General features: G+C 37.9%; 3 protein-coding genes across 3 annotated transcripts; all 3 read right to left on the reverse strand.

Moving 5' to 3' along the window:
* Positions 1-27,899: 27,899 nt before the first annotated feature.
* Positions 27,900-29,648, reverse strand: LOC142173267 (NAC domain-containing protein 53-like). Its single transcript, XM_075238298.1, has one exon. The coding sequence runs from the start codon at positions 29,036-29,038 to the stop codon at positions 28,034-28,036; it is 1,005 nt and encodes a 334-aa protein (XP_075094399.1). The 5' UTR covers positions 29,039-29,648; the 3' UTR covers positions 27,900-28,033.
* A 146-nt stretch (positions 29,649-29,794) lies between these two features.
* On the reverse strand, positions 29,795-34,021 carry LOC107822537 ((+)-neomenthol dehydrogenase-like). Its single transcript, XM_075238301.1, has 5 exons — positions 33,599-34,021; positions 33,209-33,458; positions 31,220-31,321; positions 30,882-31,070; positions 29,795-30,278 (listed from the first exon to the last, which is right to left on the reverse strand). The coding sequence occupies exons 1-5, from the start codon at positions 33,631-33,633 to the stop codon at positions 29,940-29,942; spliced, it is 915 nt and encodes a 304-aa protein (XP_075094402.1). The 5' UTR covers positions 33,634-34,021; the 3' UTR covers positions 29,795-29,939.
* Positions 34,022-34,364: 343 nt separating this feature from the next.
* On the reverse strand, positions 34,365-37,338 carry LOC107772451 ((+)-neomenthol dehydrogenase). The gene is given in 5 exon segments (XM_075238300.1): positions 34,365-34,932; positions 35,821-36,000; positions 36,689-36,760; positions 36,848-37,100; positions 37,185-37,338. Coding segments are annotated over 5 exon segments (918 nt in total). The 5' UTR covers positions 37,217-37,338; the 3' UTR covers positions 34,365-34,551.
* Positions 37,339-50,513: the final 13,175 nt, after the last annotated feature.

Consider the following 50,513-nt stretch of genomic DNA (forward strand, 5'->3'; position numbering starts at 1 on the left):
CGAGGTCAAGGATCCCGGGGGCTGATGAACAGAAGCAGGTTTGATAGGCATGCCGGATCTAAGGAAGCGCCTCGGTTATCGGAATATAACTTCAGCATTGATGCATCCGACATCGTTTCGGCTATCGGACGCATCAAAGACACTAAATGGCCTCGACCCATGTAGACCGATCCTGCCCCAGAGGAATCCCAATCAAATGTGCGAATATCATGGCACCCATGGCTACAGAACGGAAGATTGCAGGCAACTAAGAGAGGACGTAGCCCAGTTATTCAACAAAGGGCACCTTCGAGAATTTTTTAGCGATAGGGCGAAGAACCATTTTAAAAATAGGAATTTCGGCAAGGAAAACAAATAAGAAGAACCACAACATGTCATTCACATGATCATCAGCGGCGCCGATACCCCTCAGGGACCAGTGCTTAAACGCACTAAAACATCGATTGTGAGAGAAAAACGATCTCGAACTCAAGATTACACACCCATAGAAACTTTGTTCTTCAATGATGAAGATTCAGAAGGAGTCATACAACCTCATAATGATGCACTAGTAATATCCGTACTCATGAATAAAATTAAAGTTAAGCGTGTGTTGATTGATCCAGGTAGCTCGGCCAATATCATCAGATTGAAGGTCGTAGAACAGCTTGGCCTGCAGGACCAGATCGTACCCGCAACCCTGGTTCTAAATGGATTCAATATGGCATGTGAAACCACAAAATGTGAGATAATTCTACCAATAAACATGGCCGGAACCATCCAGGAAATGAAGTTCCACGTGATCGAAGGCGACATGAGATATAACGCCCTTTTCGGAAGGCCATGGATCCACAACATGAGAGTTGTACCTTCGACCCTACACCAGGTCCTCAAATTCCCAACATCGAAAGGAGTCAAAATAGTGTACGGAGAACAACCAGCCGCAAGAGAAATGTTCGCCATCGAGGAAGCGAAACCAATATCCTCGCCTTCGCCAGTAAAGGGATCGGGCTCAGAAGGGGAACGATATACCAAATAGCAATCACAGACATCGGCTTTGACCCAACCAGATAACCAGAAGATCGAAGAAGATGATGATCAGAGGATCCCTCGATCCTTCATGATTCACGATGACTCCGACGCCACCAAATCAACGATTGAGGAATTGGATAAAGTCACACTAATCGAGCACTGGCTCGAAAAGAAGGTATACCTGGGAACGGGGTTGAGCCCCGAACTCAGGAAGAAACTTATTCAATTTCTTATCGATAACATTGATTGATTTGCTTGGTTCCATTTAGATATAACAAGGATCCCACCTGACATAACGACGTATCGGCTAAGCTTGGACCCTAGGTTCAGACCGGTGAAGCAAAAGAGAATACCCCAGTCCGAGGTAAAGCATGCATTCATAAAGGATGAGGTAACCAAACTTCTCAAGATAGGGTCCATTCGGAAGGTGAAATATCCCGAATGGTTAGCCAATGTAGTTGTAGTTCCTAAAAAAAGGGAACAAACTTAGAATGTGTGTAGATTATAAGGATTTGAACGAAGCATGCCCCAAAGATTCTTTTTCGCTGCCCAACATCGATCGCATGATCGATGCCATGGCCGGCCATGAGATTCTCACTTTTCTCGATGCCTATTCCGGGTATAATCAAATCCAGATGAACCCGGAGGACCAGGAAAAGACTTTATTTGTCACCAAATATGGAACATATTGTTATAATGTCATGCCCTTCGGGAAATGCAGGGGCTACTTACCAACGCCTAGTAAATAAAATATTCGAAGAACAAATAGGTAAATCAATGAAAGTTTATATTGATGACATGCTAGTTAAGTCCCTGCGCTCAGAGGACCATTTGACCCATTTACAGGAAACGTTCGAGATTTTGAGGAAATATAACATGAAGCTCAACCCCGAAAAATGTCCTTTCGGGATCAGTTCGGGCAAGTTCCTCGGCTTCATGGTGTCAAATCGGGGAATTGACATTAACCCCTATAAAATCAAGGACATCAAAGACATCACCATCGTGGACAGCGTGAAAGTTGTACAAAGGCTAATGGGATGGATAGCAGCCTTAGGCCGATTTATTTCGAGATCATCAGATCGAAGTCACAAATTTTTCTCTCTACTCAAAAAGAAGAACGATTTCGCTTGGACCCCGGAATGCCAATAGGCGTTAGAGGAACTAAAACGATATCTATCGAGCCCACCACTTCTTCACACTCCAAAAATAGACGAAAAACTTTGCTTGTACTTGGCAGTATCGGAAATCACAGTAAGCGGTGTCCTAGTTTGGGAAGAGCAAGGTACGCAATTTTCTGTTTATTATATAAGTCAGACCTTAGGAGAAGCATAAACTAGATATCCGCACCTAGAAAAATTGGCACTTGCACTGATAAGCGCCTCTAGAAAGTTAAGACCGTACTTTCAATGTCACCCCATATGCGTATTAACCACTTACCCGCTTCGTAATATTTTGCACAAGCCCGAACTATCAGGCCGATTGGCCAAATGGGCAGTCGAACTCAGTGGGTACGATATCGAATATCAATCCCGTACGACCATCAAGTATCAAATTTTAGCAGACTTCGGGGCCGATTTCACGCCAACCCTCGTACCCGAAGTCGAAAAATAACTCCTGTTGAAATCGGGTACGTCATCGGGGTATGGACCCTTTTTACGGACGGGGCTTCGAACGTGAAGGGGTCCGGGCTAGGCATAGTTTTAAAGTCACGCACGGGTAACACTATTAGGCAATCTATTAAAACTACCAGGTTGACTAACAACGAAGCCGAGTATGAGGCCATAATTACAGGTCTCGAGCTAGCTAAAAACTTGGGAGCAGAAGTCATTGAAGCCAAATGTGACTCTTTACTGGTGGTAAGTCAAGTAAACAAAACCTTCAAAGTTCGAGAAGATAGAATGCAAAGGTATTTGGACAAACTACATGTCACTTTGCACCATTTCAAAGAATGGACTTTACAGCATGTTCCACGAGAGCAAAACAGTGAGGCTGATGCACTTGCGAATTTGGGATCATCGGTCGAGGAAGGTGACTTGAGCTCGGGGACTGTCGTTCAACTCTCGAGATCTGTGATCGAAGAAGGTCACGCCGAGATAAATTTTACGAGCTTAACTTGGGATTGGAGAAATAAGTATATTGAATACTTAAAGAACGGAAAGTTCTCATCGGACCGTAAAGATTCAAGGGCCCTACGGACTAAAGCTGCTTGATTCACGTTGGCTTCAGATGGAACGCTATACCGAAGGACAATTGATAGACCATTGGCAGTATGCTTGGGTCCAGGAGATACCGATTACATCCTACGTGAGGTGCACAAGGGCACTTGTGGGAATCACTCCGGTGCCTATCCATTAGTCCGAACAATAATCAGGGCAGGGTATTATTGGATCGATATGGGCAAAGATGCGAAGGAATTTGTTCGAAAGTGTGACAAATGTCAAAGGTTTGCAGCAATGATCCATCAACCCGGAGAGCAACTTCACTCAGAACTATCCCCATGGCCATTCATGAAATGGGGAATGGATATCGTGGGCCCTCTGCCATTGACCACAGGTAAAGCTAAATTTATTTTATTTATGACTGACTATTTCTCTAAATGGGTTGAAGCACAGGCATTCGAGAAAGTAAGAGAGAGAGAGAGAGAAGTTATAGACTTTATTTGGGATCATATCGTATGTCGATTCGGGATACCCGCCGAAATAGTATGTGACAATGGAAAATAATTTGTTGGCAGCAAAGTGATGAAATTCTTCAAAGATTACAAAATAAGAAGGATATTATCAACACCGTATCACCCCAGTGGGAACGGACAGGCCGAATCAACGAACAAAACTATCATTCAAAACCTAAAGAAGAGGCTGAACTACGCTAAAGGAAAGTGGAGAGAAATCCTACCTGAAGTCCTTTGGGCATATCGAACAATGTCAAAATCTAGTACGGGGGCAACCCCGTTCTCCTTAGTATATGGGTCCGAAGCCTTGATACCAGTCGAAGTCAGCGAACCCAGTGCCAGATTTTGATATACAACAGAAGAATCAAATAACTAGGCTATGAACACTAGCCTCGAATTATCGGACGAAAAATGAGAAGTTGCTCTCATCCAATTGGCCGCCCAAAAGCAACGGATCAAAAGATACTATAATCGAAGAACCAAGCTCCGCCATTTTAAGCCCGGGGACTTAGTGCTAAGGAAAGTCACCCTCAATACCCAAAATCCGAATGAAAGAAAACTAGGACCGAACTGGGAAGGACTATATTAGGTTCTCGAGAACGTCGGAAAGGGGTCATACAAGCTCGGCATTATAAACGGCAAACAACTATCAAGCAATTGGAATGTGTCACATCTAAAATGATACTATTGCTAAGGTACGACCCTACCATATTCATTTACATTTCAAAACTAACCCCTGCAGAAGTCCGATCAGGAGCTAAGATGGATCCTTCAATACGAAGCCTTAGATTTGAAAGCATGCGTTGCACTCTTTTTCCCTTAGATCGGTTTTATCCCAAATGGGTTTTTCGGCAAGGTTTTTAATGAGGCAACCAATGATCGTACTACACTTACAACAGTATCCGAGGCCTCTTTACAATCGACCTCGAATACTGGGGAGGCATTAGCCCTCAAATATATCAAGTTCTGATGCAAGAAAGTAATTTCGCAACAACGGGGTTCCAATAAGAAAAGTTGTAAGAGCCAAATGGGCAAAACGAACTATGCTCATGTAGTTGACCCGAACTCGGACGAGAAACATGAACACATGTATAATGACTTGCAAAGAAAGTTCTCCTCTTCACTGACATCTTATATCCAAGAAAAATTCCTCTATTTGGAGATTTATTACGCAAACAGAATTAAGATAAACTCGACTACTAAGCCTACGGGCTACTTTTATTTCGAGTTCGAGCAAGCACTCACTCGACCGTCATGCCTACGGGCTACATTACTTCGAGTTCGAATCATTCACTCGACGACTAAGCCTATGGGCTACTTTTATTTCGAGTTCGAGCAAGCACTCACTCGACCATTACGCCTACGGGCTATATTACTTTGAGTTCGAATCATTCACTCGACTAAGCCTACATGCTACTTTTATTTCGAGTTCGAGCAAACACTCACTCGACCATTACGCCTACGGGCTACATTACTTCGAGTTCGAATCATTCACTCGACTACTAAGCCTACGGGCTACTTTTATTTCGAGTTCGAGCAAACACTCACTCGACCATTACGCCTACGGGCTACATTACTTCGAGTTCAAATCATTCACTCGACTACTAAGCCTACGGGCTACTTTTATTTTGAGTTCGAGCAAACACTCACTCAACCATTATGCCTACGGGCTACATTACTTCGAGCTCGAATCATTCACTCGACTACTTAGCCTACAAACTACTTTTATTTCGAGTTCGAGCAAACACTCACTCGACTATTACTCCTACGGGCTACATTACTTTGAGTTCGAATCATTCACTCGATGACTAAGCCTACGGGCTACTTTTATTTCGAGTTCGAGCAAGCACTCGCTCGACCATTACGCCTTACGGGCTACATTGCTTCGAGTTTGAATCATTCACTCGACTACTAAGCCTACGGGCTACTTTTATTTTGAGTTCAAGCAAGCACTCACTCGACCATTATGCATACGGGCTATATTTCTTCGGGCTTGAATCATTGACTCAACTAATAAGCCTAAAGGCTACATCACTTCAAGTTTAAATAAGCGCTCGCTCGATTATAGAGGCTATGAAGTCCAAATTTTATTAAGTTGTTTAAATCCTTGTGAAAACATTCATAAGGTGTGAATAAAGTCTACACAAGACTGGAAACAAAACAAAAGCAAGTCGGTAAAAAAGGGGATATTCCTATATACAAAATTGTTTACATGATTGATTACAACGTAAAAATTAAGGACTAAGCTTCCTGGTCATCTCTAGGAGCGGTCTCTTCTCTATCGGGCTCCCCCCGTTCTCGGATCCGCTCTTACTCCCATCGTTATCATCATTGTCATCATGGGAAACCAAGGCTTCAGCATCGGCTTCGAGTTCTTTGGCCCTTTTTATCTCTTCAGCGAAGTCGAAACCACGAGCATGGATCTCCTTGAGGGTTTCCCTCCGAGATCGACACTTAGCAAGTTCAGCGATCCAATGTGCTCGAGTATCGGCGGTCTCGGCTGCCTTTCTTGGTTGGACCTGGGCAGCTTCAGCATCGGCCCGATAGACGGCCACAAGTGCATCCGCATCGGCCTTTGCCTTTTCGGCATCAGATTCGGCCTTGGCAAGTACAGAGGCCAACCGAGCCTCGAGCTCCTCTATTCTTCTTGCTTGAACCAGGCCTTTTTCCTTCATTCTATGAAGTTGGGTTTCGGCCGATGATAACTGGGCTCGAGCAGTTTCTTTCTCTGCAGCAAAGCGGTCCATACCTTTTTTCCACTGCAAAGACTCCGCTTTTATCATGTCGACCTCCTCACGAAGCTTCCCGGTCATCTCATTTTTTTGCTGCAACTGTGAGACCAAAAAATTAGCCATCGTTCCGGTATCAAGCCCATAGGCTTTTAAAAGTATCATTACCTGCTCAAACAGATCGATCTGATCTCGGTAAGCCTTGGCCAACTCAGCTCAGAGGTCTTTTATTTCCTCTTCCCTTTGCCCTAAGAGAAGTTTTAGGGAGTTCCTCTCATCAGTAACCCGTTGAAGGTCGGCCTCGTATCGACGCAGCTCGTTTTGGGACCGAGAACATGTTTCTCGATGAACTGTCGCTGCCTGCAAAGAAATGAGAAATGAAAAGTAAACATAAAGGTAGTACCGACAAAATAATTTTAAGGCTTACCTGATTCAAAGCCTGCTGCACCCCGTGAAAAAGATCTGATTCATCACTAGTACCGGCAACGTCCTCGATACCGGTAAACATGTCACGAAAGGGATCCTCCCCATTATGAGGCATGTCTAGATCGAGGGCCCCCAAAGCTTGGGCTTCCCGAATTACCCCTGCAGAAAAAGCAGGAAAGGTGGGCGAATCTTCGATTGTTGCTGCCCCAAATGAATCACTTGGAGCATTCTCTTCGGTTCGAAGGGATTCAAGAGGGGCCCCTTCAGACATATCCCCCATCTGTTGGCTCCGATGGGATGCATTTTCGATCTCCGATAATTTAGGGATTCCGCCTGAATCTTTCTCCGGTATATCCTCAGTTCGAGGTAGAGCCTCATGAAGCATCATCGATCCAGCTGTCGATGGGGCATCGGTGGTTCTCTTCGTTCGGGCCGCCAGCGCGGACCCATCATTTTCTTCTTCTTCTTCTTCTTCTTCTTCTTCTTCTTCTTCTTCGTCATCTTCATCCCTTAAATGCAAAACTGATTCCATGGTCAAAGGAATGGTATTCTTGTTCGGCTTACAATCTGTCCTCTTCTTGGATTTTGGATCTTCGGGAACATAGGCTCTTTTCCTTTTATTTTCCTTCACCGGCTTTGGGACAAAGGCCAAAGTTTCTTCCTCATTGGACAAGGGCCTCAAAACCGCATCTTTGCCCAAACCTGCATATGGAGAATTTTATTAGAATTTTATTTAGACCTTTATTTATATTATTCTAGAAGCTCGTGCACTTGTGACTCCAGTTCTGGGATGGTATTTAGATATCACGATTATTATGGAATACTCACTTTATTTCAAACATTATTTCCGTATTTGTTTTTTTGTTATTAATTAATTTAAAATTTTGTTTTAAATGGCTAATTATATTCTAACGTTGGCTTGCCTAGCAAGTGAAATGTTAGGCGCCATCACGGTCCCGAAGGTGGGAAATTTTGGGCCGTGATAGTTGGTATCAGAGCACTAGGTTACGTAGGTCTCACGAGTCACGAGCAAGTTTAGTAAAGTCTGAAGGATCGGTACGGAGACGTATGTACTTATCTCTCAGAGGTTATGAAGTTTAGGAACAATATCCCTTCTTTCTTATTCTATCGTGCGATTTTATTCTATCATCGATGATTGAACCATTCTATTCTTATTCGCTCGCAGATGGCGAAGACACGTAATACATCTACCGACTGACAGAGACCAGAGCCCCCGGTGGAAACTATGGTCAGGGGTAGAGGTTGAGGCCGAGGTCGTGCTAGAGGTCGAGGCCGAGGCGGAGGTAGAGCTCAGTCTAGAGCTCGAGCAGCAACACCTATTGTAGAACCTCAGGTGGATCTTCAGGAGGAGGTTCCAGTTCACACTATACCAGTTAGACCAGTTCAGATCCCGAAAGGATTCTTAGCTACTCCAATACTTTAGGACACTCTAGTCCGTTTGGTGAGCCTAATGGAGGGTGTGGCCCAGAATGGTACGTTTTCAGTTGCACCAGCCGTTTCACATATTGGGGAAGGAGCACAAACTCATACTACTCCAGCTCCGGAATAGATGGCTCCCCACAATCAGGCTCCAGCAGCCCCGCCAGTTGGGGTAGTTCAGCCAGTTGTTGCGGCACAGAACGGTGATAGTCCTGCCATGTCTTTTGAGGCCTTATTGAGACTGGATAATTTTACCAAGCCCTTTCCAGTTCACTTCAGTGGTACACCTTCTGAGGACCCCCAGGATTATCTTGACTGCTGCCATGAGGTGTTGCGGAACATGGGTGTAGTTGAGACCAATTGGGTTGATTTTGCTGTATTTCAAATGACGGGTTCTGCCAAGAGGTGGTGGAGAGATTATACATTGAACAGACAAGTTGGATCGCCTGCACTTACCTGGGAGCAGTTCTCGCAGCTATTTTTGGAGAAGTTCCTTCTTATCACACTGAGAGAAAATTACCGCAGGCAATTTGAGCATCTGCAGCAGGGCAGTATGACTGTTACTCATTATGAGTCTCGTTTTGTGAATCTAACCCGTCATGCTCTTCTTTTACTTCATACCGAGGGAGAGAGAGTGAGGAGGTTTATTGAGGGACTTGCTCACCCTATCAGGCTTCAGATGGCCAAGGAAACCGGAAGTGAGATTTCCTTTCAGGCGGCTGCTAATGTCGCGAGGAGGATCGAGATGGTTCTTGCACATGAGAGAGGGCAGAGGTATGATAATAGGCCTCGTCAGTTCGGTGGTTTTAGTGGTGCTTCTTCTGGAGGCAGGGTAATTTTGGTTGAGGTCATCCTCCCAAACCGTTTTATTCAGAACTTCAGGCATATCCCGGTGCTTCAGGGAGTCACGGTCGGTCCTATTATGCCTTACTCTGGGCAGCCAGCATTTAGTGCACATTCAGCTCCTATTAGTGCACCATCACTCCAGAGTCACTACAGCAGTTATCCGGCCCGTTCGGTTCAGCTTCAGCTTCAGCAGCCACGACATCAGGATAGGTGTTATGAGTGTGGGAACATTGGTCACATCAAGAGGTATTGTCCTAGGTTGTCGAGTAACAGATCTCGGCAGGATTCTCGTGCCATCATACCGGCACCGGTTTCTTCACCGCCTGCTCAGCCAGCTAGAGGTAGGGGTGAGGCAGCTAGAGGTGGAGGTCAGGCCATTAGAGGTGGAGGTCAGGCCGTTAGAGGTGGAGGCCAGGTAGTTAGAGGTCGTCCCAGAGACGCAGTTCAGAGTGGTGGGGGCCAGCCCCGATTTTATGCTTTTCCAGCTAGGCCTGAGGCCGAGTCATCCGATGCCGTGATCACAGGTATTATTCCAGTTTGTCATAGAGATGCTTCAGTTCTATTTAATCCATGATCTACTTATTCCTATGTGTCCTCCTATTTTGCTTCGTATTTGGTTGTGCCTCGTGATTCTCTGATTGCTTCTGTGTGTGTATCTACACCGGCAGGAGACTCTGTTGTAGTAGACCATGTCTATCGTTCATGTGTGATTACTATTGGTAGTCTTGAGACTAGTATGGATCTTCTACTTCTTGATATGGTAGATTTTGATGTCATCTTGGGTTTGGATTGTCTATCACCTTATCATGATATATTGGATTGTCATGCCAAGATGGTAACCCTAGCCATGCCGGGGTTACCTCGGTTAGAGTGGAAAGGAACTCTTGGTCATTCTGCCAGTAGTGTTATTTCTTATATGAAAGCTCGGCGTATGGTCGAGAAAGGGTGTCTAGCCTATTTGGCTTATATTCGCGATCCCAGTGCGGATGTTCCTTTTATAGACTCAGTACCAGTTGTTCGTGAATTTCCAGAAGTATTTCCTGTAGATTTGTCGGGGATACCACCCGACAGAGAATTGATTTCTGTATTGATTTAGCTCTGAGCACTCAGCCATTTCTATCCCACCATACCGTATGGCCCCGCTAGAGTTGAAAGAATTAAAGGAGCAGTTACATGACTTGCTTGATTAGGAATTCATTAGACCCAGTGTCTCGCCCTGGGGTGCACCAGTACTATTTGTAAAGAAAAAATATGGTCTAATGCGAATGTGTATAGATTATCGGCAGTTGAATAAGGCCACTATCAAAAAAAAATATCTGTTGCCAAGAGTTGATGACTTATTTGATCAGCTTCAGGGTGCCAAGGTATTTTCGAAGATCGATTTGAGGTCTGGTTACCATTAGTTGAAGATTAGGGCATCTGATGTCCCTAAGACAGCTTTTCGGACTCGATATAGGCATTATGAATTCCTAGTGATGTCATTTGGGTTGACAAATGCCCCGACAGCATTTATGGATTTGATGAATCGGGTGTTCAAGCCCTATTTGGATTCTTTTGTGGTTGTATTCATTGATGATATCTTGATTTACTACAACAGTCGAGAGGATCATGAGCAGCATCTTCGGAGTGTGCTTCAGACTTTGAAGAATAATCAGTTATATGCTAAATTTTCAAAATGTGAATTTTGGTTAGACTCAGTTGCCTTTTTAGGGCATGTTGTATCGACAGAAGGCATAAAGGTGGATCCTAAGAAGATTGAGGCTGTTCAGAATTGGCCTAGACCTACTTCAGTTACAGAGATCCGGAGTTTCTTGGGTGTGGCAGGTTATTATCATTGGTTAGTGGAAGGGTTTTCATCTATAGCAAGCCCATTAACCAGACTGACCCAGAAAGGTGTTCCATTCGGATGGTCATACGAGTGTGAGTTGAGCTTTCAAAAGCTCAAGATTGCTTTGACTACGGTACCGGTGTTGGTATTACCCACAGGTTCAGGATCTTATACAGTGTATTGTGATGCTTCTCGCATTGGGCTTGGTGCACTATTGATGCAAGATGGTAGGGTGATTGCATATGCGTCACGGCAGTTGAAAGTTCACGAGAAGAATTATCCTGTTCATGATTTAGAATTGACAGCCATTGCCCACGCACTGAAGATTTGGAGGCATTACCTCTACGGTGTCTCGTGTGAGGTATTTACTGATCATCATAGCCTTCAATATCTGTTCAAATAAAAAGATCTTAACTTGAGGCAGAGAAGATGGTTGGAGTTGTTGAAAGATTATGATATCACCATTTTGTATCACCCCGGAAAGGCCAATGTGGTAGCCGATGCTTTGAGTAGAAAGTCTGTGAGTATGGGCAGCCTTGCTTATATTCCGGTTGGTGAGAGTCCGTTAGCTGTAGATGTCCAAACTTTGGCTAATAAGTTCGTGAGGTTAGATATTTCGGAACCCAGTCGGGTTTTAGCTTGCACAGTCACTCGGTCTTTTTTATATGAGTGCATCAGAAGGCGGCATTATGATGATGAACATTTACTTATCCTCAAGGACACGGTGTGGCACGGTGATGCCAGACAGGTTGTTGTGGGGGAAGATGGAGTTTTGCGAATGCAGAGTAGTATTTGTGTGCCTAATGTGGATGGGCTTCGTGAATTAATTTTGGAAGAAGCCCACAGTTCTAGGTATTCTATTCATCCAAGTGCCGCCAAAATGTATCAAGATTTGCGGCAATATTATTGGTGGAGGAGAATGAAGAAGGAAATAGTTGCATATGTAGCTCGGTGTCTGAATTGTCAGCAAGTTAAGTACGAGCATCAGAGACCTGGTGGTTTGCTTCAGAAGTTAGAAATTCCTGAGTGGAAGTGGGAGATAATCAGTATGGATTTTGTTGTTGGGCTCCCACGGACTCAGAAAAAATTTGACGCAATTTGGGTCATTGTGGACAGGTTGACCAAGTCAGCACATTGTATTCCGGTAGCAATTACCTATTCTTCAGAGCGGTTAGCTGAAATTTACATTCGTGAGATTGTCCGCCTTCACGGTGTGCCCATGTCTATTATTTCAGATCGAGGTACACAGTTTACCTCACACTTGTGGAGGGCTGTACAGCGTGAGTTAGGCACGCAGGTTGAGTTGAGTACATCATTTCATCCACAGACAGACGGACAGTCAGAGCGCACTATTCAGATATTGGAAGATATGCTACGCGCTTGTGTTATAGACTTTGGAGGTTCTTGGGATCAATTCTTACCACTTGCAGAGTTTGCTTATAATAATAGCTACCAGTCGAGCATTCATATGGCTCCATATGAGGCATTATACAGGAGGCGATGCCGATCGCCAGTTGGCTGGTTTGAACCGGGAGAGGCTCGGTTGTTGGGTACCGATTTGGTACAGGATGCCTTGGATAAGGTCAAAGTTATTCAAGATCGACTTCGCATAGCTCAGTCTAGGCAAAAGAGTTATGCCGACCGTAAAGTTTGTGATATTTCATTCATGGTTGGAGAAAGAATATTGCTCCGGGTTTCACCTATGAAAGGTGTAATAAGGTTGAGAAAGAAGGGCAAGTTGAGCCTTAGGTATATTGGACCCTTTGAAATTCTTGAAAGGGTGGGTGGAGTAGCCTACATGCTTGCATTACCACCTAGTTTATCAGCGGTTCATCCGGTGTTCCATGTGTCTATGCTCCAAAAATATCATGGTGATCCATCCCATGTGTTAGATTTCAGTTCAGTCCAATTGGACAAAGATTTGACTTATGAAGAGGAGCCAGTAGCTATTCTAGCTCGGCAAGTCCGACAGTTGAGGTCTAACAGTTACCCTTCAATTCGGGTGCAATGGAGAGGTCAACCGACAGAAGCATCTACCTGGGAGTTTGAGTCGGACATGCGGAGTAAATATCCACACCTTTTCACCAGCTCAAGTGCTTTTTCTAACTCCGTTCGAGGACGAACGTTTGTTTTAGAGGTGGAGAATGTGATGACCCAAAAGGTTATCTTTAAATTTAATAATTATTTCTGTGATCTAAGACCTCGAAAAGCACTATTAATATTCATCGACTTGCGTGCACAGTCCGAATAATTTTCCGAAAAATTTTTATATGAAAAATTGATTAAAATGTAAAATAGAGCTTAAAACTCAACTAAGTTGACTTTGGTCAACATTTTGAGCAAACAAACTCAGATCAGTGTTTTGACAGTCCGGTAGGTCCGTATCGTGATTTGGGACTTGGGCGTATGCCCGAAATTTAATTTGGAGGTCCCTAACTTGAAATATCGCCAATTGGCGAAAACAAGAAGCCTAAAGGCTTAAAGATTTTAAAGTTTGACCACAAATTGACTTTTATTGATATCGGGGTTGGATTCGAGTTCTGAAAATTTTCATAGGTCTGTTGTGTCATTTATGACTTGTCTGTCGAATTTGGTAAGAAACGGAGTTGATTTGACGTGATTCGGACGCTCGGTTGTGAAAATAGAAGTTTTAAAATTTTCTTAAAACTTTCATTTGATTTGGTATCTGATTCGTAATTCTAGGTGTTAAATTAATATTTTGATCTCACGAGCGAGTTCGTATGAGGTTTTTGGACTTGTGTGCATGTTTGGTTTGGAGCCCCGAGGGCTCGAGTGAGTTTCAGATAGCATACGAACCATTTGAACTTTGAGAAAAATCTGGTTTTTAGCTTCTGCTGTCATTTGGTGCATTGTGCTTCGCGATCGCGAAGAGAAAAGTTGGACTGGCACATTTTGTGCTTCGCGTTCGCGACCGAGGGCACGCGTTTGCGAAGGGTCGAAGTGCAAAGCTTCGCGTTCGCGATCGAAGCCTCGCATTCGCGAAGAGAAAATGAGGCAGAAGCTGGGGCACTCAAATTTGTTCTTCGCGTTCGCATGAAATGGCTCGCGATCACGTAGGCCTACGGGGTTATGCTTCACGATCACAAAGAATTATCTGCGATCGAGAAGAGTTAAATGGACCAGGCAGAAATTGTTCTACGCGATCGCAAACGTATTCCCGCAATCGCTGTGATGACCCAGAATGTCATCTTTAAATTTAATAATTAATTATGTATTCTAAGACCTCGAAAAGTACTATTTATTATTCCTAACTTGCGTGCGCAATCCGTAAAATTTTATGAAAAGTTTTTATGTGAAAAATGAATTAAAATATGGATTAGAGCTTTAAAATTTAATTGAGTTGACTTTGGTCAATATTTTGAGCAAACGGACTCGGATCAGTATTTTGATAGTTTCGGTAGGTCCGTATCGTGATTTGGAATTTGGGCGTATGCCAGGAATCAAATTCTGAGGTCCGTAGCCCGAGATATGGAATTTTGATGAAAAATTAAAATTTTTAAGTTCAAATAGTGACCGGATGTCTAATTATATGAAAATGACCCCAGAATAATATTTTAATGATTCCAACAGTTCTGTACGGTGATCTAATGTTTCTTGACTATTTTGTTGAAAATTATCCATAATGAGCTACAACACATAATCTTGAAAACTAAATACCTACGCAGCTAAAACAGGGCATATCATGTTGTTATTATTAGTATTGGTATTGAAAACATAATTAAAAGTTTACCAACTTTAACGAAGCCCCTATAGTTCAATGAAAATTCTAACACGTGAAGTAATGAGACAATCCTCGGTTCTATTTTCATTGCTTTCCTATACATATTCAACTAAACTACTCTCTCCGTTTACTTTTATTTGGCATGTATACTAAAAATAAATGTTCACTTTTACTTGGTATTTTACGCATATCAAGAGAAGACAATAATTTTTTTTCTGTTTTACCCACAGTATTTATTACCATTTCAAATCATTTTCTCAAATTCAATCAGTACTAAAAATCTGCTAAAAACCGATCAACTATTTCCGACCAACGTTGGTCGGTCAAAAAAAGCAACCAAAAACCGTCCAGGATGGACGAAAACTGGGAAATTTGTTTTATATATTTTTAAAAACTAAATACCGACCAACGTTGGTCTGTAAATTGGTCAACGAATTGACCCAACTGGTCAGACAAGAAAATTTTGGATTATCGACCAACGTTGGTCGGTAATCTGGATCCAATTTTTTAAATTTTAATAATTATTTTATTATTTAAAATATTTTATAATATTTAAGAATTTATATTTAAAATTACCGACCAACGCTGGTCGGTTAATGTAGGGGAAGCATTTACCGACCAACTTTGGTCGGTAATTGTTATTTTCTGCAAAATAACCGACCAAAGTTGGTCGGTTATTACGTCAACATTGATCAAACTTTCGAATTACTTTTATATTTACTATCTAAATAATATAAATATAATTCGTTAACACTTTTGTAATACAAATAATGAATACACTAACATATACTATATATAACATGCTATTTGTAAATTGATTCATCGACTTATAACTTACTTAGATGCATCGATGAATATTAAAAACAAAACGTTTGACCTATATCGACTAATAGTAAAAACAAAACGTCTCGACTTATATCGATTAATCTAGCTATGCCATGCATTATTAGTGATGAATGAATGAAAAATAAAAGAATTAATACTAAACATCTTTGACATATATATATATATATATATATATATATATATATATATATATATATATATATATATATATATATATATATATGGATCACAAATTAAATAAACGAAAGAAGCTATTAGTATTAAGTAAACGAGTTAAATTAATAGGTCAAACATGGTCAAACTTTAACAAGCTATATATATACACACTAACATATACTATAACAAGCTATATATATAGTTAAAGTATTACAGTGAAGTGTGTTTGTGTGTGTGTATATATATATATATATATAAGAACACGAAGCGCTAGGACCACAGGGTCGGGTTCTTTTAGGGATAGACTTGGGAAGATACTAATTAGTATATATACTTTATCATCAAATATATCTATTTGTAAATTGATTCATCGACTTATAACTTACTTAGATGTATCGATGAATATTAATCGATGATTCATCAAAACGTCTCGACCTATATATCGATTAATCTATGTCATGCATTATTAGTGATGAACGAATGAAAAAAGAAGTTATTAGCATCAATTACAATATAGTGTATGTGTGTGTGTGAGAAATTACTCACATACTTAATTATAACTTAGAAAATTTACTTAGATAGATGCTATTATAATTTATTAAAATTAAATAGTTAATATAATTATTTATAAAGATTATGCTTATAGTTTATAATTATTTATAATAATTGCATAGTTAAATAAAATAAATGCTTGTAGTTTATAATATTTTTTTATAGTTTATAATATTTTAAGAAAAAAAAAACACAAAAAAAAAAGTTTTTTTTTTTAAAACCGACCAAAGTTGGTCGGTTTTTGGTCAAACGGTCAACACTTAATGTACCGACCAAAATTACCGACCAACTTTGGTCGGTAATTCTCAAATCAGAGAATTGAAAAACGGGGGAAACCCCATTTCTTTGAAATTTTTTCCCCTCTCTTCACTCAAAACCTTCCCCTCTCCTTCTCTATTTCCCTCACATTCCCCACCCCGCGTTGCCACCGCCCAGCCCTCGCCCTCACCATCGCCACGCCGTCGCCGTCGTCGCTGCCACTGCCGCCCCTCTCCTTCTCCATCTCCTCAAAATTCTAGGTTTGAATTACAACCCATTTATTTATTATTTCTAGGTTTTGTTAATTAATTATGAATTAGTTTCAATTGATTAGTGTTTCAATTATTTAAACATTGCATTTTATTGAGGATTAGGGTTTAGGTCTTGTTTTAATTAGTTTTGTTAATTAGTTTTATTAACTAATTAGTTTTGTTAATTAGTCAATTAGTTATGAATTAGTTTAGTTTAGGGTATGGGTTGAATTTTTTTAGTTTAGTTAGTTTATGTCTAAACTCGTAGGATATGAATTAAAATTTTAGTTTTTAGGATTTGTTCTTCTGAATTAAACTTTTAGGATATGAATTGAACTTTTAAGATATGAATTTGACCTTTTGGATATGAATTGAACTTTTAGGATATAAATTGGTGTAATTAGGAAAAAATAATTATCTTGAATTAACTAAAAAGATATAATTAATTTATAATTGTAGAATAAATTAATTTGTTCTTGTGAATCGAACTTTTAGGGTATGGGTTGAATTTCTTTAGTTTAGTTAGTTTATGTTTAAACTCGTAGGATATGAATTGAAATTTTAGTTTTTAGGATTTGTTCTTGTGAATTGAACTTTTAGGATATGAATTGAACTTTTAAGATATGAATTGGACCTTTTGGATATGAATTGAACTTTTAGGATATAAATTGGTGTAATTAGGAAAAAATAATTATCTTGAATTAACTAAAAAAGATATAATTAATTTATAATTGTAGAATAAATTAATTTATTCTTGTGAATCGAACTTTTAGGGTATGGGTTGAATTTCTTTAGTTTAGTTAGTTTATGTTTAAACTCGTAGGATATGAATTGAAATTTTAGTTTTTAGGATTTGTTCTTGTGAATTGAACTTTTAGGATATGAATTAAAATTTTAAGATATGAATTGGACCTTTTGGATATGAATTGAACTTTTAGGATATAAATTGGTGTAATTAGAAAAAAATAATTATCTTGAATTAACTAAAAAAGATATAATTAATTTATAATTGTAGAATAAATTAATTTATTCTTGTGAATCGAACTTTTAGGGTATGGGTTGAATTTCTTTAGTTTAGTTAGTTTATGTTTAAACTCGTAGGATATGAATTGAAATTTTAGTTTTTAGGATTTGTTCTTGTGAATTGAACTTTTAGTATATGAATTGAACTTTTAAGATATGAATTGGACCTTTTGGATATGAATTGAACTTTTAGGATATAAATTGGTGTAATTAGGAAAAAATAATTATCTTAAATTAACTAAAAAAGATATAATTAATTTATAATTATAGAATAAATTAATTTGTTCTTGTAAATTGAACTTTTAGGGTATGGGTTGAATTTTTTTAGTTTAGTTAGTTTATGTTTAAACTCGTAGGATATGAATTGAAATTTTAGTTTTTAGGATTTGTTCTTGTGAATTAAACTTTTAGGATATGAATTGAACTTTTAAGATATGAATTGGACCTTTTGGATATGAATTGAACTTTTAGGATATAAATTGGTGTAATTAGGAAAAAATAATTATCTTGAATTAACTAAAAAAGATATAATTAATTTATAATTGTAGAATAAATTAATTTGTTCTTGTGAATCGAACTTTTAGGGTATGGGTTGAATTTCTTTAGTTTAGTTAGTTTATGTTTAAACTCGTAGGATATGAATTGAAATTTTAGTTTTTAGGATTTGTTCTTGTGAATTGAACTTTTAGGATATGAATTGAACTTTTAAGATATGAATTGGACCTTTTAGATATGAATTGAAATTTTAGGATATAAATTGGTATAATTAGGAAAAAATAATTATCTTGAATTAACTAAAAAGATATAATTAATTTATAATTATAGAATAAATTAATTTGTTCTTGTTTTATTTGTGTAGATGGAACATCGTACTTGGATGTACAATAGAAATTATCCTAATCGGCGGGGATTGCGGGAGGATTTTGTAGAAGGGGTTGATGACTTTATTAGACATGCAATGTCACTTCCACCATACCAAAGTGAAGGAGTAATTAGGTGCCCTTGTGTCAGGTGCGATTGTATGAAGTTTAAAAAATCGGAGGAAGTTAAGCTTCATCTTTATAGGAAGGGGTTTATAGAGAATTACTTTGTGTGGACTAATCATGGAGAGATCGAGGGTAGCCGTGGGATATTTCATAACATGGTTGTTGGTGAAAGTAGTAGGTCGGTAGAGAATACAAATCTTGATTCTAGAATTCAGGATATGGTTGCAGATGCTTTTGGGGGTGAGCCCAATGAAAATGTTGAACAAACTCCTAATGATGACGCAAAATATTTTTATGAACAGTTAGAGGAAGCTAGTCGTCCACTACGTGAAGGAAGTCCGCACTCTGAGCTGTCTGTTGCAGTTAGATTATTAAGTATCAAATCTAATTGGAATATTTCTCAAGCAGCCATGGACTCTTTCATTGACCTTATGAGTGAACTAGTTGACCCTAATATCAACTTACCTGGTGATTTCTATAAGGCGAAGAGATTAGTTTCTAAGTTAGGACTTTCGTCAATGAGAATTGATTGTTGTGAAGATGGTTGCATGTTATATTATAAAGATGATACAACTTTAGACAGTTGTAAATTTTGCGAAAAGCCTCGTTTCAAGAGGCTTTCCAGCGGGAATATGGTCGATGTCAAGGCGATGCATTATTTACCTCTTATACCTAGGTTAAAGAGGTTATATGCGTTGATGAGTTCTGCTCCTCATATGAGATGGCACTTTAAAAATAGAAGACCACCTGGTGTTATGTGTCATCCTTCAGATGGAGAAGCTTGGAAGCACTTTGATAGGACATATCCAGATTTTGCTAGTGAACCAAGGAACATTCGGTTAGGTCTGTGTGCGGATGGCTTCACGCCTTTTTCTATATCTGTGACACCATATTCATGTTGGCCTGTCTTTCTTACACATTATAATCTACCACCTGAGTTATGTATGACTAGTCCATATATATTTTTAAATTGTATTATCCCCGGTCCACGTAATTCAAAAAGTTTGATTGATGTATATTTGCAACCTTTGATTGATGAGCTAAAACAATTGTGGTATGATGGTGTGTTAAAACATATGACATATCGACCAAGCAGAATTTTAATTTGCGTGCTAATTTAATGTGGACTATTAATGATTTTCCTGCGTATGGAATGTTGTCTGGGTGGATGACTGCTGGGAAGCTAGCTTGTCCTTACTGCATGGAAAATAGTAAAGCGTTCACTTTGAAACATGGCCGAAAGCAATCATGGTTTGATTGTCACCGTCAATTCTTGCCTGATGATCATGAGTTTAGAAGGATGAAAAATGTATTCAAAAAGAATAAAGTGGAATATGATTCTCCACCTCCGATACTTTCAGGTGAGGAAATTTGGGAGAGGGTCCAGAACTTCAGTAAAGTTACTGGGGCTCCACCTTATAGATTCCCCGGATATGGTGTTAATCATAATTGGACGAAACAGAGTATATTTTGGGAGTTGCCTTATTGGAAGGATAATCTTCTCCGACACAACCTTGATGTCATGCATATTGAGAAGAATTATTTTGATAATTTGTTCAACACAGTGATGGATGTTAAAGGTAAGACAAAAGATAACCCGAAGGCTAGAATGGACTTACAAGAATATTGCAGGCGGCCTGAATTATACTTGCAGACAGCAAACAATGGTAAGGTGTTCAAGCCCAAATCAAGTTACACATTCACTTTGGAGGAAAGACGACAAATTTGTGATTGGGTTACGAAATTGAAGATGCCTGAGGGTTATGCGTCGAATCTTGGAAAAAAGTAGATATGGAGGTAGGGAAGTTGAGCCATTTGAAAAGTCATGACTGCCATGTTTTCATGGAGACCTTAGTGCCTATTGCATTTTGTGGTTTGCCTGAAAGAATCTGGAAACCCATCACAGAGATTAGTTTGTTTTTCAAAGACTTGTGTTCTACCACATTAAGGGAAGAAAACCTACTTCGGATGGACCAGAACATCCGTGTAATTTCTAGTAAGATGGAAAAAATATTCCCATGTGGTTTCTTTGATGTGATAGAACACCTTCCAATACACCTTGTACACGAGGCACGACTTGGAGGGCCTGTTCAATGCAGATGGATGTATCCCTTTGAGAGGTAATATTATAAGTTTGATGTAATATTCTATTTTATTTGAATGTTCTTGGCTAACATGAGATTATGTAGGACAATTGGCAAATGCAAACAATTTGTTAAGCAGAGGAATAAGATTGAAGGATCTATATGCGAAGCCTATCTTGCAAAGGAAACTGCATATTTTTGTTCTTATTATTTTGAGAGTAACGTGCCATGTTCTAGGAATAGGCCCAATAGGCACACGGTCGAATGTGTGAATGATCCATTATATCCACCAATATCCATATTCAATCAACCAGGCCGATGTTCTAAGGATGTTAGAAAGAGAAGTTTGAGTGATATGGAGTACAAGTCAGCTACACTTCATGTGTTGCTAAATTGTCCCGAAGTTGTACCATTTCTCAAGTAAGTATTGATTTATTAGTTATCAAAATATAAAATTTACTGTGACTACATATTGATGCAACTACTAAAAATATTTGATATGTCACAGTCACTTCGTGGGTTAATTTGGCTATGATGCTGTATATACGAGATTTGATATGTGGTTCAAACAGTTTGTAAGTGTATATATATATATATGTATATGTAGTGAATGTATAAAAATTGATTCATAAGTTGTGCTAACTTATGAATTTTTTTAACTCTATGTAGGTAAATAATCCAAATAATGGTGTAAATCAATTTTTGAAAGATATATCTTGGGGACCTGGGCTTCAGGTCACAACAATGTCTAAGTACGTAGTGAATGGTTATAAGTTTCATACAGAGGATTGCTCTAAAAATAAAAATAGCAACAACATCGGGGTGTGGGTTCAAGGTGGTGATGACAACCAAGTTGGAGATATTGATTATTATGGTGTGGTCAATGAAATATTACAACTAGAATATACAGGTTGGCCATATAAGAAATTGATACTCTTTAGATGCAAGTGGTTTGACCCAAATCCAACAAGAGGTACAATAGTACACAACTAATACAACATAATTGAGGTTAATCATACGAGGGAGTATGATCGCTATGATCCTTTCATAATTGCACATAACGTTAGGCAAGTGTATTATGCTCCTTATCCATTGCGGCGGAATAAGTCCGATTGGTGGGTTGTAATAAAAACTAAGCCTGTAGGTAGGGTGGAAGTCGAGAATGTGTTAGATGTTGCATATCAAAACGATATCTCCAATGTTCACCAAATAGTGGACGATCAGTTAGAAAATGATTTGGAACATCCTGAACGCATATTGGAAGAAGTTGATATAAATGAAGTAACAATTATAGAAAATGAGGACGAAGAATCAACTGATGAAGCTCAAACAAGTGAGGACGAAGAATTCTCCGACGAGGAACAATACGTCGATGATGATTAAAAAGTTGGTTTTTTAAAGCACTCTCGTTTTATAGCTAGTTTCTTATATGTTTCAATCTAAATATGTATTATATTATACAGATGGCAGGAAAGGGTCAAGGTAACAATGACCCTACTAGTTCTCGGGGTCGAGAAAAGGGTAGGAAGTGAAAGAGGAGGGTAGAAAATAATACTCCCTATTGTCCACCCTTTTCAGAGATGCCTATGTCTTATCCTCCACCACACGGCTATACTGAGCTGCCACAGCATCACGAGCCGTACACCTTCATTCAGACACTCAGTCTTCCATTACAGGGCTATAGGACTATACGTCCGACATACAGTCCAGCTGCCTCACAACCATCTACATCACATCCACATGGATCACATCCCTACATATCACAGCCACATGGATCGCATCCACCCATGTCACAGCCACTCGGGTCACAGCCATCGGTATCACATCCACTTGGGTCGCATCCAACTATGTCGCAGTCACAGGGATCGCAATCATCTTCATCATCGACTCCATCTATTGCAGGCCTTCGCCTGCGAGGTATTAGCTCTGACCCGCCTACACCGTCTTCACATGCCTCTGATACACATGCTTCGGATGGTGATGACGAGGTAGTGCATTATGATCGATATGGCAGGATCATCATAGTCCCTGAGGGTGATGGGTAAGTGTTATTCATTATTTTTGCGTCTATTGATTTGTAACATTTTTACTAAGATATTAATGTATTTTTATTGTTAAATTGCAGGTTCGGGCCGGGTAATAAGACTACGAGGATAATCACCAATGCCATCAGAAAGCTTTATGATGGCCCTTTTGCGACTTGGACTGATTACCCATTCTCACTGAAGGAGCAAATTTTCAATCAATTTAAGGTATAAATATTCTTTTAAATAATTTAATAATTTATATTTATGATGTTTCCATCTAATATTTAACTTTTGAAATACAGAGCAAGTGTGTATGGGAAGACCGCTATAGCGCGGAAGTGGCTACAAATTTTCATCATAAAGCTCGCAAGAGATTGGCGGATGCTTTCTCGGATGCTAGAAAGAAGAACAAGAGGCCTGGCTGGTTACTTGAGAATTTGTGGAATGATTTGCAAAGGCAATGGCTTACCGCAGAGTTCTTAGAGAGGAGCGAAAAAGGAAAGAAAGCTCGTGCATCCGAGAAGGGAGGCTCCTTGCACACTGGAGGTGCGATCAGCCTAGGGACAATAAAAAGAAGATTGGTACGTAATTGCTTAAATTATTTTACTTTTCTAAGTATATCTATTCTGTTTATTAACTAAATTAATTTGTTTTCAGAAAAAGAAGTATGGGCATCCAATGAGTCATAATGAGCTATTCAAGGAGACACATATTGTGAAGAAGAAGAAAGAGGGGGATCAAGATAGGTGGGTCGAGGACCGGGCCTCGACTACATATGTAAACTTTTAATTTTCTTTAAGTATTATAATTTACTTTTATAAAACTTTTGAAATACTGATTTAATTTAAAATAATATAGGGTCGCTACCAAAGTAACGTAGAGGAATTCATCTGTAGTCATCCAGCTGGTAAATCGGGTGAGCCAACCCAACCTTCGGATGAGGATGCTGAAAGAATATGGTTGGAGTCTGTTGGCTGTCCAAAATGAGGGAAGGTATACGGGCTTCCTACTAAAAACTTCCATCGCTATAAGTATGGAATGTGAGGAATAGGGACTTCATCGCAAGGCGAGCAACTTAATAAGGAGAGCCTCTCCGCTATGCGGGAGACAGTGACAAAGCTCACATCAGAGCTAGAAGCGGCCAAGGAAAGAGAAAGGCTTAGAGATGCTCAATTCCTTGGCATGCAAGCTCAGATTAGAACTCTCCTATCTAGTGGAGCTTTTCCGTTGCCCCGATCTCGTGAGTCATCTCCAGAAGGTCGACCTCCACGTGATCGTTCCTCCCGTCCTGCTCGTGATCGTTCCTCCTGTCCTCCCCGAGATCGTGCTTCCCGTCCTCCACAAGACCGTTCTCTATATCGTCTTGTAAATAAAAATTCATCAGACGGTGATGATGATGTTGTAGAAAACACTCCTTGACTTTTATATACTTTGAACTAGACAAATAGAACCAGTTTTGAACTAGTTGTAATTAGTTTTAACTTGGTTTTGGATTTTTATGTTCAATTGAACTTTAATTTGTTAGTTTTAAAGTATTTATTGAATGTTTTGGTTGTTGTTGTTGTGTTGTTGTTGTTGTTGTTGTTGTTGTTGTTGTTGTTGTTGTTGTTGTTGTTGTTGTTGTTGTTGTTGTTGTTGCTGTATTGGTATGCTGGCAGGTGGTGTAGGTGCCAAAACAGGCATTTTATGCCAAAATTAAACCCAGAAAAACCGACCAAAGTTGGTCGGTTTTTAATAAAAAAATAAATTATTCCAAAATACCGACCAAAGTTGGTCGGTTAATGAACATTGAATTCCCAGAATTCAACATTACCGACCAACTTTGGTCGGTATTTTGCTTGCATTGTTGAGATTACCGACCATAGTTGGTCGGTAATGTTTAATTTTAATTATTTTTAAAAAATATATATTTTCAATTACCGACCAAAGTTGGTCGATTTTTTTAAATTTTAATAATTAATAAAAAATATAATTTAGTTAAACCGACCAACTTTGGTCGGTAAAATTAAATTAATAAAATATGTTTCCGACCAAAGTTGGTCGGTAAGTAATTAAACTTGTTAGATGGTCGTTTTAATATACCGATCAAAGTTGGTCGGATATATACCGACCAAAGTTGGTCGGTAATTTCCGACTAACTTTGGTCGGTAAGCCATTCCGACCATCAAAACACCGTCCACACCGTAATGGTCACGTTTTGTTCGGTAATTTGCCATAACCGACCAACGTTGGTCAGTTTTTTTGGTCGGTTTTTAGCGAATTTCTAGTAGTGAATAAAATATGCATCAATTAATATGGGTAATATGGTAAATTATGCACTTCATTTATTATTTCTTAAGGGGCATTAAAAGTCAAAACGTGTCAAGTAAAAGTGACCGGAGGGAGTACAATATTGAGACACGAGAATATAGTAAAAATTACTCTTTGCTTTTATTTTTTTGGTAATTCTACCGAAACCAATTGTAAATTATAATTAATTGTACTGCTTGTACAATCCAATGTGCATGCTTAAATCAGTTTGATTAGCATGATAAATGATTGGTGAGAAAAAAATTTCCTGTACTAAGTTTCTCAATTCATCAACTTAATCCTGCCATCCCTAACAGATGTTGTGTCACAAATTAAATATATAATTGGATTAAATTAGACTGATGTCTTTATTGAGCTTCAGAGATGAAATATCTTCTGAAATATATTGGACGAAAGATTCATTAAGGTGTCACTTAGTATTAGTTATTCTAAAATCGGAGAATGAAAGGATTCTGCAACCTCCTTATGTATGTTCGCAACAAGAAAGAATAACCTTGTGAAATCGATCAAATTCTGTGAGATGTGTTTGCCTGAGACACAACAGAAGAATTTTGAAAGAATAAAATAGTTCTAAATCTAAAATGTTTACATTATTAAGCAAACCAAAAGAAATTACATTTCTCGGTAGCAAAATATGATATCCGAATCTTCAAAGAGTAGTACATTGATAAATGCGAAAAACATAAAAGTAACACTATTTACATCAAATTTTAACCTTATATACATAATGTAATTTTCTGCCAGGTTATTCCTTTCGCCACCCTAGCTCCGCCCATGAGCTCAACATATCAGAAATTTCTCAAAACACCCAAGACCTTCGGTCAAGAGCAGAGGATGACATCCACGTTCCACCACATTGTTGGTGGTTGATTTTCCACTTATACACACATATCATGACTATGAGAAAAGGAAATTAATAGATTCATATTTAATTTACTTTAGCAGAATGTCAGTGATGTCAAACCTGATTGGTCCATCTCATTCAAAAGCCAAAGTAATAGACATGTGCCTAAGAAAAATATTTGGCTGAGAAAACTTTTGGTTTGGTAGCCAACTTTGTTGAATTGTCAACATTGAAGAAAAAGAAGGAAAAATGTGTGTAAATTGTCAAATATAATAGGCTTTAGAGAGTGAGACTTCGGCTATAAAAGGAGAGTTTCGGCTCTCATTTCTACGCACCAACAAAGAGAGAAAGAAAGAGTGAGGTTTCATAGACAAGGTATAAGAAAATAGTCGGTGAGAATAATAGAGAGTAAGTGATATTGTAGTGAGTTGGGAATATCAAAAGAGGGTTATTTCTTTTGAGTATTGTAGTGGTCTTTGGAGTATTTTACTCGGACCTACAAAGTGTAAAATTCCTTGCTATAGTGATATCAGTTGCTCGTCTCGGGGCCGTGGTTTTTCCCTTATTCAAAAGGGTTTTCCACGTAAAAATTTTTGTGTCGTTGTCACTCTTTTATTCTTGTTAATTAGCGTATCTCGATGCTACATTATTATTCCGCTTTTATTACTATGAATATTATTTATGTAGGGAGTTTATTCCCAATAAAATCAAATTTGCTTGAACACCCTGATGATGAGATCATATGATACTCATCTGAATTCAATGAAAAATATAGAAAGCACGAATTCAATGAAAAAAAAATACTTCTAAAACTTGTGTTTTAAAATTTTAAGGGGTATTAATTACTATTTATACATAGTAGACAAGACTATTTTTTCACTTCAAAATAAATTTGAACAATTCGAAGCATATGAAAATATTTTTTGTTTTCTATTTAGCGTAAAAAACTGAGATCACTAGATAATGAAAATTTGGAAATAATACTGCCTTAATCTTGAGTGTTCCTTAATGCATAATAATCGATTCGATATTGATGGTTTAGATTTATTTTCTGAATTAAAAGTGTTAAGAAAAATAGTACAATTAGAAGCCTGATGAAGGGGAGCCTTGGCGTAACTGGTAAAGTTGATGCCATGTGACCAGGAGGTCATGGGTTCGAGCCATGGAAACAACCTCTTGCAGAAATGTAGGGTAAGGTTGCGTATAATAGACCCTTGTGCTTCTTTCCCCGGACCTCGCGCATAGCGGAGCTTAGTGCACCGGGCTGCCCTTTTAGAAGATAATAGTTTAATTGATGTACTCAATCAAATAAAAAGATTTGATTCTTTTCCAAATGTCTTTATTGCTTATAGAATAATGTTAATAACTCCTGTTACCGTTGCTTCAGCAGAAAGAAGTTTTTCAAAATTAAAATTGATAAAATGTTAACTAAGCTCAATAATATCTAAAGAGAGATTAAATAAATTAACTATATTGTCAATTGAGAAAGAATTATTATAAAAAAATTAATTATAAAAAAATTATTAATCACTTTGCATCTAAAAGAAAAACTAAAAAAATGGACTTCAAATTAAAAAAATAATAATTTAAAAAATAATTAAGGCCCCTCATAAAAAATTAATAACCCTAAAGATTGTTTAAGAGCTAGGGCATACTTAATTACAATTAATACTAGCTAGTACTACTTCCAAAAATGAGCTAGCACATAATCTCGAAAACTAAACACTCAGGCCATCTTTTATATAATAAGCGAAAACAAGAACGCCCAAAATTTTGGTAGAACATTCAGTAGTATTAATTTTTAGGAGTACTACATAAACTATCAATGGCCATCTTTAATATGTTCGACCATATATCCCTAGCTAGTAAAAACTATTACAGAAACATAAGAAAAATTCAAAATATATTAATAAATCATAGTATTGTAGTACAGGTTTGTAACTTTATCTAAGAGCTAGCTTGGGATTAAACTACATATATTATCTAGCAAATATATCCTCTGACTAACAGAAATTGATAGTATCGAGATCGACATCTTCCGGGGAAGCCCACAAAGTAGCATGTTGATGGTCTTCGACTTGGTATTCCATATTCTCTTGATCATCCTTTGCTATAATATCATTCGACATTATTATTCTATTGTCTTCAGCTTGAACATCTTCTGATTGCATAACGGAATCAATATATTCTTCAAGTAAATGGACTTGGCCTTCATCTCCCTGATCTACGCAATATTGAACATTCTCATCATCCACGCCATTAACAATATCCTCTGGGGAGCCCAACAAACCAAGTACATGGTCTCTAACTTGATCTTCCTCTACGTATTGGATAATATTATTCTCTTGATCATCCTTTGCTATAGTACCACTCGATCTTATTCCATTGTCTTCAACTTGAACATCTTCTTGCAGCACGGACTTGATAAATTCTTCAATTTCTCTCATCTTCTCATCATTAACTACCTCCTCAATATTGTTTCCATTTTTTTTGTCACCAGGTTTGCCCTTCTTCTTGATCTTACAAATTACGAAACCTTTGTTCTTAGTCTCCCTAGCAACCAGATAACGATCAAACAAAGAGTACTCAGTCATCAACCACTCGCCATTCACGTTGTTTGACGATTTATTAGTGGGGATGTACTTCAAACTTTTCACGTAGCCCATGAGTCTCCCTTTATTATCAAACACATCTCGACCTTTGTTTTGAAGCTTCCAAGTGCCCTTCCCAACAGTTCTTGAAACTCTTTTCCACGTAGGTTTCTCTTTCTTTTGCGGAGTTATGAAGTAACGAGTGTTGTTGTTGTTATTGTTTCCCCTATCATAAGCTTCGAAAATCTGCCATGGCTCCTTGTCGGCGTAGAGATCCGCCACTTGCATGAGTTCATTCTGAAAGGGAAGTGGCTCGTCTCTCACAAACCCTACTAGATACTTGAGCACTTCCCTGCCCGTCGGATGAAAGCGATGACCCATCGAACGAGAAAAACACTTAGCCTGAGAATACTCCATTAACAGTAGTACTGACGCGAAGAAACAAGCTAAAATATTGTTATCTGACGAATATATGAGTAAGAAAGAAATAGTAGACTGGCGAAAACCCTAGTACGTACGTTGTTACTGATGATCGATCAACAACGGATACAGTTACTAGCTATGAATTGATGGTTGAGTTTTGAGGTACTCTATATTTATAGCTATCTGGGGCGTGGAATTGAATATATAGCGTATTTTTCAATGCATGATTTATTTCCTTATTTTTTTTAGGGTTTTATGTGGAAGTTGTTGATTGGATGGGATATGTGGAGAAGGATCGTGATCCCATATATACTTTCCTTACTTTATGATATTTTCCCGTCTTTTCCTTTATAACTAGCATATATAATTACTTAAATGTACTAGCTTTTCTTATTTCCTTTATCTATTTTGTGGCTCGTCCACTATTTTTTTTTTTTTTTGGAATGTGATATTATAGAGTGTATTACTCAAATGGTCACCCAACTACTTGAAATTATCTACTAAAGTCATTTTTCTTTCGTTTGTAACAGAAAAGTCATTTAATTATGCCGATAGCAATCAAAAGATCACTCAACTAGATTTTTCAAACTTTTGATTGCCAAATACTCATTTTACCCTCTAAATTATCAACTTTTGTCTTCTTCTTTTTTACTTTAAATATTATAATTTTTTAATTTACATTGTGGACTTACTTATAGAACAAATTAATTGTATTATAAAGTTAAAAAAAAAACAGTACTTTAAGACTTTGCAGCAACAACACCTAGGTGGCCCTGTAATTCCAAATCTAGAAATTATGTCATCTGTGGGCACTTTCTTATGAATTACACTCCATGTCATGAAAGATATCTTAAATGGAAGTTCTTTGTGCCACACGTTAGTCATAAGTGGTCTCTCAGCTCTTAACTTTTATGGAAAGAACAAAGTTCACCAAGCTTTCAGCACCTTCTTCAGCACTTAAGCTCCCAGTATTGCAGTTCACATCTGTTTTGCAAAAGCCAGGACACACACAATTTATCCGAAAATTCGGATATTTCGTTGCTAAAACCCTTGTGTAAGCAATCAGGGATGCTTTAGAGACTTTGTAAGCTGAGAAGTAAGTTGGCCATCCTTTGGCTTCTATTGATTTCTCTTTAAAATCTTTGAGAAATTCATTTAACACTTCATCCACCCTTTCTTCTGTCAGGCTTTTAGCATCACTTAGCATTCCTATAGCCCATTCGTTACACAATAGCTGTAGAATAGCGGAAAACGGTTAGGAGTAGAGGCGGTAAAAGTAGCCCAAACCCATTTGATCCGCCCAACCCGTCAGGTTTTAGTGGGTTGAGCATGAGCTACTTTAACGATGGGCTAAGTTTGGGTACAACCCAACTAAGCCCATTTATTTTCAGTAGCGATTTACTACTTTTACTATTTTTCTACTTTTACTATTAGGCATGAATTGACATTTATTTCAAAATATAAGACAAGAATCAACAGGAGAAAAAGAAACAAAAATCATCATCATAAACCATTCCAGAATGATATTTACGAATAAAAATAAAAATTATTGTTATATATGTGAGAATATTTTATAATGTTTATTTAAAAGTTGAGGTTATTGCAAAGATTTGGGTCAACATGGACGAGTTGGGTTACAATTATTGTGACCCAATCCATCTTAACCCAAGTGAACTTTAGGCAGAATTGGACAATGACTCATTTAATGAGTCAGTCTATCTTGACCAGCCCAAATACAACCCAAACAGTTCATTTCTACTATCGGTATATAGAAGTTAACCTCAACATAATTCAGAGGGTACACATATTATGATATATACAGTTATGATTTCATTACCTTTAACTTCCCCAAGAAAGAAGCGACATTAACAATTCTTGGGGAATTAGAGAGCTGAAGGAGGGGAATAAATGCTTCAATCATTCTTTTTGCACCATAGAAGTTTGTCTCTAGGCATTGATTTGTCAACTCATAATCTGTAACAATACGCTCAATACCTGCAATTGATTTCTTAATACCACCCTCTTCCTGCATAATTATTACTCCAATTTGTTACTATTTCTTTGAATATATGTATATGTAACATAAAATGACTAAAAAGTTATCAAAGAGATCACCATTGATTGTGTTTCTAATTAATTTAGGATAACATATTAGAATTGGACTATATATCTTACCCCATTTTCAGCAGAAATGGTTACGAAATCTCCTTCTATTAAATCTTTTACTATAACAACATCTCCTTCCACCATTAATCCACCAACCCCTGCGTTGTTAACCTGCAAATTAAATTGAAGCATTTATAATTTCTTATTTCTATGTAAAGAATATATGAAATATGTATTGATGCAAATATAGTCTGACTAAATATAAAATATGTATCTTAATTGTATGCATATTATACGTCAATATACTATGTAAAAATTCCAAAGGAAAAAAAAAAAGAAAAACAAAGGAACTAGAAAAACTTAAGAATGTCAAACTCAAAGGGTAAAAGTGTAATAGAACAACACAATGTACATCTGAAACTAGAAAAGGTACAACTACCTAATTAGAAAGAAAGAAACGGTCGAACCTCTTACGTTTCTTAGGAGTATGCACATGAGTTTTTTTTTTAAAACCATTTGTTGCTCAAAATCTACTGACAGGCGAATTTGGATTCCACACTCATCAATTAAGGGATAAATTAAAGCATTTCCTACAAAAAAAAAATATTTTTCGAAATTCAAAATCAAGATCCCTAATTAAGGACGGAGAGATCCAACTATCTCACCACAACCTCCTCCGTTAGTATACACTATACACCAAGAGATTAAAACCAAAACTAATTAAGTAGCACTAAATTATTTTCCATCATGACTATCTTGCTGAGACAATCTATAGCACTGAAGAAAGATGTAGAAAAATAAAAAAAATATTAATCCTATATATTACAATTTCAATGTTAAGTACGACGCTTTATTTATATTTTATTTCACTAATTTGTGGGAGAGTTTAGTAATTATATTTTGATATATTTACACTATCATCATAAAAACAAGTACAAGTAATTCCTATAGCAACCATAAGTTACCTTTTTTTTGTAGATCTCAAGGAGCCATCTAACAAGTGATGGTAGGAAAAAAATGTTAATTTTGCATGTGACTGTTTACCAACTTTTGTAGATCTCAAGGAGCCCACACCTTTTTCACCTCGTCAGCCTTTTTTTCTTTGGTACTGAATACTCCCCTCATCTCGTATTATCACTCGTGAGTCGTGACTAGTGGTTACTAAAAAATAGTCTGTTTCAAATTATTTGTTATTTTAAAATTTTAAGATAAATTTTTTTTTTTTTTTTTTTTACACTTAGTAATAATTATTTTAATAATTTTGTTCGAATAGAAAGATTAAATATTAAGACATGAATAAGGATAAAGTAGTCAAAATCTAATCCTAATTAAATTTTTTTAAGGGATGTATAAAAGAGAATCATGACAGATAATATGAGACGGAGGGAATATTCATTTCGGTCTAAAATAAATGACCTTTTAATCTTTGACACACCCCTTAAAAAAATATTAAATCCTAAAAAAAATATTTTAACGGTAATAATATGTAAATAACGATAAATTTTAAAAATTAAAATTAATTCATTCTTGATTATATAAAAAGGACACTTATTTTGATTTACTTATTTTGAACCAAAATAAAAAGACCAAAACATCTATAAAAGAGTACTACGTAATAATAGATGGCTTCTTATCTTTTAAAACGATAAATATTTAAATATATTTATTTATTCAAAACGATTAGGATTTGGGACCAGAAAGAGTATTGCTTATGTACTGATAAACATAAAGGTTCCCTCTCCCCCACCCAAAGAAGTTATAAAAAAACAGATTTAAGTGATGGAGCGAGAAATATAATTGTATTTCCTACGGTCAATCTTATTTTGGTTATTTTCACGTATATTAAGAAATTCACAAATTAGCATTAATTAACAATATAATTGATCATGTTAAATTTAATGTGTCTATTAGAAATATAACAAATACTACTCATAGACTCTTTAATTCAAGGACAAAAAAAAAAAAAGAAATTAATTCTTTATTAATATCATAAAAAATCAAATATTATGAATCATAAAAAAATCAATTAAAGTGAATCGAAGGGAGAATAAATAGTACCAGAATATCGAGCTTTCCAAATTTAGTTTTGATGAAGTCCACGAGAGAAGAAATACTAGCTGGATCCATAACATCAAGTTGATGAAACAAAATCTGATCATCGTACTCCTCTTTGAGCTTCTCAAGAGCTTCAATTCCTCTCTTTTCATCCCTTGCTGTCAACACTACCACTACTCCTTCCTTTGCAGCTAGTAGTTTCCTGCATGTTTCATATCCTATTCCTTTGTTTCCCCCTGTCACCACTGCATGCCTGATCATACAACTTATAAAATTACTACTCCATGTTTTTCTTAAAGAAGATTTACCTATAATTACCTAATAACAGTAGTGAACAAATTTTTACGATCAGTGCAGAAAACTTGTATTTATACATACAAGGTTTGTAAATACCTTGTATTCTCGTGGCTGGTGGTTTTTTCTGCCATTTTTGCTATATTCACTATTCAGTTTTTTGGGTCTAAGCAGGCTTATCTATCAGTGTATGTATTGCGTTTGCTAGAAATAGTCTAAGGTGCTCATTGAAATCTGGGAAGACGGAATTATCTAATACGGTAACGGAGAAAATCAAGGAGGCTATAATTTATTTTTATTTTTTATATAATATGTTAGTCTTATCCCCTGTGTTTAGTGCCGGTTCAACCATTATGTGGACAAGAACTGAAGAAAGCATGTTTTTTTTGCTTAGCTATAATTCAACAAGCTATAATTCAACTTGCTTAGCTACCAATTTCAAAATGTTAGTCTGCGTTTCCACTTGTTTTCTTTTTTAGTGAGTGTATTGTAAATATAAAATATTTATTTCTCTGGTATATAATTCAACTAGTACGACAATTTAGGATGTCACTGAATTATAAGGGACAATTTGGAAAAAATTTACTTGTTCACATTTTCATCAATGAAAAGACAAGAAATGATTATAAAACAAAGAAGACTCCCAAGGAAATTGATTGTGATTTGTTTAACAGAATAGTATACAATATTTGAAATATAATTTGCTTTCTTTTTGGGTTCTTCAGAAAACTTAACTCATCAAACAACTGAAAGATAATGTTCAAATATTGATTTGTTCTTTGAATAAAATCAGTAGTTTTCTAGTGCCTTATGAAGTTCCAAGATTTGGAGAAGAGACAGCTAATGGCAATTTCAGACACAGAAATTTTAAGGGCAATTCATTCTTTGTGTCTTTTATTCACCCTATATTTTCACTGTTAAAACTTAAAACCAAGGATTATTTTAGATGCTAACTGCCTACATGAAATGGTATTTCATACAACATACATTAATGCATATCACTGAAGATTATTACATGCTAGTCTAACATGTATACAATGAACAACATACTCTCATTCGAATGATGAAACTTCTTTCCGATCAAAGAACAAACCAGAAGGGCCATCATCCGGCTGCAGAGCTAGCCTTACAGGACTCTCCGCGCCTTCTTCAATTGACAATATCCCGCGATTGTAACTGAGATCTGTTTTCACAAAACCAGGGCAAACACAATTGATCTGTATAGACGGATACTTCTTTGCCATGACACTCGTGTAAGCGTTCACGGCTGCTTTAGAGAGTATATAGGCTGACATGAAAGAAGGCCACCCCTTGGCTTGAAGGGTATCTTCTTTATAGTCCTTTAGATATTGAGCTATCACCTCTTCTATCTTCTCTTATGTGAGGTTATCACTGTCACTTAATACTCCTTTAGCCCATTCATGTTTCAACTTCTGGAAATGCAATTAGAGAATTTCAGTCAGCTACTCATAGAGATTATCCAATTACCAACATCGGTTTACTGACACTTAGGAAAGCATGACAAACTTGTCACCACATGAAAAAGAAGATTGAAACTAACAAGCTGCTTGGAAACAGCCTCTTGCAGAAATGCAGGGTAAGACTGCGTACAATAGACCCCTGTCGTTCGGCCCTTCCTCGGGCCCCGCGCATAGCGGGAGCTTAGTGCTCCGGGCTGTCCTTTTAAACTATCAAGCTTCTGATAAATATCCTAGCTTACTTACATTACATTAAGTTTCCTGTGTTTGTTAACATATTATGCAGACAAAGATACCCTTTATCATTTAAAGACAAAAGGAAAATCGACAAGAACAAGGTCAGATCATGATTTATATACAACAAAATCAGTCTAACACTACTACTATTAGGATTTCCTCGGGGTCTATTTTCTTCATTTTGTTGTTGGTAGAGTGAAAGATTAAGTCTTTAAGTTAAAGGCAGGAGAACATAATGTTAGAAAATCAATAAATTGATGAGAACAAAGGTGTAGTTAACGGCAAGATTTCAGTAATCTATGATTTTTCCAATCTAAAAAGAATAGATGGCATATGCATTAGATTCTCTAAAAAAGACAATTAAAGGCAGAATTGTGTAGTTCTAAACGTTTAAATCATAGTTTTACTTCAGAATTTATCATTCCTACGGGCCAAGCATGTATAGGCCAAAAACCTTAAAAGTTAAATCACACCAAACGGAAAAAATGCAGCTATGTAGATGTATTAAAATATCAAAAAAATCTAAAAGATAAGAGTAGGGATGTAGAGATACTTCAGTAGATTAGACCTTCCATTCCAAGAGGAGAAGAGTTGCCAGGTTAATACCTTTAGCCTTCCCATAGAGGAAGAAACATTCACAATCCTCGGCGAGTTAGATAATTGGAGCAGTGGAATAAACGCTTCAGTCATTCTCTTCACACCATAGTAGTTTGTTTCAAGACATTCCTCTGCTAATTCATATGTCTGAATCAATATGTTATTCCAATTGACTTGAGATCCTCCTGTCTATAGCAGAGAGAATGACAAATTAAAGAGTACAAAAGATGAAGTCTAAAGCCAAGGATTTCAATTGATTACACGTCAAAAGGTGAATTTTCCAGAAACAGAGAGTTATGGCTACTGATTGTGCCACTTGATAGTCGAATCTAAAGATTTCGAGATAAAGCAGGACTTGTTCTGGTTTTTTAACTACAGCAGAAACCTCAAGCCATTTTCATGGTTAACTAACTCTATATCCAAATCAAGTTGCACATATAATTTCTAATCAAGCATCTAGCATAAAAGAATGGTCTACTAGTTAATTTGAGGGCTGTCTAATTATGATAAATCCTCTGGGGTTGTGGAGTTGTAAATTCTCTGACGTGTTATAAAACATACATATATGAGTTTACGTTTCTATGCACTAACGGCAATTATAAACACATGTAAGTTATGCTATAAGGTAATTACTGGTAATTCTTTTTGAAGCATCAATCCGAAACTTACACAATCAGGCCACAGTTATAAAGTAATTAACAGCTAATCTCTACAATGAACATTAATTGATGACCTAGTAAAAACGGTAACAAACCTATACTACACTGATTGTCAGTGTGCCAGTATATATATAACCTGATACTTATCATGTAGTAACCAACTGTCTTGTATTAAGACACAATTAATCGATAGATTAAGTCTAGTTAAAAGGACTTACCCCACTGGACTCTTGTGTAGCTCTAAGGGCATCAGCATCTGCAGTGACTCCACCAATTCCTGCATTGTTCACCTGAAAATACCCACAGCTCTATCACTTAGCAAATTATTTTGATCATAAACAAGAAATTAAAATCAAGAACATAGCTATGCTTCTTACCAAGATATCAAGCCTGCCAAATTGAGTCTTAATGAATTCAGCCAAAGAAGCAATAGTGGAAGGATCCATAACATCAAGCTGTTGAAACACCAAATTTTCTTTAGCTAAACCAATTAACCCTTTGAGCTTCTCTAGAGCTTCAACCCCTCTCTTCTCATTTCTAGCAGTCAAAACCACAACTACTCCCTGGGAAGCAAGCTGCCTGCATATTGCGAATCCAATCCCTTTGTTTGCCCCTGTAACTACTGCATACCTGCACCATAAATTAATTATAGGTACAGAGTAAAAACAAATAAAATAATTGTATTTGCAAATGCTAAAAGAAGAAATTCAGTACTTTGTGGCTCGGCCTCTGATTTCTTCTGTCATTTAGAATAGCTTTAGTTGTGGTTTGAAGAAAGCCAAACCAATTAAAATCATGCACAACCCCCTAAACTTATCCGGGTTTTCGTTTTAGACACCTTATCTACTCAAAATTTGAACCAATTAGACACTTTTTTGATAACCAGCAAAAAACTAGAGAGAGTGTAATACACTCGTCAATGATGTGGCAAATTGACGAATTAACTGATGACATTTGGTATTTGGGTCCAAAATAATAATTAATAAAATGAATTATAAGGAAAAAAACAAAAACAAAAACTATTTTTAAGAGGAAAAAAAAAAAGAAAAACAATAACCCCACCCACCCAGACCCTCCCTTCCTTATTCTTCTGCTAAGCCCATAAGTCGGCGTTTCTAACCATAATGTTCTTTATATATATATATATATATATATACTAGTTCTTAGTGTATACTAACCAAGTTAAGTAGAAACTTTTTAAAGTGGCACAAAATTACATTAAAATGAGTGCGCATAACAAATTGTAAAGAAAAACAATACAAGCTCAATAATGAATGGTAAACTTACTCGAAAAACTTTGACAGTTGAAAACATAATGATGATGTTGTATGAAGTTATGAAGTTTTTTTTTGATAGGTACAATATGTAATAAGAGATTAAATTAAAAGAAATATATATTCAAAAGAACTGCTTCATTGAACAGCTAAAAATATCTATATAGTAAAACATATATAATGAACAAATCTATATGTTTTCATAATAAACACATGAGTCATGCTTTCCTACACCATTAAGCATAGTAGTAAAAGAACACCACCAAAAAAACAAACAAAAACAACTTTCGACACTTCTCTAGTTATAAGCATAAATAATACTCTATCCGGTCCACAATAATTGATTTTTTTGGTGGTTTTTTTGTCACGGCCCAAAATTTTTCACCTTAGGGATCGTGATGACGTCTAACATTTCCAACGTTAAAATATAATTAGCCATTTTTAACAAAAATTTAAATTAATTAATAACAAGAAAACAAATGTGGAAATAAAGTTTGAAATAAAATGAGTATTCCATAATAATCGTGATATCTAAATACCATCCCAGAACTGGAGTTATAGGTGCACGAGCTTCTAGAATAATACAAATAAAGGTCTGAATAAAATTCAAGCTGTTTGAAATATAATACACACCTGAGATAATATAGAAGGGGACTTCAGAACTGCGGACGCTGTACAGTTATACCTCAAGTCTCCACTGGTAGTTGTATCCGGGCAAATCTGCAGTACGCCTCTGTAACCAACTCTGAAATCTGCACAAGAAGTACAGAGTGTAGTATCAGTACAACCGACTCTATGTACTGGTAAGTGCCGAGCCTAACCCCCGGCGAAGTAGTGACGAGGCTAAGACGGGTCACTTACATTACCTGTACGCAATAGTAGTAATAACAACAATAATAATAACGAAAATATTAGTAAGACCAGTAAATAATATTAATGATTGAAATCAACTCAGCAATCACAATCCCTCAACTTGTTTCCATTGCGGCGTGCAAACCGTTCCCGCAATATAAACTTTATACAAGTGTGTTGCGGCGTGCAACCCGATCCCCGAATATAGACTTTTAAATAAGTCTGTTGCGGCGTGCAACCCGTTCCCCCATATAAACTTTAAATAAATCTGTTGCGGCGTGCAACCCGATATATATATATATATATATATATAAACTATTAAATGTAATAGAAATACTCCAATAAATACCACGTTCAATAAGAAACTATTAAGTATCAAGGCATACAATAATTATAATTTATTTATGAAACCAACAATGATAATTATCAATTAATTGTGAAAATCAGGGAGAAAAGAGGCAGTTTAATATTTAATATGTTAAAGGTCAAGTAGTAATTAAGACACATAAATAAAATAAACATGTAACAATAATTGCAGAAATTCAAAAATTAATATTTGACAAGAAATATGAGAGAAACAATTATTATAACAATTAATTTATGTATTAAACAATTTAAGATGTTTAAATAATTAAGCAAATAATTAAATTGACAAAGTATAGGCACTCGTCACCTTGCCTATACATCGTTGCACATGAAATTCATATAGCAAATAATTCAGGGGTTCTATTCCCTCAAGTCAAGGTTAACCACGACACTTACCTCGCTTTGCAACCAAATTTCAAGAATCCAATAAAGCTTTGCCTCACGAATTCGTGTCTGAAATCCTCAAATCTAGTCATAAACAATTCAATATACTCAATACAAATCATAGGAATTAATTCCATATGAATTTATAAATTTTTCGGATAAAAATCCGAAATTCATTTTAAAAATCAACAGTGGGACCCACATCTCGAATCCCGGAAAAACTCATGAAATCCGAACACCCGTTCCAATACGAGTTCAACCATACAAAAATTATCGAATTTCGACATCAGATTGACTTTCAAATCTTTATTTTACATTTTTGGAAGATTTTATAAAAATCTTATTTTTCTTCCACAAATTCACGAATTCATGATGTAAATGAGTATGAAATAATGAAATATAATCAATATAGGATAAGGAACACTTATCCTAATGCTTTTCCGTAAAAATCGTCCAAAAATCGTCTTACCTGAGCTCAAAATCAAAAATGGTGGAAAATAGGTCGAAATCCCATTTCGCGAACTTAAGTTCTGTTTGCCCAGATTTTACTCATCGCGATTGTCACGACCCAATTTCACCTATAGGTCGTGATGGCGCCCAACACTACAGCTAGGCAAGCCAACTGATAAATCAAACGTATATTGATTAAATTTTTAATCCAAGAAAATAATAAAATACCAAATTCTATAAATGTGTGTGCCAAGACCCGGTGTCACAAGTGCATGAGCATCTAGTAGATTATACAAAACTCTAAATACTATCTGAAATGAAATAGACAGAATGTAAATATAAGAAGAGACACTGGTAGCTGTAGAACAGCTCAGAAAGGCAGCTCACCACTATGCCTCGCGATGACGTGGATATGTGATGATAGGTCCTCCACTAGTACCTGTCTCAGATCCTGCACAAAAAGTACAGCAAGTGTAGTATGAGTACGTAAACAACGTGTACCCAGTAAGTATCAAGCCTAATCTCGAAGTGGTAGAGACGAGATGGTCGACTTTGACACTCACTATGGGTCAATAATAATAATTAAAATAAAACTAGAATATTTAAATCAGCATGATTCACAGAATATAACAATAATTTATTTAACCAGCAGAAATAATTAAATTCCTTCAAAATGCAACAATTCTCAATATATATATATATATATATATATATATTAAATCCTTCAATTTCAATAAAAATTCCAATTTATCAAATAGCTTTACAAGCTGCAATTCAATTTCAATGAATTTCCAATTTATCAAATAGCTTTACAAGCTGCAATTCAATTTCAATGAATTTGTCAAAGTATCGTGTAATTATTATTATTATTAAGCACGATTTCTGCCGAGATCGTACGGCCCGATCCAGAGTGTCGTGTACACTGCCGAGAGACGTGCGGCACGATCCATAGATGTATCTATCATGTCGAGGCGTTCGGCCCGATCCACAAGAAAGGAGGACATTTTCTTATGTACCTCTGGAATAAGAGTATTTATTGTAAAATTTATTCGAGAGGATAACAATTTATTTCAACAATTAATTAATCTAAACAAAAATTAAGCATATGAAAATTTTATATTTTTTTACCTTTCATAACAATTCATAGTATATACATCAAATATTTTAATTAATAAAGAATATAATTTACACAAGTAATTCATGATTTAAGTCCTAAACTACCAGAACTTTAGCATTAATAGTAGCTACGCACGGACTCTCGTCACCTCATGCGTACGTAGCCCCCGCAATTAGTAATAATTATTTAATTTAATCACCTATGGGGTAAATTTCTCCCTCACAAGATTAGACAAGATACTTACCTCGTCTTGCTCCAATTTAATCCACTAGAAAGCCTTTTTCAGGATTATTCAACTATGTCTGACTCGAATCTAGCCAAAATAATTCGATACAATCACTAAAAATTATAGAAATCAATTCTATAAGAAAATACTACATTTTTAATAAAAATCCCGAAATTAATTAAAAATTCGTCTGTAGGGCCCACGTATCGGAATCCGACGAAAGTTACGAAATCCGATAACCCATTAAATTACAAGTCCGGCCATACCAGTTTCACTCAAATCCGACTCCGAATCGATACCGAAATCTCAAAAATTCGTTTCTATGAGATTTCTAAAAATTTCCCAAATTTCAATCTCAAAACACTAATTAAATGATGAGAACAATGATATATTTATGTTATAGACCAAATCCAAGTTAGAATCACTTACCCTAATGTCTTTTCCTTGAAAATCTATCAAAAATCACCTATGCTCAAGCTCCAATTTGTTAAAAATGGCGAATGGGACGAATGCCCTCTTTTATAATTCTGCCCAGGCAGCCCTCGATCCTCGGCTTCGATCCTCGGTTTCGATCCTCGGCCTCGATCCTCGGCCTCGATCTTGGGAGCTCGATTTTTGGGAGCTCGATTTTTGGCCTCGATCTTGGGCCTCGATTTTGGGCCAGAATTTCCAGCATAAAGGAAAAATTGCAGCAACTGTTTTAAGTCCAACTTTTGATCCGTTAACCATCTCAAACTCACCCGAGACCCTCGGGACCTCAACCAAATATACCAACAAGTCCTAAAACATCATACGAACTTATTTGAAACCTCAAATCACATAAAACGACGCTAAAACCGCGAATTATGCTCCCATTCAAGCTTAATGAAACTTAAAATTTCCAACTCCTACATTTGATGTCGAAACCTATCAAATCAACTCCGATTGACCTCAAATTTTACACACCAGTCATAAATGACATAACGGAGCTATGAAAATTTTCGGAACTGGATTTCGACTCCGGTATCAAAAAGTCAACTCCTCGGTCAAACTTCCAAACTTAAATTCTTATTTTTAGCCATTTCAAGCCTAATTTAACTACGGACTACCAAATAAAATTCTGAACACGCTTCTAAGTCCAAAATCACCATACAGAGCTGTTGGAATCATCAAAATTCTATTATGGGGTCATTTTCACATAGTTAGACATCCGGTCACTATTTGAACTTAAACATTTTAATTTTTCATCAAAATTCCATATCTCGGGCTACAGACCTCAGAATTTGATTCCGGGCATACGCCCAAATCCCAAATCACGATACGGACCTACCGAAACTATCAAAATACTGATCTGAGTCCGTTTGCTCAAAATGTTGACCAAAGTCAACTCAATTGAGTTTTAAAGCTCTAATCCATATTTTAATCCATTTTTCACATAAAAACTTTTCATAAAATTTTACGGATTGCGCACGTAAGTCGAGGAATGATAAATAGTACTTTTCGAGGTATTAGAATACATAATTAATTATTAAATTTAAAGATGACATTCTGGGTCATCACAGAGATCGCGGGAATATGTTTGCGATCACGTAGAACAATTTTTTCCTGGTCCATTTAACTCTTCTCAATCCCAGATAATTCTTTGCGATCTTGAAGCATAACCCTGTAGGCCTACGTGATCGCGAGCCATTTCATGCGAACGCGAAGAACAAATTTGAGTGCCCCAGCTTCTGCCTCATTTCCTCTTCGCGAACGCGAGGCTTCGATCGCGAACGCGAAGCTTTGCACTTCGACCCTTCGCAAACGCGTGCCCTCGGTCGCGAACGCGAAGCACAAAATGTGCCAGTCCAACTTTTCTCTTCGCGATCGCGAAGCACAATGCACCAGATGACAGCAGAAGCTAAAAACCAGATTTTTCTCAAAGTTCAAATGGTTCGTATGCTATCTGAAACTCACTCGAGCCCTCGGGGCTCCAAACCAAACATGCACACAAGTCCAAAAACCTCATACGAACTCGCTCGTACGATCAAAATATCAATTTAACACCTAGAATTACGAATCAGACACCAAATCAAATGAAAGTTTTAAGAAAATTTTAAAACTTCTATTTTCACAACCGAGCGTCCGAATCACGTCAAATCAACTCCGTTTCTTACCAAATTCGACAGACAAGTCATAAATGACACAACAGACCTATGAAAATTTTCAAAACTCGAATCCAACCCCGATATCAATAAAAGTCAATTTGTGGTCAAACTTTAAAATCTTTAAGCCTTTAGGCTTCTTGTTTTCGCCAATTGGCGATATTTCAAGTTAGGGACCTCCAAATTAAATTCCGGGCATACGCCCAAGTCCCAAATCACGATACGGACCTACCGGACTGTCAAAACACTGATCCGAGTTCGTTTGCTCAAAATGTTGACCAAAGTCAACTTAGTTGAGTTTTAAGCTCTATTTTACATTTTAATCAATTTTTCATATAAAAACTTTTTGAAAAATTATTCGGATTGTGCACGCAAGTCGATAAATAATGAATAGTACTTTTCGAGGTCTTAGATCACAGAAATAATTATTAAATTTAAAGATAACCTTTTGGGTCATCATATTCTCCACCTCTAAAACAAACGTTCGTCCTCGAACGGAGTTAGAAAAAGTACTTGAGCTGGTGAAAAGGTGTAGATATTTACTCTGCATGTCCGACTCAGACTCCTAGGTAGATGCTTCTGTCGGCTGACCTCTCTATTGCACCCGAATTGAAGGGTAACTCTTAGACCTCAACTGTCGGACTTGCCGAGCTAGAATAGCTACTGGCTCCTCTTCATAAGTCAAATCTTTGTCCAATTGGACTGAACTGAAATCTAACACATGGGATGGATCACCATGATATTTTCGGAGTATAGACACATGGAACACCGGATGAACCGCTGATAAACTAGGTGGTAATGCAAGCCTGTAGGCTACTCCACCCACCCTTTCAAGAATTTCAAAGGGTCCAATATACCTAGGGCTCAACTTGCCCTTATTTCTCAACCTTATTACACCTTTCATAGGTGAAACCCGGAGCAATATTCTTTCTCCAACCATGAATGAAATATCACGAACTTTACGGTCGGCATAACTCTTTTGCCTAGACTGAGCTATGCGAAGTCGATCTTGAATAACTTTGACCTTATCCAAGGCATCCTGTACCAAATCGGTACCCAACAACCGAGCCTCTCCCGGTTCAAACCATCCAACTGGCAATCGGCATCGCCTCCCGTATAATGCCTCATATGGAGCCATATGAATGCTCGACTGGTAGCTATTATTATAAGCAAACTCTGCAAGTGGTAAGAATTGATCCCAAGAACCTCCAAAGTCTATAACACAAGCGCGTAGCATATCTTCCAATATCTGAATAGTGCGCTCTGACTGTCCGTCTGTCTGTGGATGAAATGATATACTCAACTCAACCTGCGTGCCTAACTCACGCTGTACAGCCCTCCAGAAGTGTGAGGTAAACTGTGTACCTCGATCTGAAATAATAGACACGAGCACACCGTGAAGGCGGACAATCTCACGAATGTAAATTTTAGCTAACCACTCTGAAGAATAGGTAACTGCCACCGGAATACAATGTGCTGACTTGGTCAACCTGTCCATAATGACCCAAACTGCGTCAAATTTTCTCTGAGTCCGTGGGAGCCCAACAACAAAATCCATACTGATTATCTCCCACTTCCACTCAGGAATTTCTAACTTCTGAAGAAAACCACCAGGTCTCTGATGCTCGTACTTAACTTGCTGACAATTCAGACACCGAGCTACATATGCAACTATTTCCTTCTTCATTCTCCTCCACCAATAATATTGCCACAAATCTTGATACATTTTTGGCGGCATTTGGATGAATAGAATACCTAGAACTGTGGGCTTCTTCCAAAATTAATTCACGAAGCCCATCCACATTAGGCACACAAATACGACTCTGCATTCGCAAAACTCCATCTTTCCCCACAACAACCTGTCTGGCATCACCGTGTCGCACCATGTCCTTGAGGACAAGTAAATGTTCATCATCATAATGCCGCCTTCTAATGCACTCATATAAAAAGGACCGAGTGACTGTGAAAGCTAAAACCCGACTGGGCTCCGAAATATCTAACCTCACGAACTTATTAGCCAAAGTTTGGACATCTACAGCTAACGGTCTCTCACTAACCGGAATATAAGTAAGGCTGTCCATACTCACAGACTTTCTACTCAAAGCATCGGCTACCACATTGGCCTTTCTGGGGTGATACAAAATGGTGATATCATAATCTTTCAACAACTCCAACCATCTTCTCTGCCTTAAGTTAAGATCTTTTTGTTTGAACAGATATTGAAGGCTACGATGATCAGTAAATACCTCACACGAGACACCGTAGAGGTAATGCCTCCAAATCTTCAGTGCGTGAGCAATGGCTGTCAATTCTAAATCATGAACAGGATAATTCTTCTCATGAACTTTCAACTGCCGTGATGCATATGCAATCACCCTGCCATCTTGCATCAATACTGCACCAAGACCAATGCGAGAAGCATCACAATACACTGTATAAGATCCTGAACCTGTGGGTAATACCAACACCGGCACCGTAGTCAAAGCAATCTTGAGCTTTTGAAAGCTCAACTCACACTCGTCTGACCATCCGAATGGAACACCTTTCTGGGTCAGTCTGGTTAATGGGCTTGCTATAGATGAAAACCCTTCCACTAACCAATGATAATAACCTGCCAAACCCAGGAAACTCCGGATCTCTGTAACTGAAGTAGGTCTAGGCCAATTCTGAACAGCCTCAATCTTCTTAGGATCCACCTTTATGCCTTCTGTCGATACAACATGCCCTAAAAAGGCAACTGAGTCTAACCAAAATTCACATTTTGAAAATTTAGCATATAACTGATTATTCTTCAAAGTCTGAAGCACACTCCGAAGATGCTGCTCATGATCCTCTCGACTGCTGTAGTAAATCAAGATATCATCAATGAATACAACCACAAAAGAATCCAAATAGGGCTTAAACACCCGATTCATCAAATCCATAAATGCTGCCGGGGCATTTGTCAACCCAAATGACATCACTAGGAATTCATAATACCTATATCGAGTCCGAAAAGCTGTCATAGGGACATCAGATGCTCTAATCTTCAACTAATGGTAACCAGACCTCAAATCGATCTTCGAAAATACCTTGGCACCTTGAAGCTGATCAAATAAGTCATCAATTCTTGGCAACGAATATTTGTTTTTGATAGTGGCCTTGTTCAACTGCCGATAATCTATACACATTCGCATTGGACCATCTTTTTTCTTTACAAATAGTACTGGTGTACCCCAGGGCGAGACACTGGGTCTAATGAATCCCTGATCAAGCAAATCATGTAACTGCTCATTCAATTCTTTCAACTCTGGCGGGGCCATACAGTATGGTGGGATAGAAATGGCTGAGTGCTCGGAGCTAAATCAATACAGAAATCAATATCTCTATCGGGTGGTATCCCTGGCAAATCTGTAGGAAATACTTCTGAAAATTCATGAACAACTGGTACTGAGTCCATAAAAGGAACATCCGCACTGGGATCGCGAATATAAGCCAAATAGGCTAGACACCCTTTCTCGACCATACGCCGAGCTTTCATATAAGAAATAACACTACTGGCAGAATGACCAAGAGTTCCTTTCCACTCTAACCGAGGTAACTCCGGCATGGCTAGGGTTACCATCTTGGCATGACAATCCAATATAGCATGATAAGGTGATAGACAATCCAAACCCAAGATGACATCAAAATCTACCATATCAAGAAGTAAAAGATCCACAATAGTCTCAAGACTACCAATAGTAATCACACATGAACGATAGACATGGTCTACTGCAACAGAGTCTCCTGCCGGTGTAGATACACACACAGAAGCAATCAGAGAATCATGAGGCACAACCAAATACGAAGCAAAATAGGAGGACACATAAGAATAAGTAGATCATGGATCAAATAGAACCGAAGCATCTCTATGGCAAACTGGAATAATACCAGTGATCACGGCATCGGATGACTCGGCCTCAGGCCTAGCTGGAAAAGCATAAAATCGGGGCTGGCCCCCATCACTCTGAACTGCGTCTCTAGGACGACCTCTAACTAGCTGGCCTCCACCTCTAACGGCCTGACCTCCACCTCTAATGGTCTGACCTCCACTTCTAGCTGCCTCACCCCTACCTCTAGCTGGCTGAGTAGGCGGTGAAGCAACCGGTGCCGGTATGATGGCACGAGAATCCTGCCGAGATCTGTTACTCGACAACCTAGGACAATACCTCTTAATGTGACCAATGTTCCCACACTCATAACACCCATCCTGATGTTGTGGCTGCTGAAGCTGAAGCTGACTCGAACGGGCCGGATAACTGCTGTAGTGACTCTGGAGTGATGGTGCACTAATAGGAGCTAAATATGCACTAAATGTTGGCTGCCCAGAGTAAGGCATAATAGGACCGACCGTGACTCCCTGAAGCACCGGGATATGCCTGAAGTGCTGAATAAAACGGTCTGGGAGGATGACCCCTACCAAAATTACCCTTCCTCCAGAAGAAGCACCACTAAAACCATCGAACTGACGAGGCCTATTATCAGACCTCTGCCCTCTCTCATGTGCAAGAACCATCTCGATCCTCCTCGCGACATTAGCAGCCGCCTGAAAGGAAATCTCACTTCCGGTTTCCTTGGCCATCTGAAGCCTGATAGGGTAAGCAAGTCTCTCAATAAACCTCCCCAATCTCTCTCCCTCGGTAGGAAGTAAAAGGAGAGCATGACGGGTTAGATTCACAAAACGAGACTCATATTGAGTAACAGTCATACTGCCCTGCTGCAGATGCTCAAATTGCCTGCGGTAATCTTCTCTCAGTGTGATAGGAAGGAACTTCTCCAGAAATAGCTGCGAGAACTGCTCCCAGGTAAGTGCAGGCGATACAACTGGTCTGTTCAATGTATAATCTCTCCACCACCTCTTGGCGGAACCCGTCATTTGAAATATAGCAAAATCGACCCAATTGGTCTCAACTACACCCATGTTCCGCAGAACCTCATGGCAGCAGTCAAGATAATCCTGGGGGTCCTCAGAAAGTGTACCACTAAAGTAAACTGGAAAGGGCTTGGTAAAATTATCCAGTCTCAATAAGGCCTCAAAAGACATGGCAGGACTATCACCGTTCTGTGCCGCAACAACTGCTGAACTACCCCAACTGGCGGGGCTGCTGGAGCCTGATTGTGGGGAGCCATCTACTCCGGAGCTGGAGTAGTGGGAGTTTGTGCTCCTCCCCCAACATGTGAAACGGCTGGTGCCACTGAAAACGTACCATTCTGGGCCACACCCTCCACTAGGCTCACCAAACGGACTAGAGCGTCCTAAAGTACTGGAGTAGCTAAGAATCCTTTCGGGATCTGAACTGGTCTAACTGGTACAGTCTGAATTGGAACCTCCTCCTGAAGATCCACCTGAGGTTCTACAACAGGTGTTGCTGCTCGAGCTCTAGACTGAGCTCTACCTCCACCTCGGCCTCGACCTCTAGCATGACCTCGGCCTCGACCTCTACCCCTGACCATAGTTTCCACCGGGGGCTCTGGTCTCTGTCCGTCGGTAGATGTATTACGTGTCTTCGCCATCTGCGAGCGAATAAGAATAGAATGGTTCAATCATAGATGATAGAATAAAACCGCACGATAGAATAAGAAAGAAGGGATATTGTTCCTAAACTTCATAACCTCTGAGAGATAAGTACATACGTCTCCGTACCGATCCTTCAGACTTTACTAAACTTGCTCGTGACTCGTGAGACCTACGTAACCTAGTGCTCTGATACCAACTATCACGGCCCAAAATTTCCCACCTTCGGGACCGTGATGGCGCCTAACATTTCACTTGCTAGGCAAGCCAACGTTAGAATATAATTAGCCATTTAAAACAAAATTTTAAATTAATTAATAATAAAAAAACAAATACGGAAATAAAGTTTGAAATAAAGTGAGTATTCCATAATAATCGTGATATCTAAATACCATCCCAGAACTGGAGTCACAAGTGCACGAGCTTCTAGAATAATATAAATAAAGGTCTGAATAAAATTCAAGCTGTTTGATATCTAAATACCATCCCAGAACGCGAGGCTTCGATCGCGAACGCGAAGCTTTGCACTTCGACCCTTCGCAAACGCGTGCCCTCGGTCGCGAACGCGAAGCACAAAATGTGCCAGTCCAACTTTTCTCTTCGCGATCGCGAAGCACAATGCACCAGATGACAGCAGAAGCTAAAACCCAGATTTTTCTCAAAGTTCAAATGGTTCGTATGCTATCTGAAACTCACTCGAGCCCTCGGGGCTCCAAACCAAATATGCACACAAGTCCAAAAACCTCATACGAACTCGCTCGTACGATCAAAATATCAATTTAACACCTAGAATTATGAATCAGACACCAAATCAAATGAAAGTTTTAAGAAAATTTTAAAACTTCTATTTTCACAACCGAGCGTCCGAATCACGTCAAATCAACTCCGTTTCTTACCAAATTCGACAGACAAGTCATAAATGACACAACAGACCTATGAAAATTTTCAAAACTCGAATCCAACCCCGATATCAATAAAAGTCAATTTGTGGTCAAACTTTAAAATCTTTAAGCCTTTAGGCTTCTTGTTTTCGCCAATTGGCAATATTTCAAGTTAGGGACCTCCAAATTAAATTCCGGGCATACGCCCAAGTCCCAAATCACGATACGGACCTACCGGACTGTCAAAACACTGATCCGAGTTCGTTTGCTCAAAATGTTGACCAAAGTCAACTTAGTTGAGTTTTAAGCTCTATTTTACATTTTAATCAATTTTTCATATAAAAACTTTTTGAAAAATTATTCGGATTGTGCACGCAAGTCGATAAATAATGAATAGTACTTTTCGAGGTCTTAGATCACAGAAATAATTATTAAATTTAAAGATAACCTTTTGGGTCATCATATTCTCCACCTCTAAAACAAACGTTCGTCCTCGAACGGAGTTAGAAAAAGTACTTGAGCTGGTGAAAAGGTGTAGATATTTACTCTGCATGTCCGACTCAGACTCCTAGGTAGATGCTTCTGTCGGCTGACCTCTCTATTGCACCCGAATTGAAGGGTAACTCTTAGACCTCAACTGTCGGACTTGCCGAGCTAGAATAGCTACTGGCTCCTCTTCATAAGTCAAATCTTTGTCCAATTGGACTGAACTGAAATCTAACACATGGGATGGATCACCATGATATTTTCGGAGTATAGACACATGGAACACCGGATGAACCGCTGATAAACTAGGTGGTAATGCAAGCCTGTAGGCTACTCCACCCACCCTTT

This window comes from Nicotiana tabacum, chromosome 19 (assembly GCF_000715075.1).
Source record: "Nicotiana tabacum cultivar K326 chromosome 19, ASM71507v2, whole genome shotgun sequence".
Classification (NCBI taxonomy): Eukaryota; Viridiplantae; Streptophyta; class Magnoliopsida; order Solanales; family Solanaceae; genus Nicotiana; species Nicotiana tabacum.

Bases quoted from the DNA above. Each gene is read 5' to 3' on its own strand.
- LOC142173267 (XM_075238298.1), bottom strand. From the start codon at position 29,038: ATGGAGTATTCTCAGGCTAAGTGTTTTTCTCGTTCGATGGGTCATCGC.
- LOC107822537 (XM_075238301.1), bottom strand. From the start codon at position 33,633: ATGGCAGAAAAAACCACCAGCCACGAGAATACAAG. The intron at 31,322-33,208 runs GTACTATTTATT...TTTAATTTGCAG, and splicing joins TTGGAAAGCTCGATATTCTG to GTTAACAACGCAGGGGTTGG. The intron at 30,279-30,881 runs GTAATGAAATCA...GCTATTCTACAG, and splicing joins CTTTCTTGGGGAAGTTAAAG to CTATTGTGTAACGAATGGGC.